The following is a 62,131-nucleotide window of genomic DNA, read 5'->3' as shown; positions in this document are numbered from 1 at the left end:
GGGTTTTATAAATTTCTTTCCCTGTTCTCTCATGGCTGCTCTGCGTCTGAGGCTTCCCTGCATTTGGTTTGGAAGCAACTGTTGCTAAAAAAAAAAACTTAAAAAAAAAATTAAATAAAAATTGAAAGCCCAGGAGCTGCAGTGCTGATTTTTGAGAAGAATGTATTCAATTTCTTTTTCTGCCATGCACTTCCTAGACAACCTCAAGCCATTCCCTGGGCATCTGCCACCACCCCCTCACCTGGGAGAGAGGGCAAAGAGGAATGAAGAGGTTAAAACCCAAGTGCCATGCAGAGCTTCTGCACAGAAATAGAACAGACTGCAATTTCAGTTGGTTTTGGGGGACCCAGAATTTGGATTTTTACCCCTTCTGGGGGACCCAAAGGGAATTTTTTCCAGACCTCAGCCTGTGCCTGGAGCAGGATAACACCAGGCATTTCATCGGCCTTGCAGGATCTCAGCTCGCCTGTGAACCCTGGCCAAGTGAAAAAAGGCCAATAATGCCTTTTTTTTTTTTTTTTTCCTTTTTGATTGGCTTAAGTCAGTATTTTTAGCATTTCTGTTTAAACATAAGCTCTGAAATCAGAGCAGGTAATCACCAATTTCAGCATCGAGTAAATTATTGCAGCCCTGCTATAAACCCGCAGGGATTTGGGGAACAAAGTCATGAGGAATTCCATGCCAGAGCCGGAACAAGGAGCCCTGGGCTTGACTCTGAGGAAAGAGCAAGCTGGGCACTGCTTTAAAAAACCAGCAACTAGCATGGAACAAATTAAAAAGGGAAGCAACAAACTCCTCTGGGATTCCATAATCGCTTAAACATTCCTCTGGGACATCTGAAGCCGGGAGGGAAAGGGAAGGGGGGGTGGTAAAAAAGTGTTTTCTAACTTCCAAGGAATGTTAGCAATAAAAAGGGACCAGGACGGGTGTGCCACAGCCTGGATTAGTCACAGAGCAGATGTGACTTCTCCCCCCTTGTTTTCTCTCCTGCTTCCTCCCTCCCTCTCCTTCCTCTTCCTCGCTCCCACAGCAGTTCCACCTGTGGGAGGGAGCTGCAGAGCTGAGAGTGTTTGGTGTCTTAAGTCAGGGAAGGGAACAATTGTCTCAAAAATCAGTTGGGGAGGGGCCTGGAGTAGAGATGGGAAAAGATAATCCAAAAATAAACCATGTGTGAGTTTTATTTCGCTTTCTGCTTGCTGCAGGCAGCTCACAATGGGGTACAAATAGTGAATTTTTGGGGGGTTGCCTCTTTCTCATACCCATAGGATTCACAGGATGATTCTTTTCCTCTCCTTGAACCCCTTGGGGGAGCCACTGGGTGATGCGAAGGGACTCTGGGGACAAGAGAAATTATCTAGATTGGCCTAGACCAATTTTTATCTGCTTATTTAGAATGAAATTTACTTTTTCTCCACCTGGATCTGCTGAAAGCCCTCAAAAATTTCAGTGGGAGCCAAGGACCCCAAATCCCTCATCTGTGAGTTTTAATGTCCCCTCAGCTTGCACCCCTGTGTGTGTGTGTGTGTGTGTGTGTGTCAAGAATGTCAAGTTTGGGTTTATTAAAGGAAAAAAAAGGGAAGAAATAAAAAAACCCAAGTTCCCAGAGCCCGGGTGTGACATAAGGATCCTCAAGGCAACTTTCATCATGTTTTTAATGTGGTTTCCTTCATCTCCCTGGCCTGTTTGCTGCAACAGATTGGATTTAGATGATGTTTTTACCAGATCAACGTGAGGATGCTCCCCCCATCCTCATCAGCTCCACTACCCCATGGCTGCACCTAAGAAGAACCAAAAATTTCAATTTATTCTTTAAATGTTCTGAAGCACAGTGTCATTTTGTCCTCAAACTAATTAAAAAATAAAAAAATATATGGCCTCATTACTCATTTCTGGAGGGACTGGATGTAGTTTGATCCCTAAAAAAAGTCCCAAGCCTTCAGAAGCATAAAATCCCAATTTCAACCTCAGAATTTGCATGTCCATCCCCAAAGCAAAAATAGGAAAAGCCTCCTCATGCTGCGACAATGCTGATGATTTCCAGGTCAGGTTTTGTGCCTAAAAAACAAACAATTTCTCCCAACATTCCCTTGCTACTGTGCCTGCTGCATGTGCTGCAGATCCCAGATCCCAGAGTGCATCCCTGTGTGCATCCCAGACCCCTGCAGCACTCCCAGGCTCTCCCTGCTGAGCTGGCTGTGGGCATGAGATTATTTTTCCTTCTGACCCCACTAAGGAGCAGAGACTCCTTTGCAAACCATTCCCATTGAATCCTGTTTTTTTTGTTGGATGGGAGGGAGAGCAGAGTGGTAGCTGGAGCTTTGCAGATAGACTGTGCTTAACACTAGGCTGGCTTAAGTCCCTTCTGATGTTTATTAAGTGTGGACCAGCAGGTTCTGAACCCCTCCTGTGGAATGGGAATGCCTGGGGCTTCTCCTTCAGGAAATCCAGTCAGTTGTGAAGGAGTTTTGGAGCATTACCTGGATTTTGCAGATGGGAAAAGAGCTCCAGCAAAGGAGAAGTGGGGAGTGCAAAGGAAAAGAGCCTGAAAGCAGAACCAAGGTTGGTTCAGGGGAGCCCTGGGGAGGAAATCACCCCTTGGAGGAGCTAAGTGACGCCCAAGGGAAGATCCTTTGCCATGAAATCCCAGCAGGGATCCCAGGATGTCAAGTGGAAGGGAGCTGTGCTGGCCAGGACTGCAGCAGAGCTTGCCTGTGGCAAGGGATGCTGCAGCTCCTCTCCAGAGGTTGATGGAAGCCAAATCCAGTATTTTATTCCCAACAGGCTCTCCACGACCTGATGGAGCTGGGGTGAAGCAAAGCTCTATTGCTATAGAAACTGACCCACAATGATTTCTTTTCAAGGCCACACCATCGTGGAAATGGGTGGATCTTGGCCAGACTGCAAGACATGGGCAGAAATTTTTGCCATATCTTCAAGGGTTTTCCAAAGTTTTGAGTGTCCTCAGCTTGGCAATAAAGCCTCAGAGGAGATGAGGAGATATTCAGATTTGGCTGCATAAGAGTGAGCTTCCCCAGTCCAGACTGCCCTTGTGGTTTTGAGCTGAGAGATCATTGCTCAAATGTGAGTGTGGAAGGAGTTTGGGATCCTGAGGTCTAATCTGGGCAGTTCTGCTCAGTGCTGGACTGCTGTGCCTTTGGGAGATCTCTGGGACAGGAGTTTGTCCTGCCTGGAGCCCAGCTGTGCTTTGTGAAATCGGTGACTTGGCTGAAGCTGAGAGCAAATTACCTCACCCAAGCAAACATTCCACCCAAGGTCTGCTCACCCCAGCTTGTCCTGCAGCCCCAAAGCTTTCCCTCCATCCTTTTTAAGGTGAGGAGAGCTGGGTAAACTGGTGAGCAGAGATATTTTGTTTTGTATGTGGGAATTGGTGGATTCAGTGTCACACATTTCTCTTTGTCCCAAGGTCTGACCTTCTACCTCATCTCCCTCCTGGTCATCCTCTGCTCACTCCCTGGTTTTCTCCTCCCAGCTGCCACCTTGGCTCACCCTCTGCTGTCACCAAGTGAGAAAATTTGGCTTATAGAAGTGGGAAAATTCCAGCTCTCCTTGATTAGGAGGAAATCACTTCTTACCCACAAAAAAGACACTCATAGGGATGGTCTGGAACTCCAGCAGCTGTGCCAGCAGAAGATGTTGATCCAAGGGCTGGATCCCCTCTCCTCTGGAGCCAGGAGAGCTGGAATGTTCACTTGGAGAGGAGAAGGATCCAGGGAGAGCTCAGAGTCATTCCAGAGCCTAAAGAGGCTCCAGGAGAGCTGGAGAAGGACTGGGGACAAGGGATGGAGGGGCAGGACACAGGGAATGGCTCCCACAGCCAGAGGGCAGGGATGGATGGGATATTGGGCAGGAATTGTTCCCTGGGAGGGTGGGCAGGCCCTGGCACAGGGTGCCCAGAGCAGCTGTGGCTGCCCCTGGATCCCTGTGAGTGTCCAAGGCCAGGCTGGACACTGGGGCTGAGAGCAGCCTGGGACAGTGGAAGGTGATCTTTAAGTTCCTTTCCAACCCAAACCAGTTTATTCCATTCTATTTCAAGGCAGCAGCAGGCAAGGGAGGGGAGCAGAGCCCCAGGGCTGAACACCGCGCCGGGAGCCCGCCCTGCCGCCCAGACAAAAGCCTTGGAATTTCCAGGAGTGTTGGTCCCGTGCAGAGGCAATCACCTGCAATAAATGAAGCAGTTAGTTGAGGCAGAGAGCAGGTTATGATGGATGAGGCGTCAGCTGTGGCTGCAGCCACGGCCCAAGTGTTGGAAATGCCATTATGGAAGTGCTCGTAAAAGCTCGGCTGGAAAGGGCTGGAAAACCCTGCCTGCTGCTGCTCTGCCTTCTTTTTGCATGCTGGACCTGCTCTACTGTAAAACATATAAAGAAATGCCTTGATGAGCTAACAGGAAAGCAGGTTTTTGGTATACACAGAGATTTGATGCAGCAGAGCTGGGTGTGCAGAGCCCCTGTTCACTCACGGGTGAAGCAGTGGATAAACCATAAACTCCAGGTGCAGAGCTGAGGCAGAAACAGCCCTGGAAATGCTGGTGTGAGGCAGAGGAAGCAGTGGAATGAACAAATCCTCGTGCTCTGCTCCCTGGGGAATGTTTTAGCAGCCCAAGTCTTCTCCTCCTGAGAGCTCCTGATCCTTTGCTCAGCACAGTGGCTGCGAGCATCCCAGCAGAGCTATTCCCAGCTCTCCTGTCTAACTGAACAAGCAGGGACTCATCTCGCAGCCCTTACCTTGCCCACCTCTACCAAAAAAAACCCCACAAAATCCCACCTCTGCCAGTAGCTTTGGTTGGCAAGCCAGAGAGACTGCAAAGATCCTTTGTGATCATCAGCACACCTTGGCTCTGGAGCTTCTGGTTTGAATTTTGGGGGATCTCAGTGCTACCCCAGCCCTGCCAGTCAAGACAGGGACTGTCACATTAATAGCCACAGCATTGTGGCTGCACTCCTGGGAATAACACAGCACGCAGTGTGTCCTTGTGTATTTCCCAGGCTGCTTGAATTCATGTTTCTGGAGACAAATGATGCCTGAAATTGCATATTATAAGCCTGAAGTTTTTGGTTTGTTCCTCTCTAAGTGCAGGTCTAACATCTTCCCTTTCAAACTGGCTGCCCCCCTGTAAATCAGCAAGTGCTTTTTTCACCTCACTGGCCTTCCAAAACATGCAATTCAAATGCCTGACTAAGGCCCTCGTGGCTGAGCTCTGGGCTCCCAGTTCAAACACGGAGAAGTGTCTATAAAACTTTTTATATCATCTCCAGTAATATTAGAATCATATTCCCTTGACCATCCTTAGGAAAACAGTTCTTGACACACAACTGGGATGAAAGCAGGGGAACACATGGTATCAGTAAAAACGGAGCTAACAGAGCATTCCAAGCAATAACATCACACTACATGGTGTAGCAACAAGCCAAGGAGCAATAATTATTGGGAGTAAGGGGAATCCAGAGGTGCCCCCAGTGTTGCAAGGACCTCAGGCACTCAGTCCATAACAGCCAGTCCCACTGCCAAGATAAAAAAAGGTCATTATGGCCCAATTTAAAGTCTCCCTTTCCCCCAGGGATTTGTGCCAGGGCTGCTGAGAGGCTTTGGAGGTGTCCAGGAGGTCAAGCCCAGCAGGACTGGTGCTTTATTCGAATGGCAGATCCTTGTGGCTGGCTGAGATCCTCATACTGCTGGGCACCCCTGGGCTCTGTCCTGTTCCTCTGCTGGCTTCCCCAGCAGGATCAGCCCCTGGAGCAGGAGATGCCCCTGAGGAAAGGATGCTGCTCCTGGAGGAGCAGAGGAAGGCAGCAGAGGGTATTCCTTGAAGATGTTACCTGGGACTTGAGGTGGGAACTAGAAACATTTGGCCTTCTCTCATAAAATCAAAGAACACACAGAGGTAGAAGGGACACCCAAGGACCACAGAGACCAATTCTTCCCCCTGCACAGGACCCCTCCCAAGAATTCCATTCTGTGCCCCTCTCCTGGCACGCAGCAGGGAGCAGATGCTGCACCTCTCCCATCACCACATTCCCAGGCCCCCCGGTTCTTCCCTCACCCTTTGGCTCAGCCTCAAGTGGTCACCCTGCAGAGCTCTGGCCCATCTCCATGGATAGTAGCCCCCCGTGCTGGGATGGAGAGCCCTGTCCTGCCATGACAGGGGAAATCAGGCATTTCCCCTTCCCTGCTCCCTTTTTCCTGCTCCCTTTTTCCTGCTCTCCCCTTCCCCACGAGTCACACTTCCCAGAGGGGTTGATCCTGCTGTGCTGGCCCCTTCTCCTGGAGGAGAAACAGGGGGTTTGTGCCTCACCCCTGCTCTCCAGGGCTAGGAGTGCCTCTAAACACCCCTCTTCTTCCAGAGCCATGATGGATAACAGAACTTTCTGGTCCCCTCTCACCTGCCCACATCCACCCTGCCTCTAATTTCCCACTCCTTAAGCCTCGATGGTGCTTTTATCCCACTTGGCAAAGACCAGAGGGGTTGAGTGGTGGGTGCCTGGGGGGTAGCCAGGAATGTGGGGTCAGGATTTGCAGGGCACAACAAACCCACTTGGCAACTCCTCCATCATCCCCACCCCCGATTTGGAGCCATGAAAAACAACTTCCTGTCAATAAACAGGAACAAAAACTTGGAAGTGTCTTCAAAGTGATGAGTTATGTCGAAAATATGTTTCAGGGCACTTTGAATGTTCCTGCAAACTGGAGGGAAGTGATTGTTCCTGACGCTTTGGCCTTGGAGGGGAGTTTATAAATACCCAGGTCTGCGTGAGTTCCTTTTGCCATGGGAAAAAAAAAAAAAAAAAAAAACACATAGAGGGAGAGGAAGAGGAGGGGAGGAAGGCCTAAGAGGGGAAAGAAATTGGGAAACAGCTCCAAAATCTGAGGAATTGGATGAATTTTAAGAGTCAGGTGTGAGGGAGGAAGGGAGGAAGGGAGGAAGGGAGGAAGGGAGGAAGGGAGGAAGGGAGGAAGGGAGGAAGGGAGGAAGGGAGGAAGGGAGGAAGGGAGGAAGGGAGGAAGGGAGGAAGGAAGAAAGAGAGGAAGGGAGGAAGGGAGGAAGGGAGGAAGGGAGGAAGGAGGAAGGGAGGAAGGGAGGAAGGGAGGAAGGGAGGAAGGGAGGAAGGAGGAAGGAAGGCAGGAAGGAAGGAAGGAAGGAAGAAGGAAGGAAGGAAGGAAGGAAGGAAGGAAGGAAGGAAGGAAGGAAGGAAGGAAGGAAGGAAAGGAAGGAAGGAAGGAAGGAAGGAGGACGGAAGGAAGGAAGGAAGGCAGGAAGGAAGGAAGGAAGGAAGGAAGGAAGGAAGGAAGGAAGGAAGGAAGGAAGGAAGGAAGGAAGAGGAAGGAAGGAAGGAAGGAAGGAAGGAAGGAAGGAAGGAAGGAAGGAAGAAGGAAGGAAGAAGGAAGAAGAAGGCCGGAGGGAACAGGCAGGAAGGAAGGAACGGAAGGAAGGAAGAAGGAAGGATGTGGCTCCTATTGGTTTGAAAATACGTGCTGGAACCTCAGCCAGCCGTGCTTCTTGCTATTTTAATGAGAAATTCCAAAATTAGTGGCAAAAAATAAAAAGAAGCCATGCTGCAAGTGAAAGAAAACCTCTCTCCCCCCTCTCTAGGGTGTGATGGATGCATCAAAGGGATGTGGTGTTTTTACAAACAGAAATTATTTACAGGCTGTGATGTTCCTTAATCTGTTTTCTTGAGGGAACTAAAGAGAAACATATGAAACAACAGAACAACAAAACAAAAAAGCAACCAATAAACATGACAGGTTTTTTTTACTTAAGGTAGTCCCTACCTCCCCACCTGTGATTCATTTGTAAGCAGTTAAACATCATTACAACATTAACAGCCAATCTCAGAGCAGAGAGCTGGCTTTGTGCAGCCATAAACTGCAGGACATCAAACTGCACTTTATGGAGTCAGGGCGGCTCAGGAGTGACCCCTTCTAAACTTTTACAGTTCTCTGCATTCTTCTGATTATGGTAACGATTTATTTGAACTTTGATATATATATGTATAAAAAGAAAGGAAAGAAAAAAAAAAAAAAGGAAAGAACTAAAAGAAGGAAGGAGTGTTTTATTAAAACATTTCATCCAGGTTCTTCGGGAGAAGAAACAGCAGCAAGAGGTTTTCATTTGATTCACCTCCTGAAGTGGTCATGACTGGATTTGCTTGGGTTCCTGCTCAGAAATAAACACGTAGGCTTGCATTACATCCCGTGGGCACTGTGTGCTGACATCCCATTGCACAACCCCCTGGCAAGCTGCACCAGCAGGGAAAGGCCCTGGCAGGGCTTTGTTCCCTTTTCCAAAGGAGGAAAGGTGCCTTGGTGGGTGAGTGCTGACTGACTCCTTCTCTCACCTCCTCCTCCTCCCAGCTTGCCTTTCCCTGCAGCACCCTTGGCACTGCTGCTGGAAGAGCTCAGTAATTCTCTCAGAAAGCAGACCCTGAAAATGTGATTTAACCTCTCAGCTCACTGCAGAGTGCATGGGGCTGATGACTGCCCACTGCTCTGCAGGCACAGCCAGGATGGGAAAGGCATTGAGGGGGCCTGTAAGCTGAACTGGGCAGTCAGGAAACAGGAAAACACTTCGGGTTCCATCTCTTTTCCAGGATCCCCCCAGTGCTGCTGTCACTCCTGACTCAGCACTGACAGCTGCACTTCAGCACTCAACCTGTGGAGCAGGGAAAACATTCCTGTGGGAGCCCTGCTCCACCTCTATGGAATATCACCTGCTGGGCAGCACTACTCCATTGAAATGGGAGTGTTTCCTGGCTGTATGGAATGGGATTTTCCACACCCAGTCACAGAAACACACCTGTGATGGATGTCTGCACATGCAAGGGTTTTTGCAGAAATAGAGGGATGGGATGGGATGGGATGGGATGGGATGGGATGGGATGGGATGGGATGGGATGGGATGGGATGGGATGGGATTGCTCAGTATCTGCTCTAATCCTGTTTGGGTATGGCAAGGTCTCAGCTTTATCATGTCCAAGGGTGTCCATCCATCACGTTGCTCCCTACGCTGTTTTGGAAAACACCTTCTGAGCAGGGAGCTTGATTTGGGGAAAGATACAAAACCCATAAAGCCCAGGAAGACCCCAGATCAGAGCAATGGGCTTTTTGGAGGTTGTACACTGTGGAGAAGTGCTGATGAGACAGATTTTTACAAGGAAACTTGCCACTTCACAGAGTTGCTGTTTCCCACGGGGAAGAAATGTGCTAAAAACTTGCAGTGTTCTTCTTTTTATGTCTTTTTTTTCTTCTCCCAATTTTATTTTGAAGGGTTGTGGGGGAGACAAACCTGAAATGAAACACCTCATTTTGGTCAGTTTGACCTGATCAGGGGAACATTTCATTCTTTTGATTGGATTGGTTTCAAATCAATTTGGGACATGCTTCAGCTTTCCTCAGGGAAAGTGCAGCTCCATCTCTTCCTCTTCATTGTGGATCTGCTCTTGGGAGGACCTCCATGCCCAGGAGGCAAAAAGCAACTTTTGTGCTGCCTGAGTCCATGAGAATAGTGATGATCCAACGGCATGAGTGCACATTCCAAGGAGCAGGGAGGTTGAAAACAGCCCTGATAATCCATAATTCCTCTCCAGAGCTCTACGAAGGAGAATGAGAGAGAAACTCTCTGGAGATCCCTGTCCCAAGCCCCTCCCTGCTGCCAGTCTTCAGCAAAGCACACAGGGTAATTAATTTAACATAATGACCTGAAAATAAGAATTTTGCAATCGTTTCAGCTCCTATTCACATTCCCAGCATTTCAAATCATCTTTTTGTCCCATCAGTTCAGGTATATCTATAGGAAACTTTTTTTTTTTTTTTTTTTTTTTTTTTCTTGACAATTGTCCTGGAGCCTTGTTTTGGAATTTCAACTTGTCCAAACCTTCCTTCCCTCCAGTTAAATCTGTGGCTGAGATAGGAAGACAAAGAAAAGCTGCAATGAGCCATCAGTTGCTGATGTTTTGGTGCTGGAGAGCTCGGTGCTCATTGCTGTTTTTTCCCCCCATTAGTTGGCCAGATCCCTCCAAATTTCTCTATTTGCTTTCTCCAAAATGGTTCTGTTTTCCTCAGTAAAATTTAAGGCACAGATCAAACAGAGCAAGTTGTTTTTCTGCTCACATTTCTTAGAGAAAAAAAAAAAACAAACAAAAAACCAAGCTGGTGTGTTTTGAAATGAAATTACCTTATTCTAAAAGTGCTGAAACCCAATCTATTATCAAAAGCAACATTCTCCTGTAGTTTTGGGAGGGTTTTTTTGTGCAGTCCAAATGCTACAAATGATGCTGGCTAAAGCAAAAGAAAATAACAAAAGAGGGAGTCATGAGATTTTACTGGGACAGATTGGGGAATGTGGCCCTGTTTTGTCCAGGATCCCTGGCCACTTCTGCAGCTCCTGCAAGGTTCAGTGCAATTACAGAGTGGAAAAGATGATTTTCCTGCAGGAGGACTCGTGATATTCTCTCTGTGTGCATTCACAGAGCTTCTGTACTGCTGGAATAGGTGTCAGAGAGGGAGCTGGAGACCCTGGATATTCCCTGGATATCCTTCAGCAGGTGAGAGATGTCCTGTCCATGCCCATGGACTTTGCAGTAAACCCCCCCCCAAAAGGCACAGCACACCTGGTTTCAGCATTTGCTCTTGTCTGAACCTTGGCAAATGCTCCTGCAAACCTGCTCCAAGTGCAGAGTAACATCTGTGAGGGAAGATTTATTGCCCTGGACCCAAACCAGGCAGCATTTTATCATTTTGGAGCCCCAGACTGTGGGCTGTGTGAGCTGTTAGGTTCTGGTGTTTGACCCACTGGCTGGAAGGGACCTCCAGGTGTCATCTGCCCTCCCCACCCCAGGTCTCAGGTATGGTTTCTCCAGAGGTTTTCCCTCAGGCTGGAGTCCCCCTCCTTCCTTCAGAGACTCCTTGATGGGCCTTTCCTCTCTTCCATTAATGCTCTTACCAGTCATGCAACAAATAAGTTTGAAAATCCGGAGGTTTTTCCATGTTTACTGTAAGCTGGATGGGAGCCCTGATGACTCTGATGCATTAAAAAGTCCAGGGGAAACAAGGAGTAACAGAATCTGTTGCCATAACAGAGGATGATCCAACATCTTCAGAACTAAAAATACTTCCTCCCTGTTAACCTCTCTGTGGTACCTGTGGAAGGGAGGAAGGAAAAAAGGAAAAAAAGGAAAAAAGTTCCAAGAGCTGGAATGAGGAGGAGTGGTAGAAGGGGTTTGCAGTTAAATATCTGGGATGTTTGGCATGACCCAGCTCCTCACATGGCACTGGGCTGACCCTTTCTGTTCCTGGTTCCTTCTGGGCTCTTCGTCCCTTAAATGTTCGAGGGAAATGACTATTCCCAAAATATTCTCCCAGAGTTACTCCAGTTTTGCTGGTCTGGGAAGAAAAAGTGCAGAGAAACACTTTTGAAGACCTCTGACCCCACAGCCTGTCTGGCCTCATGCCCTGTGCAGAATCACCACCAGCCTTTCCTGAGAGCTGGGAAGCAGTTGGGATTTCCCTCCTGGAATTTCCCAGTAAAACCAAGGACTGACCATGCTGTGTCCCTGCTATGCAGACAGAATTTGGGGGGGTTTTGCCCTTTTTTCCATCCCCCTGACAAAATACACCAAATTGTGGAGGAAGGAAAGACCTTGACAGATGAAAGGCCTCCCCAGATCCCCAGTTTTGGCAAAAGGCTGCCTACATCTGAGCCTCTCCAGGGATGTTCTGGCTGAGGTTTGCCATGACAGGGATCCTCTGAGAAATCCCAGGAAGTGGCTGCCAAGGCCTGGATGGCTTCCACTTCTCCCCTGGGCAGCAGGATGCTAATTGCCCTCTCCTAATGATGTCTGCAGGCTCTGGAGCTCAGGAGGGGCTGCTCTGGAAGAAGTCACAGCTCCATTCCTTTGCTTCAGCATGGAACTCTGGAGAGTTGTGTGTTTTAAACAACCCAAACCAGAGCACACAGAGCAGGGTTGGGGTCTCTGCCCACTTCTTTTGGATGTATCTGCTAAAGATCTCATCAGCTCCTATTCCTGAAGTTCATACCACAGCACAGCCAACCCAAAACCATGGGAAGTACAATTTATTTGGAGAGTAAAAAGGGCCTCTGGATCTGCAACTGCTATAAACTCACAGGAGACTTTTTTTTAACAATAAGTGGGAAAGGCTCATTAATTTTGCCTGCCAGTTTCTGAGCTTTTGGGGTATTCCAGCATCTGACTCTGTGAAGATTAGAAACCCTGTTTCTGTGAAGGCTGGGATCCTTTCCCAGCAATAAAAGACAGAGGTTATTTTTAGTGGAGGGCTGAACTTAGCAGGGTCACGAGAAAATGGGAGATAGATGGGAAATATTGATTAAACAGTCATTATGGGAAACCCCTGGGAGATGAACTTGTACTTATTCCCCAGGTCTGCCTGTCCCTGGTCCCCACAGATTTCAATGCCATGGATTTGGTGTCTGTGTGGAGCTAGGGGTTACCTTGTCCTTGGAATTGCCCACTGTGAGAAAGGATCATCAGAAAGGTCAAGGAATCACCAACCACTGCTGCTCTGCCCCCTTCCTTTCCTTGCAAAGGACTCCCAGACTTCTCCAATCTGCTTCCAAGAGGAAGCTGATGGGTGCTAAATAGATTTATGGAAGAGAAGAGCACTCCAAAAAACTCGTATATTGCTGTTTCTGCTCATCCACCATGTTTTCAGCATTTTAAACAGGAGCAGTCCTATTACAAAGCTGAACATTTTCCCTTGGGAGGAAAGCTTTGATTTCAGCATTTTGCATTCAAATCCCCTCCCTCTGTCGAGTTAAGGGGAGATGATAAATTTGAAATGGCAGAGCTGAAGATCAGACAGGGCAACTCCTGATTCCCTTTGTTTGAGCAGGACCTTGGAGGCAGTTCCTGGGACACTCTCCACAGCAGAGCTTTGGGCACGTGCAGATGCTGATTGTCGCACCCTGGACTGCCAGGGGGTCACCTGAGAGTCCAGCTGCTGAGACTGGGAGATCCACACCCCCTCTTCCAGTCGCCCCAGGCTGGCACACTGACACAGCAAGAGACACTCTGCAGGCACTGGCAGAGGTCACAGCACATCCACAGCATCCCAGGGCATCGTTTTGAGGTGGGAGCTTGCTAAGAACCACCAGCTCTGCCAGGAAACAGCTGCCTTCGTTCTCTCCCTGTTTATTGAGCTCTTTTCCCAGGCAGAGGGAATCTGCCTTTGGATGGCTGCTAGCACTGAGGGCATCCCAGCATGGGTGGGAATTGGGATGGTTTGAGCTCCCTTTGATGAAAATGAAGGTGGTGCTGTTGGATAACATTGACCTGCAGTGTGCTCAGGTGTAAATTTCCTGGTTTGGAGGCACAGGGAGCACCTCCAGTGAACAACAGAGCTGTCTATTTCAGGCAGGCACTGCCAGGTTGGAATATAACCCTGGGAAACAGAGGGGTGGCTAATATGGGTGTTCATAAACCACTCCATCATTGCCCTGGTGCTTGAGTCTGTGCTGGTTGTGGCTTCTCTCCGTGATGGGAGAGCCTGGCTGACCCCTCTGCCCTTGCTGGGAACCCCATGGGGCTCCTGCCAATCCAGCTGGTCAGCAGAAATCTCTGCCACCACCACACAGACAGACCACATCCATGTCTGTCCACAGCTCTTTCCACAACTCCTGGGCTCTACTTGCAAGTTAAAAAAAGAAAAAGAAAATAAATCCAATTTGTGTTGTTCAGTGAAACCAGTGACAACCTACCAGTGAGTGGGAGTGAGTCCTCCAGGATAAGACATGGACATTGGGAATGCTCCATGGCAGGAGCAATGATTCCATTTCAACAGGCTTTCCCCACTTTCCTTCAAAGCCAAGTTGGGGTCTGATTGTATCTGCTGCTGTGGCATGGAATAATGTCTGCTTGGGAAAGCTGGGTGATGGTTGGCTGAAGAAAATAAAAATATCTTTCAGATATTTTATAATCCAAAAAACGTGGTCTCCAATGAGCTTTTTCCAAGCACATTAGTGCTACAGCCATTAATAATCATAGAGCTCAAAGAAGGAAAAAAAATCAGCTGGAAGAGAGTTGAAAGGGAAACCTATTAAAATAAAAAAAGCAATTTCCCAAAAATATATACAGCTTCATTTCCAATTTTTTTTTCCTGGGGTTTTTTTTGGGGTTTTCTTTTCTGGTTTTTTTTTTTTTTTTTTTTTTTTTTTTGGTGGAGTTATTTTTCTCTATAACTAAAACTTTCAGTGACCTAATAGTCCTTTTAAAAGACAGCTGCAGGGAATAAGGCAGGGCTGTTTTGTTCCTCTTGCATTGTTCCTAACAGCAGGACCCATTCCTCCTTGTCCTGATTGAATGCTTCCCAGAGTGTCTAGACATGTCACCACCACTGCTGAGGAGCCATGAGATACCAGGGCTCATCCCCTATCTGTCCTCCTCCCCATGGAGAGTCTCTCCAAACTCAAGACTTGGGTGAAAACCCAAATGATGAGTTTCCTAAAAATATCTCCTGCGCTGTTCATTTTTAGCTAACACCAGGGTCATGCTTGCTGTGTTTTTGGCAGAGGGAAGAGGATGTTTCTGCAGCAGAACACAACTTCCCCAGCAGGAATTTAGAGAGCAGCACCCAGCTCCCTGTGCCTGGTGGCCACAGAGCAGGAGGTCACAGGGTGAGCTGGCCCATCCCTCTCAGGTTCCTGCAGCCTGGGACAGCTTTCCCTGCCTTCCATGGAGATTCCACGTGCACACACCTGGCCTGACACTCCAGATGTTCCCAATATTTACCCTTTGTGAGATGCTTCACCCCGGTTTCCACCCCTTTGTCCGACTCTCACCTCACAGCCGCTCCTTGGCTTGGCAATTCCTTGGCCTTGGAATGGGATGAAGTGCTGGTCCAGTCCCCTTCTCCCTGCCAAAAGTTGTTAACACATCCATCCCACAGCTCATAGCTCATCTCCAGTCACGCCCTTGGATCCCAGAAATCCCGTGTGCTAAGGACAGGAAGGCTCTTGCTGGCAATCCCGAGAGCACTTGAGGCTACAGGAGTGCTTCCCAAATAAAAAATAGCAGGGATAATAATAGCCCTGCATCACCCTCTGAAGCTGCAGGACTTGGCCAGAGCCTGTCATCTGTCAATTGCAATCTATTTCTGTCCTGTGCACGGGGATCTGGCTGGGATTCCTGGGACTGGGCTGCTGGCATGACTCATTCCCAGCTGATTGCTCAGCGGCTTCAGCCAGGTGCTCCTGGGATCTGCTGTCCTCATCTGGATTCATAAGGAATCAATACTTCAGGGGCAGGAGGGAGAAAGGTGGTGAGGAGCACATCCCTCAGAGTTCTATGCCCAGAAACCATCCTGTGTGAGGGCTTAGAGGTATTCCAGAGGTAAGGATAGGAAACACAGGGATGGAAGTCCTCAACGTGGGCTTCTGCTGTGCTGGGGGAAAGATGGGATCACAAAAAACCTCAGGGTTCCACCTCAAGGATCCACAAGATTCCTTCAGGGATTTCTTGTGGACCCATATCAAGGATCCTCAGGATTTCTTGAGGGATTTCTGATGGATGGCAATGGGATCCCTGTCCCACTGAGATTTGTTTTTCAGCATAGCCTGGAGCAGAGGGCTTGGAAATGCAGCCCAGGGGGGACTGGCATTTTGGGATTGGCAGCATCCCAAAACCAGAAGTGTTTTCCAAATTCTGTGGTGATTCCCAGCTCATGGACAGCCATCAGCAGGACTTTGCAAGAAATGAGTCCTGGATAATCCTTCCAGCTGTTGTTATCCCACAGATGGTGGGGCCAGAGAGGCACCACCATTGCACAGGGGATGGAAAATGGGGAAACCTTCCCTGGTGCCTCTTCAAACCCAGCTCCTTTCGATTTATTTTTCCCACACAAAATAGATGCTGCAGGTGACAAACACCAGCTGAGCAAGGTGGGGAGAGGGATGGAGAGGAAGCACAGTCCCCAAAAAGGTGCTGGTGTTGGTGTGCAAGAGGCAAAGCTGAGCTCCCGGCAGGCAGGGGAGTGAAATGTGGTCCTAATTACTTGCTAACTATCCCACATTTCACAAGTCATTTTAATGGCCCTAAATGGATTCCTTTCAAGCTCGGAGCTAGTGCTGGAGCGATAGGGGTAGAGTTCTCTCGCAGGGGGACATGTGGTGCCAGAAGCCCGCTCTGAGAGGAATATTGTTGTCTGAAATGACATTAATACATCCTGCTATTCCCTCACGCCGGATCGTGTGCCGGGAAGGGACTGTGCTGTTAAAATGTCAGCATTCAGGCAGCATCTCGGCACAGTAGCTGGTGCTGAGGGTCAGGCAGGCAGCCCTGGCACTAATCCCTATTGCCCTGGGCAAATCCAGACCCTTCCCTGGAGCTGGATGCTCCATCCACCTGTGCTGTGCTTCCAGGTGAGTTGGAGAAGGGATGGATGCCACTGGATGCTGGTTTGGTCCAGGAGTTTATTTTTCCTTCGGTGTAATTCCTCTGCACGCAGCAAAACGCTGCTCTGTGGATAATGACAGCTCTCAAAGGAGATCATTGCTGCTTTTCCATAGCTTCTGGACACCTCACAGTAATTGGAAACAAGCTATGGAAAGCTCAATAAGAGGTTGCTGAAACTCACCACGTGCCTTTAAAAAACCGAATACTTTTCCTTCCCTTTTCCCTTGAATTTTACTGGACTTTAAATGGGAGTTGTTAAATGGTGTGGATGTTCTCCCATCTTCACCTGCCTAATGAGTGTCTCTGCTCTGATCTTGTGGCTTGGCTGCTGAGGAAATAAATGGGAAAAGGGAAAGGAAACATCAGCTTCGGGTTTTCCTAATTGTAGGGAGAAAAAACCCACAACAAAACTAAACAAATCCCTTGCTTATTATGCACAACACCAGTATGGGGAAGTATTTGAAGGTGTGATGGTCTCTACTGCTCAGTTACATGGCTGCTCTACAGAAAAACTCAGGATTTGGGTATTTTTTTTTTCCCAAGCAGTACATCAAATTTTTTAAGCTCAGCCCAGCACGTGCTGAACCCATTCCTCCCCTGAGCAGCAGCTTTTAATACACCACATTTAAAGCTTTACACCGATTTTCCAAGCCTAGGAAGGCTTGGAAAGAGATGGAAGGAGATGCACCAACTCTTTTTCCATCATGGAACAGTTTGGGTGGGAAGTGACCTTTGAAGTTCATGAAACCACGAGCAGGGACATCTTCAATTAGATTTTTCTAATACCTCATTTTGCTTGCTCATAAGTGGGATATATCAGCATCTTTTCAGTCCCAGTTTTCTGCCTGAGCCCAGGGAAGTTTAAAGCAGGGTAAGTGTCACTGCTCTGTGCTGTGCCTTGGCCAGGGTCATCCACCCACTGCTCACTGCCACCTGAGATAAATCTGGGATGTGCTGGGATCCAGCTGACAGGGAACTGGCCTGGGCCCTGCTGAGAGAGTTTGTTGTTTCATTTGAGTCTCCTCATCCATTCCTGAACTCTGGCAGTCAACCCTCAGCAGGGTTAGGGAATAATGCCTTCATTTGGGATTGGAAACCCAGTTAATTTTGGGAAGCCTTACCCCGGCTCTTCTCAGGGACACATTAAATGACAGCCTATCCTGCACTGCACCATCTCCATTACACCCCACAGCTGTGCCAAAGGGTTCCCCTCTTCCCAAATCCATCCATCCAGGACATTCATTGCAGCCACGTATCCAACACATCTCCTTCCAGGAGCTTCTGTCCCACCCTGGGGATAAATTTGTCTCCCACCTTCCAGAGCTCCATGCCAAGGCTGTCTCCCTTGCTCACGAGCTTCATCAAGCAATTGTCAGAATCACATAGCTCTCCCTGTGGCCAAATTTGGATTCCCAAGTGGAAAACTCAATAAAATCATGTGCTCCTCTCCAGATGTGCTGACAAAATCCATGATGATGTTGAATCAAATTTCCCCTTAGGACTCTGCCTAGCAGAGGGGTTGCTTCTGGGGAGAAATACCATTTCAAGGACATCCCAATGAAACTAAATGGATTCTTGACCAGCTTAGACCCAAAGTCAGGTGGATAAGTTTGAGTCAGATTTCTCTGTGAAAGATGAGGTTCAGTTTTCCAAAAATCTGCTCTCAGACTCCAGACCAAGGAGAGGAAAGCTCTGGGATTCATTTGCCAGAAATTTCTTGCAAAACTACCAAGGAACTGGATGTGCAGCAAACCAGATGTCCCTGCAGAGCTCATGCATGTGAGGGGGTCCCAAGCCAAATTAAATTGAGATGTTCTCCAAAAGCCCAACCAAAGTGATGGAAAAGGTACCACAAGATGCAACTCAACAGGGTGTTCAACTTGCAGGCTGAATTGTTCCTGCCCAAGCCCAGGGCTCTTTGCTGAGGGTTCATAAATGTTGATCTGTAAAAAAGTTTAAAGATTAATGTCAGATTTATGGATTTATGGATAGAAATGATTGCTGGGCCTCAGGGAAGATTGAGCAGGAAACAGCCTTCCAGCCTCTTATGTTATTTTCAGGAACAAAGTAGTAAACAGCAGCAAAAAAAAAAAAAAAAATTGCATTCTGATGTGGTGTCAATGTCAAGTTGAATTAAAATATGACCCAAAGTGCCAGCTTAAATCTGCAGGGGGAAAAAAGCCTCTTTCAGATCAATTCTGTTGCTTCATCTAATTTTTTAAAACACCATTTCCAGTAAAAATAAAATCATTTCACCTTCTATAGACACCAGGAATAATTCTTTTTGAAATTAAAAGTGGAACATCTCTACAATTTGGAAGCAGTAAATGCCAGGAGCCCAGAACCCCTCTTTAAAAATCTTTCATGGGAAACAGTTTCATTTTCAGCCAATCTGTTAAGAACAATCAGGCATTTCTTCCTGGACGAGACAAAAAAAAAAAAAAAAAAAAAAAAGGTATTTCTTTGATATTTCTCAATCCACGACCTGTTTTCCTGCTAACTTGGTGTGGAGCCCCTGTTCCATCAGGTGTTTGCCAGCCTCCAAGGGGTTGAGAGGTGTTGGAGAGGATGTTCTGCTCAGGAGGACACAGCTTAACCCCTTTTTGGGACCAGTTCTCCACTGAAAACTCTGATCTCCTGTTTCCCATGGTGTTGCACTTTGCCTACTTTAGGTGCTTTTCCCACCACAGCCACTGGAAGGCTGATTGACTGTTGAGAAGTGTTGCATTTTTAAAAGCTTTATCATATGCATCCTTGGTTTTTCTGGCATCATCCTGGCTGGCCACAGGTGCCCAGTTTGTCTGGAAGCACTGGTGGCAGATTAGGAGCAACCTCCAGTGCAGCCAGATGTTCAAAGCCTGATGATGAGCATTTTAACAGCAATCTCTCAATCTCAGTCTCTCTCCTTCTCCTCTCCACCCCACTTATTAAATTAAAATGGTTCTGGAAACCTGGATCATTTATTCCCAGTTGCTGGCATTGCTTCTTGTGCAGCTGTGAGCACAGAAGTTAATCTCTTCACTTTTTCAGGTTGAAGTGGTTGTTATGTTCTGTGCTTCAGCTTCATGCCTGGCCTCGAGCTCTGGACCTGGAGTGCCCTCATTTCCAAGAGCACCCTGTTCCATCCCTGTGCCTGGCTCATCCCTCTGCAATGGGCTGAACCAAAACTCTGGAGCACAACACGCTCCAAGTTAAATACTGCACCCAAACCTTCCAAATTTGTGGAGTTATTTTCTCCCTTTAGTTTCAAGCTATTGGAGTTGAGTGGGAAATTTCCTGAGAGTGAAAAAACCCCAGTTGTCCAACTTGAGGATCAAACTTTCACATTTTTGTGAAAAATGGGAGTCAAAAAGCTAAGCTATCCGGACACCCATGGGACAGCTGAGCCCTGAACCACTATCCCTCTCCAGAAAGGGATTTTATTCAGGATTTACCTGATCTGGTAGGTCCTCAGATAGCCAAGGGCTCACCTGGGAAAGGCCCCTTTGAATTTGCATGAAATGTGTCTAAGTGAGATACTGAAGGATTTTCCAGTGTTGGTTCAAGGAGGGAGACACCCAAAAAACCCTTCCATGCTCAAAAGTGTTTTCCCAGGCTGAGGCACCACAGGAAAACATAAGTTGTGGGTTTGCCTTTTCAACTAATAATTAATCACCTTTCCAATATTTAAATATCCATCTTGGCTGGAGGGAGGGAACAAGATCTTTTTGGCATGGGGTGTAAATCAGCAGAGCCCCATGTGAAAACAAAGTGCTGATGGTTTTGGGGAAGAAGTCCCTGTTTTCCTGAGCTCCTTCATTGCCATGTGCCACAGAGCCAGCCTTGGGCAAGCCAAGATCAGGGAATCATGGAATGGAATGGATGAAGCCCATTCCACCCCTCTGCCATGGGCAGGGACACCTTCCACTATCCCAGGTTGCTCCAAGCCCCAGTGTCCAACCTGGCCTGGAGCACTTCCAGATGTTTTTCTAACTCCTGCCAGAAGCTGGTGGGGAGGAACCAGCACATTCTGGAAGCAGCATGGATGGCTCCAGAAGAGGTTCCTAGTGTGAAATTTGGGTTTGGGATTTGGAAGCTGCTTCTGGTTCAGGCTGGTGTGCTTTGAGGCTTTGCAACCCCATAAGGTGCCTGATGCAGGGCAGGGGATGGATGCTCCTCTCTTGGTGCCTCTGGTAGAGCTGCTGAGCAGCCCCTTCAGGCTTTGAAAGCTAAAATTTGGGGAAGAGAGCCAATTGTCTTACCCATCACTTTCCTGGAAGGTGTCCCATGGCAGGGGGTGTTAGAACAAGATGATTTTTAAGGTCCCTTCCAACCCAAATCATTCTGTGTTTTTTCTAAAGTGGTTTGAGCATGGAGATGGTTTTCCATCATAGGAAGGATTCCTTCAGCTACTTCTTTTTTTTATTATTATAATTTTTTTTAGATTGGTCCCAAATTGCCAGGTTGATTGATTAATTGCTGGTGAGATGGGGAAAAAAAAGAAAAAGAAAAAACAAAAAAAAAGAAGGAATACTGCAAATTTGAGAAGGCACAGGAGGATTTGGGAAGGGAAGGGGGGAAAGGTGATCCATGCTGCAAAGCCAAGGAGGGGAATTTGCCCTGCAAATTATAATGGGGCTTTTTTAGTGGTAGGTGCTGCAGCTGTGAGAGCTTGAGGGGAAAAACAGGGAAAATTGGATTCTCAGGCAAATCAGCCACAACACAGCACTAGAGTGGGGAGAAGCAAATTAAAAACCCCAAAGTTTCAGGTGGAAGGGAAGATGTCTAAAGAAAAGATGGGTGGAAAGACTGGAAATTAGAGAAAACAGCAGTTTAGAAATTGTGAGTGACACCTTGGCTGCAGAAAGGAAAAGGTCAGCAGGTAGCAGTGGGTGTTATGTATGATAAATATAAATATATATATATATATATATATATACACACAGATATGCCCTGACTGTGGCACATCCACTCTCTCACCCAGTCAACATGCTTGAGCATCAGTTTTTAGGAGAAACACCAACAAGGATCCTTCCCCCTAGCCATGGCACACATTTAAACCCCAGCTCTGCAGCCAAAATCTACAAAACACCTTAAAAATGATGGGAAAATAATGAGGCTGGAGTGACCAAATTTTTCTTCATTAGCCTTTCTCTCATTTCCCTGATCTTCACCAAAAAAACCCAACAAAACAAAACAAAACAAAACAAAAAAAAAAAAAAAAAAAAAAAAGCGCAAAAACAAAAAAAAAAAAACCCAAAAAACAAACAAAAAAACCCCACCCACTGGCCTTTCTTGGATGGAGCTGGGAAAAGGGAGTTTTTTTCCTATGCAATGCCCAGCTGGAAGAGATTCATTGATGCTGCCATGCATGGGATTGGAGAAGGGGCTGTTTATGGCCAAGCCTGGACCCAAGGGTGTCCTGGGATGATGGGTCTAGGACAATTCCCTCCTGCAGCCAAGCTCTGGATGTCCAAGCTATATTTTGGCATTACAGCAAGGGCTGGGTCTGTTCAGGCTGGATCCCAACACCCTGGAAGCTCAGTCCAGGTCAGGGTCAGCTGACACCTTTCAGACACAAGGGCCTTGAAGCAGAAGGGCTGGTTTAGTCCTAGGAAAAAGCCCAAAGGTAAAATCCCACTGTAAATCCCTGTAAAAGGTGCCTTAAAACCCGAGTCAACAAATACACACGAGTCCTGGTGGAAATGCATCCCCAGGTCTGGATCCCATAACCATAAAGGTGTTTTATTTCCTGGAATTCTGACATCAAAGGGGAGATTTTCAAGACAAATAGCTGCTATTTTCATTCCTCTGGAGAAATCATACGATGTGATTGACAATTAAGATCAGAAAAAGGTTTGATGGGCAAAAGATCAGGAAATAAATCTCGCCACACCACCAAATCCAGGGCTGTTATCAAAAGCTATTCCTCCCTGCTCAGCACTACGAGGATCACAGGAATGTGGGACCTAATTTAGGGGTATTTTTTTAGTAACACTTACAGAGGATTGGGGGAATTTGGCTTAGTTTTACGTGCTTGAGTGAAGGAGGAGATATTGAGCCAGATTCCCAAATGATGACCCAACTAAGACATGGGGTTGAAGGATACCCTCTGGACATTTTAACTCTTTAGGACCATGAGTTTTTTCCACACATCAGCACCTCCTTCCATCTAGATTCCTCAGTGGATGGAAGAGTTGCTACTCCAGGGGGAAAAAAGGACAATTTAAGACTTCATTGGTTAAGTGGCACTGACAAACATTTTGGGGAAATGTGCTTGAGAGCTGTGACTGCTCAGAGATGGTAGGAATGAGGCAGAATGTTTTATTTCCTGAGATCATCACATTTTTGTGTCACAACCACACAGATCAGGCTTCTTTGGTATCAGGTAAAGGCATCTGGTTTGATTTCCCCAGGAAAGCCTAAAGGTGTGCAGGAGAAACAGCTTTGGGATAAGGACTGGGTTTTCCCCCAGGGATGGATGATGCTGAGTCTGGAGATGCGGAAAAGAATCCAGCCATGAGGACGTGGAGTCAAAGGGTCCCAGAATGGTTTGGGTTGGAAGGGACCTTAAATGTCATCCCATTTCAGCCCTGCCAAGGGCAGGGATACTTCCACTGTCCCAGGCTGCTCCCAGCCCCAGTGTCCAGCCTGGCCTTGGACACTCACAGGGATCCAGGGGCAGCCACAGCTCTGGGCACCCTGTGCCAGCCCTGCCCACCCACCCAGGGAACAATTCCTCCCCAATATCCCATCCATCCCTGCCCTCTGGCTGTGGGAGCCATTCCCTGTGTCCTGTCCCTCCATCCCTTGTCCCCAGCCCCTCTCCAGCTCTCCCTGAGCCCCTTTAGGCATTGGGAGGGGCTCTGAGCTCTCCCTGGGGCTTTCCCTTCTCCAGGTGAGCACCCCTAGGTCTGCCAGCCTGGCTCCAGAGCAGAGGGGCTCCTATAAGTGGGGAATCAGATGCAACAATTAAGAAGGAGCTGACAAATCCTTCCTCCCTCCTGAATCATCCTTCCTTCTCTTGCTGGGATTTGGTCAGAGTTGGATGAAACTGCTTTCAGGTGGAGAGCTCTGCCACCAACAGAATGAGCAGACCACTTCGATTTTTCCCAATTTTATTTTTTTTTAACATTATTTTCTTACCCCCACCCCAAGAAAGCTACCCAAAGACAGCATCCTTATTTCCCCATTGTTCCAACCCTGGTCCAGGAAAGCACCTTAAGCACACGTTTAACTCCTGGAATGTGAGTAATCCCCTCTGCTCTTTGGCAAAGCATTTAAGCACACGCTTAATTTGAAATTGGTTCTTGAGCACTGCTGAAACACAAGCTGGTGTTTGAGTGCTCTGCTGGATGGCAGCCAGGGCCCTCAGCACCTCCGAGGGCTCAGCTCCTCCCAGGGAGATGCCAGGATCCAGGAAAGCTGCTAACTTCCAAGATTTGCTGAAGTTTCAGGTGCAGTGTGGTTTAAAGTCTTAACCTGTGAAGCCTGAAGTGAGCAAAGTGGACAATTGCCAGCCAGAGCTGGTAAAAGAATGAAAAAAATCTCCCTCATTGTTTTTCATCTTTTCTTTCTCTCTTTTTGCTGATATTTCACTTTTTTAGAAACATCAGAAGCTCTCTGCATGAGTTTTATAGTGGTCAAGCTTATTAAAAAATCTAAAGAGTGTCAAGATCTGGAAATTCCCAGATTTTTACCCACCCAAATGAAAAATGACCAGTTTCACGAGTTTTTTATGAAGTCAACACGTAGAGAAAATGGATTGTAAATGTTTTCAAAGAAGTGATGGGGTGTGCACATGCAGGTTCCCACACATAAATATGTACGGAAATGCACATACATTCCTTTTCTCATAAATCCCAGACACTCTTTGAACCGGGGATGCAACTTTGCAAGGGTCTGGAAGGGAAAAGGAGCTGCAGACAGCATTTCAGAACACGGCCCTGCTTTTTAGCCTTCCCTGCACTGAATATCCCAAACTTTCACCTGAATTTCAAGCTCAGGTGGTTTATGAAACATCCAACAATCCCCTGGCTGAGATCTGGACATTCCCATCTGAGCATACGTCAGCTGAATTTTTACTGGGTAGGGGGAAACTGCATTTTGAAGGGGAATTAAAAAAAAAAAAAAAATTAAAAAGAGCAGCAGAGGTTTTTGGGTCTGGTTCTCTTTAAAGCATGGCAGCTGTTTGAAAGCTGCCTACAAATTCAAAATGTTTAGAGCTGGTACTGGGAACCTGGTGTTAACAGCGAGGGAGGAACGGATCTCACGGCCGCAGATGTTGCTGCGAGGGCTGAGGGGGAACTCGGAGTTCTTGCATGGATGTAACACACTTGTAAATTATGTTTAGGGTCTTTTCCAGGCTTTTATCCATGCAGGATAGCTGCCTGCCATCCCCACGGCGGGATGAAAGGGTTTCTCCAAGCCCAGCAGCAGACCTGAGGTGCTGGTGATGATGGGAAAAGGGTTGGTGCACTTCAATCCCAGCCTTTTCCCCTCCAAATCCAAACAAACACAACGAATTCAGGTGAAACAAAACTGGTTTAATTAATCCTGGCCTGCTCTGGATGTCTTCCTGAGCCTGACTGCTTTTAAAAAGCAAAATAACGCCGATGAATGGATATTAACGATGAAATAAAACGTTTCAAAGTCTTCCAAGTGAAACCTTTTCATTTTTAACATGTCAGAGTGCAACATTTTGACACCTAAGAAAATTTAAACAGATATTTTTCTCCTTAAAATGCACTGTCTTGCCAAGGCCTTAATTCAGCAAGTGATTCTTCTCTCCCCAAAATGCATTTTTTGAGAGGGAAGTTTCAGGGAAGGGAAGTTTCAGGGAAGGGAAGTTTCAGGGAAATTTCAGAGAAGGGAAGTTTCAGGGAAGGGAAGATTCAGGGAAGGGAAGGGAAGTTTCAGGGAAGTTTCAGGGAAGGGAAGTTTCAGGGAAGTTTCAGGGAAGTTTCAGGGAAGGGAAGTTTCAGGGAAGTTTCAGGGAAGTTTCAGGGAAGGGAAGTTTCAGGGAAGGGAAGTTTCAGGGAAGTTTCAGGGAAGTTTCAGGGAAGTTTCAGGGAAGGGAAGTTTCAGGGAAGTTTCAGGGAAGTTTCAGGGAAGTTTCAGGGAAGGGAAGGGAAGTTTCAGGGAAGTTTCAGGGAAGGGAAGGGAAGGGAAGTTTCAGGGAAGGGAAGTTTCAGGGAAGGGAAGTTTCAGGGAAGTTTCAGGGAAGTTTCAGGGAAGGGAAGTTTCAGGGAAGGGAAGTTTCAGGGAAGGGAAGGGAAGTTTCAGGGAAGGGAAGGGAAGGGAAGGGAAGGGAAGGGAAGGGAAGTTTCAGGGAAGGGAAGGGAAGGGAAGGGAAGTTTCAGGGAAGTTTCAGGGAAGTTTCAGGGAAGTTTCAGGGAAGTTTCAGGGAAGTTTCAGGGAAGTTTCAGGGAAGTTTCAGGGAAGTTTCAGGGAAGGGAAGTTTCAGGGAAGGGAAGTTTCAGGGAAGGGAAGTTTCAGGGAAGGGAAGGGAAGGGAAGGGAAGGGAAGGGAAGGGAAGGGAAGGGAAGGGAAGGGAAGGGAAGGGAAGGGAAGGGAAGGGAAGGGAAGGGAAGGGAAGGGAAGGGAAGGGAAGGGAAGGGAAGGGAAGGGAAGGGAAGGGAAGGGAAGGGAAGGGAAGGGAAGGGAAGGGAAGGGAAGGGAGGGAAGGGAAGGGAAGTTTCAGGGAAGGGAAGGGAAGGGAAGGGAAGGGAAGTTTCAGGGAAGTTTCAGGGAAGTTTCAGGGAAGTTTCAGGGAAGTTTCAGGGAAGTTTCAGGGAAGTTTCAGGGAAGTTTCAGGGAAGGGAAGGGAAGGGAAGGGAAGGGAAGGGAAGGGAAGGGAAGGGAAGGGAAGGGAAGGGAAGGGAAGGGAAGGGAAGGAAGGGAAGGGAAGGGAAGGGAAGGGAAGGGAAGGGAAGGGAAGGGAAGGGAAGGAAGGGAAGGGAAGGGAAGGGAAGGAAGGGAAGGGAAGGGAGGAAGGGAAGGGAAGGGAAGGGAAGGGAAGGGAAGGGAAGGAAGGGAAGGGAAGGGAAGGAAGGGAAGGGAAGGAAGGGAAGGGAAGGGAAGGGAAGGAAGGGAAGGAAGGGAAGGGAAGGGAAGGGAAGGAAGGGAAGGGAAGGATGCCAATCCTTGTGAATAGCCCTTCTCCTTTGAGACTTGCTTTGCAAGAGAGCAGAAAAGGGAAATGGAAATGCAAAAGAATCTGAGCTTAAAAGTGTGAGGGTGTGGATTTCTCCTGATCCATGTTCTGAAATAAAACATTGTGGGTTTTCCACACAAAATCATCTTTGCTGTTTTAATCCTTACTTTGCTTTTCTTTGGGTTTGGAGCACAATTTCCACTTGCTCAGAACTGCAAAGCAATGCTTCTCTCCTGAGCTTCTCCAAAATAGTTCACTCTCCCTGGAATTGCTATCATTTTGTTGGTTTGATGGGAAAAAACTAAAATCAATTTGATATGACTTGAATTTGTGACTTTTTGAACCATTAATGAATCAGGGATCATCAATTTAGAGGAATCTGCTGCAGTGCAGGGGACAGAGCATGGGAGAGCAGAAGAGAACATCTGCTGAGCACTCCTATTTTTTCAAAAGATAGGGAGCAACTTCCCTGGAAGAGTTCCTGACCTGGATGATGCTTGGAGAGTTGAGAAGGAGCTGGTTTGTCTTAAACTCACTGAAATCTGCACCTCACTAAAAAAAAAAAAAATCTCAGTAGAAATGCATTAAAACAGGGTTTGAGGGCTCAGAAAAACTTTTCAATGAACTATCAATGGTAATAATGAAATACCACGGTTTTTTCATTTCAGTAAGAAATCCTGAATGTTTCCAGAATAGTTTTCAACTCTAAACCAGGTCAGAGCTGCTCAGGCTCTAGCTTTGTTTTTTGGGTATTATTGTACTGTTGATTAAAATAATCTAAAATCAAGAGGGAAGGAAAAAAAAAAAAGGCAAAACAGAAAACCCCTTGATTTTAAACTAAATTTCTCCTGGATAAGTAAAAACCTGCTATTCTTGTATTTCCAGTACAGGCAAAGCACTGACTTATATACCAAATTCGCTCATCCTCAGGTATCCTGGATAGATTTTTAAAATTTTAATTAGGCTGCAAAAAATCAGCATTTAAAGAAGTAACACCCAGAATGTGATTCACAGCTTAAAATCAAAGTTAGGATTTCATAGCCATGATCATGGCACAGAGCAGCACTGGGATTTTCTCCAGAAAACATGGATTTCCTTGGAGTAATTTCTGCACATCTCTGTTTCCCCTGAGATTTATGTTGGATATTAGGAAAGATTTCTCCTCTGAAAGGTTGGTCAGGCATTGGAACAGGCTGCCCACAGCAGTGGCGGAGTCACCATGCTTGGAAGTGTCCAAAAATGTGGATGTGGCACTTGGGGACATGTGGTGGCCTTGGTGATGCTGGGTTAACGGTAGGATTGATCTTGGAGAGCTTTTCCAACCTTAATTATTCCATGATTCCTTCTCTTTGTCCCCCTCCTTGTCCTCGAAGGAGAAGGAGAAGAAGATCCTCAATTTGAAGGATAATGTGTGTTGTCTGAATCAGCCATATTTTAAAGGTTTTATTTCATTCTAGGAATTAAGGACCACAGGCTGTGTAAATCATTCGTTGACTTGTAACACTTTACATGGTTATTTATAGCATCAGCGTCAGGTTTTGGGGTAATTCTTTTTTCCTGGTATATTCCCAGTTCTTCTCCTGGGCAGCCATTTCCCCTTCCTGGCTCATATTGAATGAACATTTTTTTATAATGCTTCTTTCATCTGATTTTTAAAAATGCTTTGATCAAAACCTCCTTTCTGAGAACTGAATGTGGTTTGAATCACCAAGCCTGGCTCTTACCAATAAAAGGAAAGAACTGACTTATAATGACTTTGTTGGTGTTGTGCAAAAAGGAATCACTGGGAATATACCTGCAAGTACCAGAGGCCCCTTAGTGCTTATTTTGTGTGAATTCTTTTTCCACTCTTTATTTTTTTCCCCCACTTTCTTTTTTTAGAATTTTACGGAGTCATCTGAGAAGCTTTACTTGGTTTTATTCTCAAAGAATACAAATTTATCTGACTCCTGTTTCTTTTCTCTGGGGATATCCCTGTATGAAATGAAGATTTTTCACAGCAAATCTCTGCAGGAAAATCTGTTCCATGAACACTCAGGTTTTTGAAGCAGCTCCAGGTAACTCACGACCATGCTAATGAGCATTTCCATCTTGCAGCCCAGGAATACCTTTTTTCCCTCACACCAAAACTTGCATGGAAGAGATCACTGCAAGGCCCTTCAGGCCACTCTTGGGTGGTGGGATCATCCCAGGATGCCCTGATTTGGGAAGAAAAGAGCAAGCCAAGGAAGGTGTGCAGTGTGAACCCCGCCACTCTCAGGAGCCACCTGCCCCTCTCTGACCTCAGGTGCATCACCACCAGGGCTGGAAACTGGGATCCAGAGTGCTCCGAGGCTCAGGACAATCTGCTTTGTGTTTTCCCAGGCTGGGGAAGTGCACAGGCAGCTGCTCTTCATTAGAAGCACTGCTTTGGCTTGGTACAGGTAGTGTGTTTTCACTCAGTAGCTCTGGCATTTGAATCTTATCTCGCGAAGTAAGAATTTCAGGGGAGAAAATGTCAACTCTCTGTTTGTGGATGTCCCATGTTTGGGAGCTGTGCCCAGGCTGGCAGAGAGCTTCCCTGTGTCCAGGAATTTCACCTGCAACCTGGATTAGTTTGCATCAAATCCTTCATGCCTCAGCCAAAGCTGAGTGTGGTCAGAAGAGTCCCTGACCTTGGAAAACTCTTACTTCACCTTCCAATCCTCATCTTGGGTCATGTCCATCTCTTCTCTGCACTTGTCCCAGTGTCTGCCTTTCCCAGAGCCACCTCTCATCCCTCCTCTATACTCCTATCCCAGACCCCAGCAAAGCAACCTCTCTAGTAGTTGCCATGAGGGAAAAACTGATTTTCTGCCTTTTTTCCCCCTCTTCAGACACCATCTACCCCATGCAGCTCCACAGCCTCCCAACTCTTGGTCCTGCCCTTGAACAATGCTGCAATTAACTGAGTGTGGGAATGACGATGTGGCTCATATGAGGTTTTGTTTCCACTCAGACCAGAGTTAATCTCCCCTGCGACTTCCAACATTTCTCCTCCTGATGAATTGTTTATTTTCTGATTCTGGATGGTTTCTAAGAATAGCACTTTGGGTTCTGTACAAATTTGCTCTTGTGCTTTGATTCATCGCACTTAAAGATGCCGTTGTCATTCTCCCAAGTGTTGGCATGCGGTATTTGACAATCTTCAATGGAGCGAATTCCTGGAATATAAGAACAAGGCCTTGATTGAATTTTCTTTCTTCCTCTCTCTGCAGAGGCAGAAATGGTTGTTTATTTTTCATTAGCATTGCTGCAGGATTTTTGAAGGCGCGTTCCCTTCACTTTTCCGACGCTTGGTTTGCCGAGGCTCTCGGCTTTTTTTCTCCGCGGATTTTGTTATCCTGGCGCTCCCATTGCAAATGTGGCTATGTCATGTGGTTTCCACAGTGGGATGAGGTGGGATAACTGGTTGGGGATGAGGCAGCAGACAACTCAAGGGCTGCACTGGCTGCCTTGAAGTCTTCTTCTCTGTGTGTGGAGTGAGATCAACCCAAATATTCCAGCTGGTACCACCTGATGTGGATTTTTTCCTTCATCACCTTGGGGTTTTGCCATCTTTAAGGCAAGTCTTCCTCATCTTTCCCCCCCACCGGGAAGTGCTCAGGCTCCGGGATAACACCAGGTTCCTGCAAGTGCCTGAGATCTTCCTGGTGGCCCAGGGCTCCCAGCCACACTCGTGGTGCCTTTGAACTGCTCATAAAGAGCTCGTGCTCCATGTGCAAGCCTGGCACCGGTGGGAAGCGCCTCAGATCCCGGCACAGCAGCCAGGCTCTGGTGTCACCCCAGCCATCCATCACTGCTCAGGCCCTTATGAGATCCAGAAGAGATCCTGACATGCGATTTTCCCGCCCTGTCACGGGGGGCTGGGAGATTTTCATTTTTTTTTTTCCCCCTTAGGAAAGCAGGCGAGCAAGCGAACTGGCAGAGCTCCTGCCACAAGGAATGAATTTGCACACACACTTTGATCCCTTTTATGATTTTTTTTATTTGTGTTAGCCACATCCTCTTCGCTGCACCACTCAGCAAAAGATGCTTTAGATTAGATGGGGCTTGGAAAATGCTCTCCTCGTGGCTGCTCCCCCCTTGCCTCGCCTGCCCCCGAGGCCTCGGATTGGTCTGGTAGCCAGAGCCTTGCCTAACATGAAGCTGGCACCAGCCAAAAGGCGGATAAATAAACGTCCAGGAATCTTGTTTGTCATATTTAATCCATCACATTTCCCAAACAGCCCACTCCAAAAATGCTGCAGCAGTGTTTACATCACCCTGATTGAAGGCTACATCCGTGCATGTAAATGCCCTTGCTGGATGTAGCTCCAGTTTCACATGAAGGCAGCTCCAACCAGAGCAAAAAAAAAAATAAACCCCCTTGTGCATTTCTTCATTCTCTCATTCCTGCCAAATCCAACCACCCAGCATTTGCACACTCATTTTTATTATTTTTTTCCTCTTCCTTTTCTCAAGTTTTCTGGTGAGCATTGCTCAACCCCGTGATTTCCTGCAAAATGAGCAAGTGGAATTCACCTGGAAACCACAAGGTTGATCCCTGTGCCAGGGAAAGTGGCACAGTGCAGTCACTCAGACAAGCAGCCTGGGAGGGTTTGGCATTACCACCAGCCATGGCAAGGGCACCAGGGCTGGGGGCATCAACCTCCCAAGTGGTCTCCAGGTGAATGGGAGATCCTGACTGGGATGTGTGAAGGGAAGAAGGAAAAAGCTCTTTTGGTACCAAATCAAGGAGCAGGAGATGGTCACTGAGCCAACAAGAAGGCAGTCAGTCCAGGCAAGGGGTCATTTCAGCACCTGGACTGGTGGAAGGTCTCTCTGCCCATGGGCATTGGGGTTGGAATAAAATGAGTTTTAAGGTGCCTTCCAGCCAAAACATTCTGGGATTTTCTGTTCTGTGGTGGTGGAGCTCAGAAAGAACCACAGAGGGTCCAACACACCACATGCCACTCCACCAAACACCTCCCGACAGATTGAACAGCTAAGAAAAATTAAAATAAAAAATTAAAATAAAATAAAAGGACACGTAACCTGAATGGGATCAGACAGCAGTTTGTCTCATCAAAAATGACATTTTTCTATTTCTTCCATGAGCTTTTACTGTTAAAAGGAAGACAATCAAAACTGTTATTTTCCATTCTGACCTTCTCCTCGGCCACATTTTTTTTGCCCCATGGCCAGAATCACTCATCACACAGGATGCAATTCATCCCCTGTAAATTGCATTTTTCTGTGGGAAATATCACTGTGTGCTGCCTCCAGTGCTGTCCAGAGGTTGGATTTCTAAAAGGATTGGAGACAGACAGTGTAGAAGTGAAAGCCTTTGAAAAACAGGGCTCTGATTTGGATGTCCCCTTGGATTTGGGATGGCTTTTGAACACTTATTGTTGAAAATCTCCAGCCCCAAAGGAAACAGCACCTGTTTCATCCAGCCAAGCAGCACAGACATTTCCCAGGTGGCTCCTTGGAATGAAAATAAGGCTGTCAGGTGATGCATCACAGAAAAAATCAGTGTTTTGCTTGTCAGAAAATACCCACCTCTTTATTTATAAGTGCTTTTAGTACCCCTAACTCTGAAATTAGGACTAAGACAGACACTGCTTTCTCAAGCAATAGCAACCCATACAAATTTATGAAAAAGGTTTTCATCCCTGTAAAAAAAAAAAAAAAAAAAGCCTGTAAACCCACTTTTCCCCTTCCTCCTTCACCTCTTGCCTACTCTGGAGCAGGAGCTGCTTCTGGCCTCCAGATGTCAAAACCCACGAGCTCTTCCCCTTTTTTGCTATTTTTGCCTCGTGCTTTGATCTTTAGCAATGGCTGCCCCAGGAAGAGGGGGGAAGGCACAAGGGGTTTGGGGGCTGGTTTGAGGTTAGGTGCTGCTGTGCCCCCTCTGAGGCTTCACCCCCTCACTTCCCTTTGTCTTCCAGAGGGAAATCCACCCCCAAAAAAGCATGGTGGAAAGCAAGGGAATGGCAGGGCTGGGAGGATGGGAAGAGGACAGGGTGCTGGGCAGGGAAGGATGTGGGTGGGCAAGGCTGGGCAGAAGGGGGGCAGGAGGGCACCTGCCCGGGGGCTTAGCACTGAGGGCTGGGTGGGGATGGGCCCTGTGTGGGGTGGGAAGGAGTTTGATCCATCATTTTGGGCCAAACAGGACTTGATGGAACCTCGCCTTGAGCCATGGGGGAGCTGGAGGTGCAGAAGGCAACAGCCCTTGGCCACTGCCTTCCCCAGTCAATCTCACCTGCTCCAGGGACCTCCAGGCATCCTTAAAAAACATAAAATTCCCTTCCAAAGGCAGCTGAGTCGTGCCCAGAGCTCCTTCTCTGTTATAATTCACTGCCTGATCAATGGGCTGCATCACTCCATGCTGTCTAAGCCCCACTAACACTTTGCAACCCACCCTCTCTCCCATAAAAGTGAAGGAATAAATCTTTCCCATGCCATAACACACCAATAAGATGAAATTATACTGCCACTGGGACTCATCCCTGGAGCAAAGGAAGCATTCTTACAGCTGGAGAGTCGATGTCCAGTTGGAGAGTTGTGAATATCTTCTCTTTGCTTGCTTGCCAATGTTTTATTGTTGTGGTGGGTAATATCAGGGAGCTCTCACAACACAGCTCAGCTCGCCTCACTCAGCAACTGCAGGCTGGCAAAATATTGCCCAGAGGATGGTGTGGCTTGATGCTTTTATTGCCAAAAAAACCCCAAACGACATATAAAAACCTGAAGGAAATATGGGTTTTGAAAACTGTGATAGGTTTAAAAAACTATGGGGACAGGAGGTGGAAATTAATGTATGTGACCAATACAAAACAAATCCCATCAGGTATTTGCACAAAGAGAGGAGTGAGGAGCTGCCCATATTCCAAGGAATGCCTGGACATGGCACTCAGTGCTGTGGGGTGGTGGCCAAGTGGGGATCAGTCACAGGTTGGGCTCAATGGCCTTGGAGAGCTTTTCCAACCTCAGTAATTCTGGGATTTTATAACATGGGTGCCTTGGGATAACTCTTGTGATGGGCATCCCGGTGCAACATCCTCCAGCTTCAAGGAATGATTTACAAGGAAAAACACTTGAGCTTGTGTTGAATTGTGTCAAACTGTGGACACGCACAGAGCCCCCTCAGCCACCCCAGAGGAGCTGGCCTTCACCTGGACAGCAAAGTGTCACACCTTGGGAATGCTGCCAGCCTCCACCCACCTTCTTCTGGGTGTTTTGGGGCCCAAAAACCTAAACCCAGTGTCAAAACCATGGAAAACAGGTGTTTCCTCCCTGTGTACACAACAAACGTGCATCCCCTGGTGTGGCACTCAACCTGCTGGCTGCTCTCTGTTTAAAAGCTTCACTTCTGCCCTGAGGCACTCACAAAAACCAGGGCCATGGTGCACATGACAGACAGAAAGCTCCTCTCGTGCAGTTCCCTCGCAAAGGGATCAAAACTCGCCGCCTCCAAACGAATTCCCGCCTCCCCATGAGCCACATAGTTGTGGCTGTTTAGTATTCCCAATTTAGGCATTGGCAGAAACAAAGAGTGGGTGAGTCTAAGAGCACATATGCTGAGAAAGGCAGTGCTGAAGGGTATCCCACCCTTCATTTGCACTAAAATATCTCGTGTGTGTGTGGAGACACATAGGCACACATGTCACGGTACTTAGGCAAACATGAGAGCCACAGACCACTGAGCATTTGCTTCTCCTGTGCCCCATTTGGAAAAGCACTAATGCCTCTTGGGAGATGTGGAGAAAATGTAAATATTCTGCTCCAAAGCAAGGCAGTTTGTCACTCTGCTTCTCTGGCTTCCCTGCAGCAAAACAGTGAGGGGAAAAACACCAAATGCTTCTGCTGCCTCCATGTCTGAACTCATTCTGTCCATTTGGAGCAGGTTCACATAGGATTTTTTATGCTTTACAAATCACAGAATCACAGACTTAAGGTCACAGACATAGGGTTAAGGGACCCTAAAACTCACTCAGTCCCACCCCCTGCCATTGCAGGGACACCTTCCACTGTCCCAGGTTGCTCCCAGCCCCAGTGTCCAACCTGGCCATGGACACTTCCAGGGATCCAGGAGCAGCCACAGTTTATCTGGGCACCCTGTGCCGGGCCTGCCCTCCCTCAAGTATTTTCCTGATATGTCATCTAAATTTCCCCTCTTTCAGTCTGACTTTCCCCTCTTTCAGTTTGAATTTCTCCCCTTTTGGTCTGAATCATCCATTTCTTAATTGAATCACCAATTTGTGTTGCCTTGGGGTAAAACTACCTCTGCCCAAGCTGATTTCCAGGGAAAGGGCAAGAATTGGCTTCAAATTCCTCCATTATCTGGCTGATCCTCTGACCATAAGGGGTGGATGGTTCCTCTTCCAGAATCAGCCAGTGTAGGACTGGTGTCCATCTGGGACATCCTCTTGAGGAGCACCAAGGAGACCAGAGGGACAGCCAGGTCAGTGACCCCACACTGCAAATGACTCAGCAGGTGAGGAGATGAAGAGATGCTCTGAGTCCTCATCTTCAGGGACAAGCTGATGGTCCCCTCCATGGGGAGACACAGCTCTGCAGTGGAAATTTCATCAAAAAACATCACAGCAGCCCAAAAAGACCCTAAAATTTTGCCATGGAAATGCCAATGGAGATGGTGGAATCAGACCAGCTACAAAACACTTCATTGATGTGCATAAATGTAATTAATTAACAGGTTCCCACCATCCTGCCCTTTATGGGACCCTCCTGTATTATGGGATATATTTTCATTTGCCACAAATAGAAAGCTCTTGTCCCCTGTAGGCTCTCTCCAAATGCTGAGGATGTAAAAGGAGACATCCCAGCAAGGGCAGCAGGAGAACATCCATTTCTTCTGGGGGTTTTTTCCTTGCTGAAAAATCAGTGATTGTGATCTGAGATCTGATGTGTCACACAGAGGTTTTGGGACAAGTGGGAGATGGAGGCACAATGGAATGGAATTTTTGCTGTGAAGGAAAAGTTGAGCCTGACAGGCAGGATCCCTGCTACTGGTGGATGGGATGGAATCTCCAGTGGGAAAGGATTGCTGACCATCCCCTGCAGCCCCCTCCCAGCTGCCTCTGCTCAAGGTGTTTGCACAGGAGCACAGAAGATGAGGCACAGATGACTGAAAAAAAAAGAGACTCCATGTAAACATTCACTTCAAATACACTTTTTCTCAGAATTTCTCCTCTCTCTAGGTAGAGGTGACACCCAGTGGTTGTTTGACACTGCCTTTGGAGCCAGCACAGATGGGTAAGGGTGGATTCTCTGGGACACCCAGCAATCCCTTGGGATGAGCGGATTCTCTGGGATGGAGGGTGAAAATGCACATGGGGATATTTGCTCTGAATTTACGGACACCAGTAAAATTGCTGGGGGAGGAAAGACAATCAGGGCAAACTGAGAAGTGTTCCAGCATTCACATTCCTCCACCTTCCACCCCAGAGGCGGGGAGACACTCTCCCTCATGTCCTGCCAGGAAAAGAGATGGCTGTAAAACTGCTGAGATCATTTGCAGTTCCTCCCCTCCTCCCATTTCCAATATGCAAACCTCATCCCTGCTCCCCTCTCAGAGACTAGGAAACAGCTTGGGTTAAATTAGCGTGGAAGCTGGAAAGCCTGGGGTTGGAATAATTTCCCTGCTGGCCTTCCAGGGGCTCTGATGGGAAAAGCCCCCAGGCAAAACCGGAGAACAAGATCTCCTGCCAGGTCTTCTGCTTACACCTCCCCAAGCTCCACCTCTGGGATCTGCTTTAGCACTTAGGTGGTGGGGCAGCAGGGGGAGAAGGTTGTTTTTCTTCCCTTCAGCCTTTGCAAGTCGACTTCCAGATCCAAAAAAAAAAAAAAAAAAAAAAAATTGGCTCAGCCAAATGCAGTAGCTGAAAGGCATCACTTGGCAGGTGGAGGTGTCGCTTCTCCCATCACTCCTTTGTTTTTTTTATTGCTCAAGCAACCCCCTCCTGAAGGGAATGGTGAAATGCTAAATGGAAGATGGAGAGGGATTTTGGACAAGGGAACGGGGTGTGAGAACAAGGGGAAATGGCTCCCACTGCCAGAGGGCAGGGATGGATGGGATATTGGGCAGGAATTGTTCCCTGGGAGGGTGGGCAGGCCCTGGCACAGGGTGCCCGGAGCAGCTGTGGCTGCCCCTGGATCTCTGTGAGTGTCCAAGGCCAGTCTGGACACTGGGGCTTGGAGCAGCCTGGGACAGTGGAAGGTGTCCCTGCCCATGGCAGGGGTGAAATGGGATGGGCTTTAACTTTCTCTTCCAACCCAAACCATTCCATTATTTTATGGTTCTATGTACTCCTGTCCTGCAGGATTATGACCTGAAAGCTGGTGGCACATCCTGCATGTTTTGGGGTTGAACATGCTCCAAAGAGGCTTGGGAACTCCAGAGGAACCAAAGAGTTCTGAGTAGGTGCAGTTATGCTTCAAAACACAGCTGAAGGTTTCCCAAAATCCCGTGTGAGGATCCATTCCTGCATGGGTGGGGACTCTGCTCTCGCACAGCTCAGGAGAAAGCCCTTTCCTCCACCTTTCAGGACTACCTTATTCCCTGGAGCTGACACAGGAGCCTGCAGCAGAGGTGGGTGTAGGACCCAGACTCCAGCAGGACCAGCTCTGCCTGTTAATCCCCAAGCCAGCCTTCCCTCCCGATGAATAGGAGGCAATTCCAGCACTCTGGCAAAGCCGCTTGGAGAGAGGTGATGGAGCCCTAAGGCTGCTCCTAAATCTGTCACACAGCACGTGCTCCTTCCCTCAGCACTTACATATTGATATTGCTGGGGGAGGGAAAAAAAAAACAAAAACAAAAAAGCAGCCTTGGCTGTCCCTGTGGATCCCAGAGGAAATGGTTTTATGGGACTCTGGTGGATGCAGAAAATAACTTCCACTTAACGCAGGCGCTGGCTCAGCGTTTGCTGGCCCAAGACAGATCAAACACTTCAGAGCAATTCCCAAGTTATAGGTCCTCCAGCTCAGGGCTTCCCAGCCAAATCTTTATCCTCTGCTCCTAAAAGCTGGTTCTACTTTAATATTTGGGAATAATATCCCTTAAAACACGCATTTATGAATGAGCAATACTTCCCTCACCTCTGCAAGGGCCTGCACCAGGCTGGAGTCCAGGATGCAGCAGCAGCATCTCCTGCAGAGAAGGTGCTGAGTGGTGGTGTCCAGAACCCTCAAGTGCTTTGGGAATCAGGTCCAGCCTGCCACTGGCACCTCTGCAAGTTGGGCATGGGGAAAATCACCCAGCCATGATGTTTGGCTAATGAGTAGCTGTACAATGCTTTTAGTTGTTGTCTAAGGACATTTTTAGTCCTTGTAACCCTTCATCTCTCATTGTCCAGCCAGCCTGTAGGAATGGGACTTCCAGGCCAGGCCAGCCAGGCTTTGGAATGGACATTGCAATTTCTGAGTGCAGCTTGGGTGGACTCTGCACTTCTGAAAAATGAAACTGCGCCCAAGCTGGATGAACCTCGGTGGCCAAAACCTTCACGTTGGGAAAGAGCATGTGCAGCTCAGGGAAAGAAAAACAGCACAAGGTAAATGGAAAACTCTCACCCAGGGCTTTGCTAATTGGCACCAGCTGGTGCTCTGCTAATATTTTGATAAAGTCCTGTTTTCTCTCCAGAACAGAAACTTTACAGAGACTTTTTTTTTTTCCCTCCCCTACCCCTCCCCTGCTCTTTCCTTCTGTCAGAGTTCTGGCACAGTGTAAAGGGGAACATGTGTAGCAGACAGAAATGCTGGATGAAAGGAGAGAAAAAGAGAGGAGGGTAAGAAATCCTTCAGCTTCACCAGCACATCAAAACATGGACTGTACCCCCTGTACTGTCCTCTCCTCCCTCCATCCCCATCCCAGGCTCCCACAGCCTCCCTCTCTCAGCCCTACAGGGGAGCAGAGCACACTCAAACCTTCACCAAGCAGTGGAGGATTGTCTTTAAAAATCTGAGGAATCCATTCATTCCATATTCCATGCTGGGTTGCTCTTCTCAACCAATGCCTAGAGAAGCTCTGGAAAAGTTGCTGGGCTTGATTGTCCCAAAATCCAAGGGAGGGAGATTCCAGGTGTCAAACCCAAGGGAGATGTCAGGAATATGTCAGTTTTATGCTGAATGAATGTGTGAGAAAAGGTGGGGGGGGGGAAGAAAAAGAAATTATGTCAGTGTCAACAGATTGGATTTGGTGATCTTGGAGATCTTTTCCAGCCTAAAGAATCCCATGATTCCAATGTTCCTCCCAGGGAGCACGGAGGGTTTGTTTTATTTAACCTGTTGTTGGATAATAGGACAGATGTCCACACTGTGTCTTACTTTAGATAGATCTAAACCAGAAACAAATGTATAAATGGGATGAATGGTGTGAGGTGCACCCTGATCCAGGATGTCTGATTAAGGCAAGAAAGAGTCCCTGACTCTTTATTTTGTTTAACAAAAAAATATCATTTGAGTGAGCTGTTTTTTAGATGGAAAATGGGATTACCCACACAAAGGAGGGATTCGTGAGATACAATGACTCCTGTAGGGACGAGTAAAGCACAGGTGAGAAAATATAGCTGGAAACAGGTAAAATACAGGAAAATGCAGGAAAATACAGGAAAATGCAGGAAAATATGGGTAAAGTGGTGGGTGGCTCTCCCTCCTAGTTTGGTCCCCAGGGGGATGGGGACAAGAAGATCCTCTTGAGGAACACTGGGTGCCTGGAGGGAAGATACAGCTCAGATGCCTTTGCCAGCTCTAAGCTATAATTCCAAGGTGGAGCAGAGAAGAGGGAGGAAACCAACTCAGGCTGCAGCGGAACAACAGAGGCTGCTCAGGTGAAGATCAAAGGAGAAGGGCAGGTTCAGGGTGCCACCTCTGGAGCCAGGGATGTTGGTTGGCCTGCCCTTCCCTGCACAGGTGTCCCTCTGTTTAGACAGCTGTCCCTGCCCTTGGTAGACAGCTGTCCCTGCCCTTGGCTGCTCTGAGGGGTCAGTGCTGGTGGCTGGAAAGCTCCTGGGGCTCCCCAGGGCAGCCTAGAGCCTGTGTGTGGTCAGGGCTCTGCCTTCCTTGCCTCCCAGAGCCAGGGATTACACAGAGCACAGCTGGTGAACTCAAAATGCTCCAGAGGGAAGAGAAATAGGAACTGGGAATTCAGCACTGCCAGTGCCCGAGGCACCAGCATTGATCAATAGGGTTTATTTGAATTTTTAAAGCAGATACTAGGGATATATCTGCTCTGAATGCCTGTCCCAAAAACCTTCATCCTTTCTAAAGCTGAAAAGGCAACCAGAGTACCCCAGATGCTCCCAGCTCACTCCAGGGCAGCAAAAGCAGGAGAGAAGAGCCATCATTCCATAGGAATGAAGGGTTTGTCCCCACATCTGTCACCTCTGGCAGCCAGGGCTGGGGCTGCCATCTCAGAACAAGTATCTCACACTGGCTGGTCATCTTCCTGAAGGCCAGAATCACCTTCTGGTCCTCCTGAGCCCAGAAAACAGCTCAGCTCATGAGGCCACAGTGGCACTGTCTGAGACTCCTCTCGTCCTTTTAATTTCCCTCCTCCAAAACATTGCCCTGCCCTCAAATCTTTACTTCACTTGTTGGGTTTGGCATCTCTTTTTGTACTATTTTTGGAGGAGTTCAGAACATGTTTCTGACTTTGGCCATCTTCTTCCTATAATTATTAATAATATTTTTCCTTCCAGACACTGGCCTCATTCCCACATTGGCTGCAAGGCTTCAATCATCATTTAATTCAGCCTTCCTCTCTTTCCAGGAGCACCTTCTCACAACACTGTTCATGAAGTAAATCCGTGGAAAATAAAGACTTGGGTAACCAGGGGCTGGGACTTAGGGAAAGCACCTGGAAATACATTCCTGGTTATGTTTTGTCCCATAAATGCTTCCTCTCCCTCTTCCATGAGGCCTGGTAGGTCTTCCATGTGCCTGATAGGACACAGGGAAATCCTTAACACCCCAGAAGGCTTAAAATGCAATTTTTCTCCTTCAGAAGTTGGGATCTGGCAGCCTCCTGCAGTGGGATATCCATGTTTGAAAACAAGGGATCTCTTGACTGGATCACACCTCCCACATTTGGGACCAGCCAAGGGTTCACCGTGGGAGCCTCAGGAACCAAAAGAGCTCTCGAGGTTCCAGCCAGGAAACAAGAGGAGACCTCATACAACACAGGGAGATCCCCAGCATTCCAGGGGGATTAAAATACAATTTTTACTACCTGAAAAGCTGGGATCTGGCAGCCTCTAGAGTAGAATGTTCACGTTAGAGCAGAAAGGATCTCCTGAACAAACCTACTCTATTTGGAATCAACCAAGGGTTCTCTTTTGGAGTCACAGGAACCAAGGAAAGACCTGAGGTCTCAGCAAGGAAAAAAAAAGGAAGGGGCAAGAGAAAGAAACAGGGAAAAGGGTCTGGAAGAAGCAATAGGTATTCCTGAGCCTGCCAAATATTTCTCCTCTGTGGTGCTGGCACTCTATCTCCTCTCCTTCAACCCTTGAGACTGTACAACATTCCAAACCCACATCCCTCTCTCAGTCCCCCAGAACTCCCCAAACCTCCACCTTTTCTCCTCTCTGTGTGTGTGTCCTTACACAAAATTAGCAAGCAGCATCTTGGGGAAAACCTTAAAACCATTTTAAAGGGATTGATGGGAAAACAACATCCTTGCCAGAGGAGCATGGGCCAAGTGATGTTATTCCCAACAGGCTTCCCAGGGGCAGGGGAGTGCTTTCAGCAATGAAATTACACAGCCTGTGTGGGGACTCCCTCCCATCTCCCCTGGATCGAGCAGCACAATGTCTCTTAAGGCATCCCTGAGTTTTCTGAAAATGAAACAAAGAAAACCTTCATTTTGGGCACCTGGGCTCTGGCACAAGGCAGACTCCTGCCTCCATATAAAGGCAGCACAGTGCAACTGGGTGAAAATTCCTTTATTTGCTTGAATTTTATTTTCCTGCCTGCTCTGCCAGCCTTCCTTGCCCTCTACAGGTTCGTACTGCACAGCAAGTGCTACTACACAGGACATCAATTAAAAAGTCCCACTGAGTGAAAACAAGATTAAATTCATGTCTTATTTCCTATTTGAGCTTGAAACAAGGTGAATTTTGCCTTCCCTTTGGGGTGAAACTAAAGCACAAAGAAAAATCTGGGGGGCAAGGAAAAGGAAACCAGGTAAGCAGTGTGGGGTTTTTCCTGAATTCATGTGATCCCAAACCACATAAACCAAACGCTGAACTCGGAGCTGAGCTTCACCGTGGCTTCAACCACATGCAATTAGCCCAATTAAAGGAGTTTTTTAAGACCCTGTTAGGTCCTGCCAGCATTTTAAATGGGAGCAAGCTTGCTTTGCCAGCAGATGTTGCCACTTTTGCAGCAGGGCTGGAGTTTGGGGCCGTGTTCTCGGAAAAGTTGCGTGCTCAGGCCATGAGGAAAGGCAGGGAAAAGGTTCCCTGTCAAGATTAAATACTTTAAAAGAAGCTCACATTCTCCCTGATCATGCTGTGCCAGGCTTCAGGGAATGTGACCATCTGAAATTACCTCCCGAAAAATAAAAGCAAGGGGCTGGTGGGACTGTTGGAACCCGAGATTATTGAAAAAGAAAACAAAACCTGGAAACGTTCGCCGAACGAAACCAGATTTTGGTGATTATTTTGTAATTATTCACGGTTGGAGGGATGGGAAAAAAACCCAGGATTTAAATGGGCTTATTTGTTTGTTTGTTTGAGTCCAAATGCTAATGGTGATGGTTAATGGGAATAAAAAAAAAATTTTAAAAAAGGGGAAGAAATGTGTATAATTGGCATACAGTACATTAGTTCCCAAGTCAACCAGTAAAACTGGTCTTATCACTATGGGCCCTGTGTGGATTTTATTCTTAAATCTGTCTTTCAAACCCTGGGTGCTGTCCAGGAATTACTCTAATAAAAAAAAAATTTAAAGATATCCTGGAGGTTTAGGAAATACATTTCCCTGTACACCATACTACATCAATGATGCTGGCATGGAAAATGAGGGAAAAAAGCCCAATTCTTTCTCATTTTTTGTAAGTAAATAGATTTAAGAATGATTCTGGGCTGCTCTGAAATGCCTCTGTGCCCCTATGAAGTTCTACCTTCGATCTGAAAGTGATCTCAGGAGTCCAGGAGTGCTGGTGAGCAACACAACTGGTGGCTTGACAATCCCAAGGGAGGATGTGAGGATTCAAGGTTCCCCACATGCTCCCTGGCATCCTTGTCTGCTGCCTGTGAATAGACAAGGAAAATTATTCCGCAGACTCTCCAGCTGGGCAAAGGTGCTGCTGTCCTGCAGGACAAACCAGCAGGACTGCACTCACAAAACACAGAATCCCAGAGTGGTTTGGGATGGAAGAGACCTTAAAGCTCATCCCATTTCACCCCTTCCACTGTCCCAGCTGCTTCCAGCCCCAGTGTCCAGACTGGCCTTGGACACTCACAGGGATCCAGGGGCAGCCACAGCTGCTCTGGGCACCCTGTGCCAGGGCCTGCCCACCCTCCCAGGGAACGATTCCTGCCCAATATCCCATCCATCCCTGCCCTCTGCCAGTGGGAGCCATTCCCTGTGTCCTGTCCCTCCCTCCCTTGTCCAAAGCCACTCTCCATGGTCAACAACAAAATAACCAGCTCAGACAATTTTCCTGATGGCTTGGCAGGTGACAGGAATTCCCAAGGTCCATCAGTGATTTAGGAACATGCATTCCCCTGACACCTCAGACATTTAAGGGCCTCTGAAAGTGCCTAATTAGGAATGGAAAAACCCAAACTCTCTCTGTTCCTCAGAGCATGGCCTTGCTCTGACTCAGACTAAGACCTCACAAGGTCCCAGATGTGATGTCCCAGACATCCCAAATTGTGGCACAGCCATTCCTGCCCTTTCTTGTCTCCTGGAAGAGCAGCCACTGCCTGAGGCTGTTCCTGTTTCCTGTTGGAAGCAGCCCTAGCCATGAACAAACACCACGGGTGGGCACTGAAACATCCAAGCTGAGGCTTTTTGGGTTCCTTCCTGAAAATGGGAGTGCTGTGCATGGAGCTGCCCTGGGTCACTCCAGACAGACACACCAGAGCTCCCAGATCCTTCTGGAGCAGTGCTGGGACACTTGGCAGCCCAGCTCACCAGCCCTGAAGTGGCAACATCTTTGAGCAATTCACTCCAGGCCGGGATGTCTGAAGCAATTTTTCCATCCGGAGTCCTCATCCCGGCCCCTGGGATGAGACGCTTGGAGAGGGCTGTGCCCTGCTCCTGCAGCGTGGCATGGGGGAGAGCTGGGAGTGCAGCCACAGGCCAGAAAGAGGGGACAATTTCCTGTGAGGAAGGACAAACACATACAGGGATTTGTTTTCTGGAGATATGGCCAAGAAATCCCCTTCCCTGAGGAAGGATGGAAAAGGACAGCGTGGGGAAAAGGCTGAAGGAAGCTCCTGGCATGGCAGGTGCTGACCACAGCAGCAGCAGCCTCCTCTTTTGTCCCTACTAAGGGGACAGGACTTTCCTGCTGCACCAGGGATGGTCCAAAGGGACCCAGACCCACCTGGTGATCCTGGCTGGTGGGAAAGATCCTGTTTGGGCCCATTTTGACAGGGGCACTTTAACAAACTCCACCTTGCAGCTGCCAACAGGCACTGGCATTAGCTGGATTTATAGCCAAACTTTATCTGTTGCCTGCAATTCTAATTTGTGGTTCATAGGCCATAAAATTCCAAGTTTTCCAGGCAGGGAAAAAAAAAAGTGACGATTGACTGTTACTGCTGCCTCTTTTTTTTTTTTTTCCACTGGAGCTGTTCCTTATGCAGTTGTAACCAAATGGTAACCAAATAGACTCTCTAATGGCCAGCACTGTTTATTCCAAAACAGTATGGATTTTCCATTTGTGATACAAAAACCACAGGGTGTCACTTTCCCTGCTTGGCATGAAGCAAGGTCAAGCTTTGGGGATGCAGAGAGGATCCTGAGGAAAACTGTCCCTGCCTAAAGAAGAATCCCTGAGAATTATACTGCCTTTCACTGTGGGCAAATGATGGATTTTTTAAAAGCATCTCCAGCCTAAGCTGCAAAATTGGTTTCCCAAAGTGAGTATTTATTAGACTCTGCACAGCTCAATGCTTTTTATTCCCACTTAAAAATCCATTTTTCTTGGTCAAGCTTCCATATACACTGGAAATGGGATTTTTGAAATGAGCTTCATCGATAGCACCCAGCCCACACACCAGGGATGCTTCCATGCTGAGCTCCACCTGCTCCCATCCTGCAACTTGGGGGCTATGGAGCAAAGTTCCTCTTCCTCCCTGTCCAGGAGAAATTTTGGCAGCATTTTAGGACTCCAAAAACAGTTGCAAAGCTGCAGGAACTCAAAGGAAGGTGGGTGGGGGAAAAGCAGCAGCTCAGAAAGATGAGATTTGTCAGGTGTGGGATTTTCCACATTCCTATGAATTCTGAAAGCCTGGAAAACGCTGGAATATTTACCTTGCAGGGGTGGGGGGGAGCATCCAGGCTCTGGTGAGTTATTCAGTGCAGGTAAGATCAGGGATTTGGGCTTGGATTCCCAGGAGGATGTGAAGCAATGCAAATGAAGGCTCAGGAGAAAAGAACCAGGTGGGATCAGATCCTACCCCATCAGCATGGGAAAGACCCCACAGAAAGGACAACCTCAGCAAGAGAAAGGGAGATTTGGGGAAGCTTTGCAAGGAGCACCAAGAAGTGGAATAAAATGCAGGAGAAGAGGGTGGGGCTCCTGGGAAGGAGGCTCAGTGCACATCCCTGGGAATAGGTTAGAGCAGGAACACGGCGAGCGTGCGGGAGAGCGCTGGGCTGGGCTGGGCAGAAGAACAGAGTCCAGCCCAGGCACAGCTCAAGGGACCACAAAGCATTTTGGCAAGCAGAGCCTCCCTGGGAGCCAAAGGGCAGAGCAGGGAAGCTTCCTTGCAGGCCAATTACCTCGGCAGGAATCTAAAAGATATTCCCATTGCCTGCGAAGCCGCGCGCCAAGTCTGGTGTTTGTTTGTGTCTGTGTTTATTTCTCAGAGCGTTTCTTTCCCTGCACCCCAGGGAACTGGCTGGATGCAAGCTATGGCCTTCTCATGGAATAAGAATTAACTCCTGGATCTTGGCAGCACCAGCAAGAGACCGGCTCCTGCTGAATTGCAGCCTGACGCAAGTCCCATGAGCAAAAACATACCCAAAAATCAAGCTCTTCCTGTCCCTCATCTGCCTGGAGACCCAAAAAGCCCCTGCCTGTCCCCCGGTTCTGTGTTGCAGTGTGCAGTTCTCAGCGCTGCTTGGGCACCTGCTGTGTGCAGGCCACTCAGAACTTGATTTGCCCACAATCCACAGTCAACTTTGCAGGTGAACAGAGGGGCAAAAATCAAGAATGAAAGGTGCAGCACTGCCTCAGGCAGCAAAACAAAGTTTGCCAAGTCCAATTTCTCACTGGGCTTTGGAAGTCCAGAACCAAATAAAATCTTCTGGTACAAAGTGGTTTTGCTTCTCCAGCGGGAAAAGTCACCTTGCACAAGGGGAGGCTCCAACCCCTCCTTCTGCTGTTGGGAGAGGGTGAGTAAGAGCTGAAACACGTGGGGACTTCAGCATTTGGGGCCATTTGGTGACAAACCCTCTCTCCCTGTCCCGAGTGGGACTAAGCCAACGTCAGTGCTCAGCAGCTGCAGGGAAATGAATCGCCGGGCTGGGCTTCCCGCACGCCGGCGGTGAATCACAGCCACCAGACCTGGCAACCAGCTCGGACTCGGCAAGTCTGGGCACAGGGATGGGATGGAAAAACCCTGAGTTCAAGGAGAAAATGGGCCTGGCTGCACCCAGGCTTTGATGTTCCCCTGAGAGCCGAGCCACATCAAGGCAAAGAGCTCATTGCTCCATCCCCCATGTGGCTGCTGGAGGCAGAGGAGACCAAGAGGCAGCTCCAGACACTGGAAAGGCAAAATGCTGATGGAGTCACCTGCACAGGGATGGAATCCCACCAGGAGGAGGGAGCTGAGGGCCTGGCCCCTGGGCAGCACCCTGGGCTGTGGAACCAACTCCACCTGGGAGCCCATGTGCCTCAGGAAGCACACGGGATCCATCTGATTTGCAATCTAATCCTCGAGTGACATTCATGGCATGGGAGCTGTTTTCCATGGAAACCTATCTGCAGGAAGACTTCCATGCCAGATGCCTTGATTTAATCAGCCCATGTAATATCCTCAGTTATGTTCAAACATCTGACCCCTGCTAACCAGACTGGGCAGTTCAAAGCTGAGTGAAGCATTTTCCATGACAGAGAAAAGAGCCATGGAATCTCCAGAGCTGGAAGGGACTCACAAGGATCACCAAGTCCAGCTCCTGGCCCTGCACAGACACCCCAACAATCCCATCCTGTGCATCCCTGAGAGTGTTGTCCAAGAGGTTTTCCTTTAGCTAGATGGACACCATAGCTGGGAACCAAAGTGAAAGTCCAGCCAAGGCTTGCTAGTGAATTCTGTGGTGGTTCAGAGTGGACATGATGCACTTTCACCATGACTGTGTGGTATTTTGAATGGTCAAGAACAAACATGCAGCTGTTCACAGCAGCACAAAGCTCAGAGTTACAGAAGTCTGAATGCACAAATAATATCTAATTCTCCCATTTTTTGCCTTTGGACAGCACAAAAAATATGGGATTTATGTTTACCTGCACCTTTTGGTGTCTCTTGATGCACTGACACATCCACAGAGGGAAGAGGAACAAGGTTCCCAGCAATGGGAACAGTAAAACTCCCTGGCCTTGTTTGCATTGGCACAACAGCCTCAGCTGACATCTCTGCATCCTTCATGGTTCATGATGCATGAAACATCCTGGGCTATCACTGAGCTGCAAGTTCATGGATCCAGCCCAAAGTTCTCTGAACACCCAGAACACTCCCAGCAAGAGGGACCAGACACTGTCTCAGGCTGCTGAATTAAAAATACTTGTCAGATCCCCCAGCCCTGTTTGAGTGATGGAGTGGGGCAAGATGGGCTTGAAGGTCCCTTCCAGCCCAATTTCCTCTGGGATTCCATAATAATGCTTTGGCTTGGAGAAAGTTTGCACTAATGGGGGTTGCTAATTAAAGGACCTGATACTAAATGGAACTTAGGACAAGCGGGAATTTCTGCTTGCCTAATGGTGTTTATAGGATTTATTGGCTGCTTTGATGAAGGTAAAGCCTTGAACACCTTCAGACAACCGTCTTACAATTTATTTATTCTTAAGCCAAATTCCTTTCCAGCTCAGTAAGATGGACTTGGAGGTGAATGTCCAGGTGCCATGGGCATCTTCCAATAGCCCAGACTGCTCCAAGCCCCATACAGCCTGGCCTTGGATACTTCCAGAGATCCAGGGGCAGCCACAGCTTCTCTGAGCAACCTCAGGGCCTCCCCACCCTCAGAGGGAAGAATTCCTCCCCAGTATCCCACCTATCCCTGACCTCTGGCAGTGGGAAGTCATTCCCCCTGTCCTGGCACTCCAGGACCCTGTAAATACTGCTTGTGTTAAGATAAAAGATAAAGGATAAAAATTCCAGAAGCTGCTCCCACACTGATATAAAATGCTCAATAGCTGAGATTATCCCCCAAAAGAAGAAAATTTTGGTAAAAACTGCATTTTGTGGGAAGTGAAACAAGGGGTGAACCCATTAATACATTCCATCTGCAAACAAAACCAGGCTCAATAACACCCACCAAACCATCCAGCCTGCTCCCTGTGCCTCCTAAATCTCCTGTGCCTCCAACAGGTACCACAGGCTCACAATGCTTGAGTGACACCACAACACGGGGCTAACAGCACTCAGTGCTCTTAAAACTGTTTCTTAATTTAACTTCCAATTTATGGAGGCATTTTACCATCCTTCAACTCTCATTTTCTCTGAGGAAACGCAGGCCTCGCTTTGTGAAACATTAAAATAAATGGATGTCGCCAAATTATTAAAATTAGAGGCAAGTGCAGGGTTGGCCAAGCAGATCATGGCTGGAGCCCAGCTTCCCCAACTCCCAGAGCAGCTTTCAGCTGGAATGCAAGCATCACCTCACCCTGGTATGTTTGGAGAGCTCATGGACAGCCTGTGCCATGGGGAGGGGAGCGTGCACGGATCGTCCATCATCCTGATGCCTGGGGGGGGAGGGCTGGAGCCATAAATCAACAACACTGTCCTGCTCCATCCTACCCATCCTGCCTTTATTTATCTCCCCACGCTGCATCACGGAACCACAGAGCACTTTGGCTTGGAAAAGATATTCAAACCCATCCCTGCCCTGAGCAGAGACACCTTGCAGGAGGCTGCTCCAAGCCCTGTCCAGCCTGGCTTGTCTCAGTTTGGGATTTTTAGACCCTTTTTAGGAGCAAGGCCGTGGTGGCACACGTGGACTGCTGGCCAGGCACACTGGGCTGGCTGAGTTTCTGTTGGAAAGCTCTGCTGTGCCTCTCACAAACACCAGATGCTCCATGCTGGGGAAACAAAGAGCACTTTTCTGTAAACAACAGCACACTGCAGCCCTCTCCCAGGCACGAACAATGGGGACCAACAAAACAAGTGAAAAGAGGTGAAAACAGAACAGTGCACGTGTGCTGGGGTGAAAAGTGCTGGATGCAGAGGGAGAATGAGAGAAGTGCTGGATGCAGAGGGAGAATGGGAGAAGTGCTGGATGCTGAGGGAGAATGGGAAAAGTGCTGGATGCTGAGGGAGAATGAGCTCCCTGGGGCTGCACAGCCTCCTGTCACTGTGCAGGGCTGGGGGAAGCACAGGGCTTGGGCAGCCACTGTCCTCTCCATGAAATCCCAGAAGGTTTGGGTGGGAAGGGACCTTAAAGCCCATTCCAACCCATCCCCTGCCATGAGCAGAGACACTTCCACTATCCCAGGCTGCTCCAAGCCCTCTCCAACCTGGTCTGGAACACTTCCAGGGATGGGGCAGACAGAACCTTTTCCTTCTTTTTCTTCCCCAACCCTTTTCTTTCTTTTTCTTCATGGCTGCAACTTGCAGGGGTCACGAAGAGCTCCTTTGGGAGGGAAGACAAGGCTGGAGGGGCTGATGGGGAAGAGTACCAACAAAAAGTTAACTTGGGGCTTCCCCAGAAGCACCTGGGGAGTGGGAACAACAGATCCTAGAGGAAATGCTTTGAGACTGCCAGAGATTTGGTCAGTTCTCATAGCCCAGATTGAATATTTGGGCATCACACAGCACAAGAAGAAATCTTTTCCTCATTGCTGCAGACCTTACAATGAGATTAACGAGCATCAGTAATATGTTGCAATGTTGTTACATAAAGCAAAGACAGGCTCTCAGGTGAGTCTGTCACACAGGAAATTCAGTGAGAGGGAACCAGAAATCCCAGCTTGTCTGTCCTGGAGGGGACAGGTAAATAACATGCAACCCCTTTAAACAATCCCACATTGATTGTCCCCAAACTGGCAGCTCAGACACACAGATCTCTCCTGTTTGAGGATAAATCTCCAGTTCCAAGCTGCAGCACAGAGATGTTGTCACTGACTCGGTACCAGTTCAGGGTGGCCTGGGGGGGAGATGCATGCAGGAGGCAGACACTCCAAATTAGAAGGATATCAAGACTGGAAGTGTTAAAATTTAAGATTAGGGCTTGTTCAGCTTTGTTTTTCATCACCATAATGCCAGACCATTTGATAATTTTCTTCCAATTTAAGAAAAACTCTGGCTTTGCCTTCAGAAGAAATGCTGGCACCAGATCAGACAAACACTTCCCGAGTGAAAAAAGCAGGAATCCTAAAAAAGGGACTGTGCCCTCGCCTGGAGGCAGCTGCAGGGACTAAATCCTAGGTACACCTGTTAATGCTCAGGAAAAACAAAGCAACCAGAATAAACTCTTGCTGCTCAAGCTTGTAGGGAGATTTCCAGTGAAAAATGACACAAAATTTTAAAAAAACCCCAAGTTATAAGAATCAAAATATTTTGAGGAATTACATCTACTTGCATGCCAAGACAAACTGAGGAGCTGCATTTCCAGAGCCACCAAGGGAGGAGGAGCAGAAATGAGAGGTTTAAAGAGCCCTCTTCAGCCCGGTGTGAGGGTGGATAAAATTCAGGATGCCCTGAAAATCCCCCAGGAGGGGTAAGGCAGGAGGTGGCATCGGGTCCCCACGCAGGGACCACGGTTCTCCGGCCCCCTCCAGTGGCTGCAGAACAGGGAGAGGCCAGCAGGATCCAGGCATCTCCACATCCAGAGCCATCCTCCTCCTTCTCCTGCACAGGAGTATGCTTATTTGGTTTAGTATTCATCTTTATCTGCATGTGGAGCCAGGCCCAGCACTGGTACCTGCCCTCGGGTCTGATCCTGCTGCAGTTCCAAACCATTCTGGAAAATTCTGGGAAAAGCCAACAGGTGCTGATGGGCACTTCTGGAAGAGGCATTTTGTCCCCCTCTGTTGTGTCCTGCCATGGTTTTCTTCACTGGAAGAAGAGGAAGGGCTAAAAAAGTACTGTAACTCAAGGGCTGGTTTGGGATAAAAAGGGCTTTACTTGATTTCAGGGACTGAAGAACAAGAAACAAACAAACAACAATTAAAAATACCCAAACAACCAAAAAACAACTTCAACCCACCAGATGCCTTTCCCCCACCTTGTGCAAAATGAGCAGGAAATGATATTTGGATCCCAACATTCTACACCCTGGAAATCCTCCCCTGGCAACAAAGACAAGAAAGCCAATGAGAAAAGACAGACTGGCTGATTTCAGGTCTGGTTGGTTCTTCAAGCATTTTTCAAATCTTCTTATCCTGTCCCATCCAAGCTTCCAGCAAGGCCATGCCACACACATTTTATATATTCCTCACAAATAGAATGGGCATTTTTCAATGGATGAGATGCACACTGCAGGAATGTTTAATTTCCTACCCACAACTTCACAAAACTCAATTTTTACTTACATTATCTGAGCATTCCCCATGGACAACAAGGGAAAAAACACCTTTACAAAAGAGAATGCTTTGTACATAGGAGGGAAGGGTGAAGTCCAAGCTAAGGCAAAAAGAAATGCTGTTTATATAGTGCAAAAGGATAGAAATGGACGAATTATTGAGATTTCATACTGGAAAACTATTGTATCCTGGCTTTAAAAAGACAGGGTAAGGCAGAGGATGTAGGGTTTGGCCCTATAGGACAGGACAATGAAGTCTATGTATATCCTGAATCTATTTCAAGATTATTATCCCTCTTCAGAGAAAATTCCAAATTCTCTGTGTATTAAACCAGCTCAGCAAAGCTGTCCAATCAGCAGCAACCAATCTCCACAGGGACTTCATTCCAACAGAATCTTGTGCACTTACAGCTTAATTTGATGTGATTGTCCCCAAGCTGGACTTATTCCAGGCCCTCAAGCCAAAGGTTTGACTTTTTCCATAGGCAAAGTCCCTCAGTGAAGATGGAAGTTGGATGGATGATCCAGGCACTCCAAAGCTTTGATTCTGCACATCTCCAAGTCACTAATGAACCTCAGGCTGGTTTGCTACTGTGCTGGGAGAACCATCCTTAGACCTGAAGAGATCCATGCCCAGGGGAATCCTTTGGATGGCATCTCTAATTAACACTGTAACAGGCTCAGCTTTAATTACAGACCAGACTTATGTCAAGCACTGAGTTGAGTAGATTCTCTCAATTTCCTTGGGCCACTCTTTGGCATTCCCATGGATGCATTTCACTGCAGCTCGTCCCAGGTGGAACCCCCATTCAGAGGGTGGCTGAGCACAGGAACAGGGAATGGTTACAGCCAGAGCTCCAGGAGCATCCAGGAGAACACCACTCTCAGGGATGCACAGAGTGAGATTTTTTGGGATGTCTGTGCAGGGCCAGGATGATCCCTGTGGCTCCTTACAGCTCTCCCCACATCCATCCTACCACCTTCACCCCAACTGGGAGTCCCATTTACAAACCAAGTAAAAATCCTCAGGAAAACACCTGTTCCCATGGCATTTTCTCCAGACAGCCCATCTCCTTTTCTGCCTCCCCATACTGGAGCTCTGGAGCACTGTGCACTCCTGCAAACCATTATGGATTCCCCAGCAAGGTGCCAAAGAGGCTTTACAACCTGTTTGCATCTCCCAGGCATGTTCACACCTCTATAAAGCCAGTGCACAACTCGCTGCCAGCGCCGGGAAAACCAAAACCGGCTGCAGGGCTGGGAAGGGAATGGTGCAGAACTGCCTCTCCTCACCTGGCCACAGCTCCATGTCCACTGCATCTCACCTGGAGAAGGTCTGGAAATACCCTCTTTGCTTTTGCATTTGTTTATGCCTCTGGGAAAAGAACATTTTGGAACCAATGTTGAGGTAAGTCCATAGGGTCCAGGGATAGGGCTTGGAGCAACCTGGGGTAGTGGAAGATGTCCCTGTCCATGGCAGGAGCTTGGACCTAGGTAGGCTTTAAGGTCCCTTCCAACCCAAACCAGGCTTGGATTCTCTGACCTTTAAGGTCACATCTGGAAAATTGCCTTTGCCAAGTGGATGAACACAGGAAGAAAAGCTAGCAAAGAAAAATCATTCAAAAAAAAAAAAAAAAAAAACCTCATAACACAGTGACTTCACTTGAATCAGTAAAGTTAAAGCAAGTATCCATTATCACCTGAGATTTTTGCCAAGCTCCTGAGGCACCATCATCTCTATCCTTGTAAGGCTGCTGTTTGACAATTCCTCTGCACTGACCACTTCATGGGCTGACCCTGAGATCCCAACAAAAGGATGCTGACTCCCTGAAGAATGACTCTTCGGGGAGTTTGTGGCATGAAGAGGCACTGGAAATCAAAGGGGCCCAGACAGCTGGATGCCACGCTGTGATCAGAAGAACAAAATCTCTCAGCTCAAAAAAACCCCTTTTTCCTCCCTTTTCCACAATGCCAACAAAACAGACCTGTTACATGGATCTGGATGGGTTTTCTCTGGTCTTGCCTTGGGATATGGAGTAAAATGTAGGTAGGAGCTTCTGTTTTTATGTGCTGTGATAAGGAAAGCAGTAAAGAAGGGACACTTTCCCCGCACAGAAATGGCAGAGAGACCCCCAGGTGTGTGAGTGACACAGATCAGTAACAGAGGTTACACATTTGCCAACAGCTACAGGATATATTGTATTTACTCCAGCACACACGTTTAGCAGCCTCTCCCAGGGAAATAAGACACACATGGCATCACTGCACCCCTAAATGTGGAGGGGGAAAAAAAAAAACCCACAGGAGCAGGGACAAGGGCAGGATTGGCTTCATCAGGGCACTCATTCACCATGTCAAACTGTCCCCAAAAGCAGCCAGGCGCCCTTCAGCTGTGCTCGTGGAGTAAAAACTGTTTAATGGGGTCGGGGACTGGGAGGCTGCGGATCAGATCCAGGCGGGATTTGCCAAGGATTCTCCGCACAGTTATGCGGCACAGAGACAAGAGACTCCGGGCATGGCCTGCAAGGAAAAACACAAGCAGCATTACTGGGGATGCAAGGAGACAGGGAGAACAGCAGAACCAAGGGAGCAGGAGGGTTGGGAATGCACAGATCCTGCTCCAAGAGGAGCCCAAACCAGCTGGATTTGGAGCAGGCTGGGAGGGCCAGCTGGAGGCTAGATTGGGATGGGACCATGGAGGCCATCCAGGCTGCATATCAGGAAAAGGTTCTTCCCACAGAGGGTGCTGGCACTGCCCAGGCTCCCCAGGGAATGGGAACAACCCCAAGGCTGCCAGAGTCCAAGGAACATTTGGACAACACTCTCAGGGTGGAATTGTTGGGGTGTCTGTGCAGGGTCACAGGCTGCACTTTAATCCTTGTGCATCCCTTCCAACACCGTGGTTCTATTTTAATCATTTAAAAATGACATGGATGGCACTGTTTTCTCACCCATCCCCTGGAAAACAACAGCACTGACAGCCAGCTCAGGCCTTATCCCAACTTTCTTTTCAGGGCTTCCTCCGAGTCCATGGAGAGCTCTACCACCACAGGGACAAGAGGATGGTGGTGTCCACGCTGATTCAGGAGCTGCACCTCTATGGCATCACTCCACTATCCCATATGCTTCACCTGAGCAATCCCATTGCCTCCTAAACCCAGGCCTAACAGGACTCCAGCTTCTGTGAGCCACCCTCAGCAGAAGCCCAGGCAGGTTTGCAATCCAGCCCCATGCAAAGCTGAGTAACCTGAGGATGGCTGTTGTATCCCACAGCCTGAATCCCTTTGGAATTTCCAGAGCCCAGGGTCACACGGGAACACCTGGGACACATCTGTGTGGCTCTGGAGAACTGGATGCCACTGGTGATCCACAGCTCCAAAGCCCAGCTTTGGCAATGAAGCATTTGACATGAGCAGGCAATGGAAAAGAGCTGGGAGAGATTAAAAAAGCAGAGTAACAGAGCTGCTGAAGGACACAAGAGGGGAAAACACCGTGAAGTACTCAAGAGGGAAAAATGCAAAAGGAGAAAAGCGGGGACTGCAGAAGTCACTAATGCTCTATTTGCCAGCTTGTCAGACCCTGTTATGTAACTGCTGAAGGTCCCACCCCACCAGCCCATCAGCACCTCCACCTCCACCCACCAGGGGACCCAAATCCACTCACCCCTGGCTTCCTTGAACACCTCCAGCGCCTCGGCGTTCACCCTGACCCTCCCCGTGGCCTCGGCGCCCAACGCCTCCACCTTGACGAGGTTGAGGTCGGCGCCGAAGTCGACGAGGAGGCGCACGAAGGCGGGCTCGCAGCCGTGCCGCAGCACGGCGTCCAGCACACACACGGGCGAGCCCCGAGAGGAGCCCCGCACGTCGATTGGCCCCCAGCAGTTGAAATCCGGGTTGGCCCCGGCCTGGAGCAGCAGGCGGAAGCAGGGCAGGTGGTGGTAGGCAGCGCTGATGTACAGGGGACACACCACCAGCGTGGTCAGCGGCCGCAGCGCCTGCCCCGGCCCGCGGGTCGCCGGATGGTGGTTCACGTCCACGTCCGCGCCGTACCTGCTCCGGGGAGAGGGAGCCGGGGTTGGGAATGGCACGGGATGCAGAGTGAGGAAGCTGCTCGTCCCTACCCTCAGCCTGCAGCTCTTCTGAGCGGGGACGAGGCAGACAGCGCAGTCTAATCTCCCAGAAGCAAAGGTGACCTCGGGATTTGGAGAGAGGAGGAGCAGCAGCATCCCTGCCCTCCTGATGGATTGGGTTTGCATGGCCAGGTTTTGGCGGTGGGAGGGTACAGGGGTGTCTTCTTTCAGAAGCTTCTCCCGTGTTGGATAAGGGGGAACAGGTGATGTCTTGGGTTTTAGCCTTTATATTTTTCAGAATTTCTGCTGCTTAGTGTGTAACTCTGAAACTTCATATTAGGTGTTAGTAAATTCTCTTCACAGGGTAGTTAGACAAAACAATCCCTTCCCAGCTAGAGAACCAAGGACAACCAGTACCCAAAAAGCAGAAATAGCAGCGAGGGAAAGAGGGAAGCCAGGGGGGCTGAGACTTTATAGCCTGGGGCTGTGGCTGGATAATTGACCCCAATGTGCAGATGAACCAAAAATTATAAAAGTGTGAAGACTCGTGACCAGGATCCATCCTGGATTTGATTTGGGTGTAGCCCTGGCCAGGCTCCTGCACTGCCCAAAATGTCCTTTCAATAAACACCTGTTTTATTTTTTTTGCTCTCTCTAGTCCCTGTTCCAGGTCAGCTTTTCCAGGCAACACAGGTAGAGCTTGAAGAAGGCAGAAGGAGTGGGGGAAGATGTTTTTTAAGATTCATTCCACTTCTCATTACCCTGGTCTGATTTTATTAGGAATAAATTAAACTGATGATTAAACCCCCAAGCTGAGTCTGTTTTGCCCGTAATGGTATTTAATGAGTGATCTCTCCCTTATCTCCCCCATTCCTTATCTCTCCCATTCCTTATCTCAACCCAGGAACCTTTAGTTGTATGTTTTCTCATGTCTTGGCACCAGGGATGGCTCAGCCCTGAGCCAGCACCATGTCATGCTGGATAATAACGAGCTGCCTGGGGAGCAGGGATGTTTCCAGATGACTCCACTAAATAGGGATGCTGAAACAATTCCCTACCAGGATAAAATGGGCCAAAAAAGCAACACAGGAACTCCATCCCAAACAGCAGGAAAATGGAAACAGGGATCTGCACTCCACAGTGAAAAATCTGTGATAGACCCCTGCTCCTAAAGGAGCTGGAGGGGTTGGAATCTGCTGGGAATTCCCCCAGGAACTGAGGACACTAATTCCACACTCCTCCCATACAGTTTGGATGGGAAGGAGGAAGAAAACACAGTCCCTAGGGAGTAGCTGGTTTTAACTGCAAAACCCACTCCGTTCCACCCACAGAGGGACAAAAAGCTCCTTTACCCACCAGTCCCCCTCCCCAAACTGCAAAATGAGCACTCAGAGAACCAGCTTTTTCCTAGACAGCATTACATTCCTTTCAGGAGTTCATAAAATTAAGGAAAATACCTGGGGAGAAATCCTACCTCAAAGGAGATACAGTTCTCACTGAAACCAGCGGAGACTGCTCCCTGTCCACCAAATATTCAACCAAATCCTTCAGCTCTGAGCATGGGAAGAGTCTCATTTAAATTAAGCACACTCAGAACAAGGGCTGAGAGACTGCTCTAAGAGCTGCAAATAGCACAAAGTGTATTTTTCCCCTTAAAATCAGATTATACAAGCATTTGGACAGAGTTATCCATGCTCCTGTGGGACTTCCACAGGGCTGTTTTAAGGCCACTGCCTCCTGAGCAGACAGCAGATCTCCCTTCATTTCTGTCCTTTCTTCCCCCATTATTATTACCATCAAAACTCTCAGTGGAAGCCCTCAATTCAAAGCAAACCCCCAAATTGTACTTTTAGCAGGGTCAGGCACACACCTGAGGGATGAGGGTGATCTGGCAGCTCTTTTCCCCAGTTTTAGCCTGGAAAAAGGATCCTTGTTACCCTCAGTCCCACTGCAGGTAGCAGTGGATCCCAAATTACAGCATGATCCCAAATTACAAGGAATGTCATTTATACCCAGGCATTTATACCCTGACTATTTCTATCAGCCTCCCAGTAAATTGGATCCCTATTCCATAGCCACATGTGGATTTCATGGATGGGATTTCACCTGTTGCTTGGTTCAGCACTTGCAGGAATGCTCAGGGATCCCAACGGTGCTACCATAGGATTTTCAAACCAGGTGATGTTTAGACACCTGCAACAAACCTGAATGGGTTCAGGTTTTCTCAAAATATTCCCTCCTACCTGAGGAAAAGTGTCTTCCTCCTTGCACTCCCCCTGCCAAATCCTGTAGATCCAACATTTTAAAAGTCCCTGCAACATAAAGGCTGCATTTTTCACTAAGTAACTCTGCACAGATCTGTGAAATCTCTACTCTGAGATATTTGAAATTTTGGGCAATCTGACAATTTGGTATTAGCTTAGCAGCCTTAGGAGACATTGCCTAATAAAAAGAGATTGGACAAATTCCAGTTAATTTTTAATCCTGAAAGTTGTCCAAAATCTTACTTTTAATATTGCTGGTGAGATATCCCAAAGAGCAGACACATAAATCAAGGCATCAGCTCTCCCTGTGCTGCTGAAATACCATTGGCCACATTTCACCCTGCCAGGGTGGAGAAAGCAGGGGAGACCTTTTGGGAATACAGCGAGTTGAATGCTGTATCAACAAGCCCATGCTGATGGGAACATCTTGCTTGTTGGGAAAGGAGCAAGGAGGGGGGAATTATCTCCCTTTCTTCCTCAGAGCTGCACTTGTATGAAAATTCAAAAAAAAAAAAAAAAGGAAGAAAACCCCAAAGGATTTTGAATCTTTTCCTATTCAAATACTTTTGTTATTTTCTAGCATTTGAGGTCATCATAGGGATTCCTTAGATTTTCTTTTCTTTCACTATTTCTCCCCCAGCCTACATTTTCCCATTATGATCCTTTATTATCTGGCATCCATAGCCCACATAGTTGTCCAGCACAGTCCCTTGGACAGAAATCTGATTTAAAGAGAAGGAATAATCAGGGCACACCACAGAAGGAGCAAAGTTCCCACAGCCTCCTCCTACACCTTAAGCCCTGCTGGTGCTACCAAGGGAGTCTCCTGATAGAAAACCCAAGACCAAGGGAGATTTTATCAGGGAATCGACCCCCCTCCTAACTCTAGTCAGGTGGAAGCAGGGGGGATTGACTGGTTGGTGGGCTCAGAACTGGAGATTCCTGTCCTGAGCTTGGACTGGAACAGGTGGGAACAGACCAAGCAACGGGAAACCCAAAGATGTCTCTCCACCCTCTGCAGTGCACGAGGTGTGGAGACAAGCAGGTGAGGAGGGAAGGGATGCTGAGGGAGCAGGGAGGAGAGGCAGCTCTGACCTGATGAGCTCCTGCAGGATGTCGGCGCGCCCCACCCGCGCGGCGTGGTACACCGGGGTGCTGCGGTGGTGCCGGCTGCCATTGGGGTCAGCGCCCGCCTCCAGCAGGATCCTGGCACACTCCAGGTGCCCGTTCACCACGGCCACGTAGAGGGCAGTCTGCCCCTTGACGTCCACCAGGTCGATCTCGGCCCCCTTGCGCAGCAGGAAGTCCACGCAGGGGCCGTGGCCGGCAGTGGCGGCGATGCGCAGCGGGGTGCAGGGCAGCCAGCCGCAGCACCACACCGACTTCTCGTTGATCCGGCTGCAGGGGAGCACCCGTCAGAAACACCATTCCCTCCTGGAGCATGCCCCAGGCTCCCCAGGGAATGGGCACAGCCCCCAGACTGCCAGAACCCAGGGGACATTTGGACAATGCTCTCAGGGTGGGATTGTTGGGGTGCAGGGCAGGGCCAGGGGCTGCACTTTAATCCTTGTGCATCCCTTCCAACACCGTGGTTCTATTTTAATCATTTAAAAATTATATAAATGGCATTGTTTTCTCACCCATCCCCTGGGAAACAACAGCACTGACAGCCAGCTCAGGCCTTATCCCATCTTTCTTTTCAGGGCTTCCTCTGAGTCCATGGAGAGCTCTGGGGACAAGAGGATGGTGGTGCCTACGCTGATTCAGGAGCTGCACCTCTATGGCATCACTCCACTATCCCATATGCTCCACCTGAGCAATCCCATTGCCTCCTAAACCCAGGCCTAACAGGACTCCAGCTTCTGTGAGCCACCCTCAGCAGAAGCCCAGGTAGGTTTGCAAACCAGCCCCATGCAAAGCTGAGGAACCTGGGGATGGCAGTTGTATCCCTCAGCCTGAATCCCTTTAGAATTTCTCTGGAGTTTAAGAGGGCAACCTCACTTCCACCTCTGGTGCAAAACTGTGGCCCTTCCACTCAGGATATGACTCTCTGATTTCTGGCACTTTCAGCAGCCCCAAAAAGCTCCTGTCTATCACCTGACAGATGGTGCCTGGACAGATGAAGCAGAGCAGTGCTCCATGGTGGGCTTTAGCTGTGCCAGGGGCTGCACACCTGCACAAAACCTGCCTCAAAAATCACCTATTAAAAAAAGAAAAAATAAAACAGCCTTCCCTTTTTCTTCTCTTTTTCATGGGAGATGTCCCAAACTGGTAGCCCAGAGAGGCTGGGCCTGCCCCATTCCTGGAAATGTCCAAGTCCAGGTTGGACTTCTGGGCTTGCAGCTACCTGGTCGAGTGGAAGATGTTGCTGCCCATGGCAGGGGTGGAATGGGATGAGCTTTGAGATCCATATTTACCTCCAAATTCAAAGACATCATGTCTCTGCTCACTCCATCACCTGTGGAATGGAGCTGTGGGTCCCATCCTCCCCTTCCTGTCAAACTCTGCTTTTTCCTACCAAAAAATCTCAGCCCAAGGGTCCCAAGACCCCCAGCTGTCCAGGTAGCAGAAAGAAGGGCTGGCTTATTCTCATTTTTTGCTGAAATAACACCTTTTTTTTTGAGGCTGGGAAACATTTAGCACTCTAAGCAGATTTCTCCATGATGCAGGAAAATTAATTAACTATCCCCACTGTCACAGGGTTAGCACTGGGCAGATTTTGTAACATGGGGTGTTTCAGGTTTATAGCTGATTGTAATCCCTTTTGTATGTTTTCCCCATTATCCGTGGGCTCCTGTTTTCCTGGTATCACATTCCTATCCTGAAAAGTGTTCACGCACAGCTGCCACAGCCTCATGAGCTGCTGTGAGATTTGCCTCCTAGGAAACCAGAGGAACGATCTGGGGGAAAGGGGAGCATCCTCCCACCCTGACACTTCCACAAAAACCCCCTGGATCCCTGGAAATGTCCAAGGCCAGGCTGGACAGAATTTGGAGCAACCTAGGCAAGCGGAAGGTGTCTCTGCCTGTGGCAGGGGGTGGGATAAGATGAGCTTTGAAGTCCAAACCCAAACCATGCTATGAAAAAACCAGAACAAGATGGAGATCACCAAGAACATCCTAGGAAACACCTCTCCCCAAAAACAGCAGGTGGGATGGGAGTCCCCAAAAGGTGCAGGCTGTGGGAACAGTGGGAACAACACCCTGCCACCTCTGACAAGAAAAAGGCTGGGATGGAAGTCCCCAAAGGGTGCAGCTGGGAGGGTGGTGAGCGAAGCATCCTCCCATAAAAACTCACATCTCTGGAAGTGTCCCAGACCAGGGTGGACATTGGGGCTTGGAGTACCCTGGGATAGCAGCAGGAGTCCCTGCCCATGGCAGGGATGGCACTGGATGCTGAGCATGGTCCGTGGGACATGGGTGGGATGCAGTGGGATGCAGTGAGATGCGGGAGGGACACGGGTGGGATGTGGGAGGGATGCAGTGGGACGCGGGTGGGATGCAGTGGGATGCAGTGGGACGCGGGTGGGATGCGGGCGGGACGCGGGTGGGATGCAGTGGGATGCGGGTGGGATGCAGGTGGGATGCGGGTGGGATGCAGTGGGATGCAGTGGGATGCGGGCGGGACGCGGGGCAGCCGGAGCGCTGCGGGGCGAGCAGGCAGGCGGCGGGGCCGTGCCGGCAAGGCTCTGTGCCCACCTCTGGAAGCTCTCGTCCTGCAGCAGGCTGCGCAGGGTGGGCAGATCCCCCACGAAGGCCGCGTCGTGCAGCCGGGTGTCCTCGCAGTGCTCCAGCGGGTGGTCGCAGAACTGCTCCCGCAGCCATTCCTTCAGGTTGCGACCTGCGCTGGAGAGAGGCACACAGCGGCATGAGGGAGTGGGCCAGCCCCGGGGGGTCACTCCGCTGTCCCCCGGCCCGGCCGCCCCCGGGGACCCCCCTGCCCACGGTACCTGCCCGGGGCGGGCGCGTCCCCGCCCTCCGCCATCGCGCCCCGCCGGCCCCGCTCGCCCTGCCCGTCCCTCCTTCCCCGCCTCCCTTCCCGGCCTGATTGGCCCTGCTCCGCTTCCTGCTCCCGTTAAGGTGGATTCTCCCCGTTCCCGGCCCGGCCGCTGCTTTTCCTCCGGGAATTGCGGCTCCTTGCTGCCGCTGCGGGCGGGATCGGGCACTTTCCCGCAGTTTTTGGGGGCTCCTCTTCTCCCCTTTTCTGGGCATTTCCCTGATTATATCTCGCTTTTTCCGCAGCGCAGCTTCCGAGCTCTTCTCTTGGCAGGGATCCGCCAGCA

General features: G+C 48.5%; 1 protein-coding gene and 1 long non-coding RNA gene across 2 annotated transcripts; one reads left to right on the top strand and one right to left on the bottom strand.

The window, feature by feature from the left end:
• Positions 1 to 10,513: 10,513 nt before the first annotated feature.
• Positions 10,514 to 11,916, top strand: LOC306804577. Its single transcript, XR_013774931.1, has 2 exons — positions 10,514 to 10,562; positions 11,862 to 11,916. It is a non-coding gene; the product is annotated as an uncharacterized lncRNA (long non-coding RNA).
• Positions 11,917 to 53,690: 41,774 nt separating this feature from the next.
• On the bottom strand, positions 53,691 to 61,862 carry ASB1 (ankyrin repeat and SOCS box containing 1). The gene is made up of 5 exons (XM_079311362.1): positions 61,799 to 61,862; positions 61,548 to 61,694; positions 58,945 to 59,247; positions 55,180 to 55,565; positions 53,691 to 54,036 (listed from the first exon to the last, which is right to left on the bottom strand). The coding sequence occupies exons 1-5, from the start codon at positions 61,831 to 61,833 to the stop codon at positions 53,903 to 53,905; spliced, it is 1,005 nt and encodes a 334-aa protein (XP_079167488.1). The 5' UTR covers positions 61,834 to 61,862; the 3' UTR covers positions 53,691 to 53,902.
• Positions 61,863 to 62,131: the final 269 nt, after the last annotated feature.

Source organism: Erithacus rubecula (genome assembly GCF_903797595.1).
Source record: "Erithacus rubecula genome assembly, chromosome: 8".
In the NCBI taxonomy this organism is placed as follows: Eukaryota; Metazoa; Chordata; class Aves; order Passeriformes; family Muscicapidae; genus Erithacus; species Erithacus rubecula.
The sequence above is the reverse complement of the archived record's forward strand: the minus strand, read 5'-3'. Positions and strand labels throughout refer to the sequence as shown.

Bases quoted from the DNA above. Each gene is read 5' to 3' on its own strand.
- ASB1 (XM_079311362.1), bottom strand. From the start codon at position 61,833: ATGGCGGAGGGCGGGGACGCGCCCGCCCCGGGCAG. The intron at 61,695-61,798 runs GTACCGTGGGCA...GCCTCTCTCCAG, and splicing joins GACGCGCCCGCCCCGGGCAG to CGCAGGTCGCAACCTGAAGG. The intron at 54,037-55,179 runs GTGAGTGGATTT...TTTTCCTTGCAG, and splicing joins GGTGTTCAAGGAAGCCAGGG to GCCATGCCCGGAGTCTCTTG.